Source organism: Chamaea fasciata, unplaced genomic scaffold, assembly GCF_029207755.1.
Source record: "Chamaea fasciata isolate MVZ Bird 193981 ecotype frontalis unplaced genomic scaffold, bChaFas1.0.hap1 SCAF_3, whole genome shotgun sequence".
NCBI lineage: Eukaryota > Metazoa > Chordata > Aves > Passeriformes > Sylviidae > Chamaea > Chamaea fasciata.
In genome coordinates this window covers 104,440,793-104,512,379 of record NW_027094088.1, presented here as the reverse complement: position 1 = coordinate 104,512,379, position 71,587 = coordinate 104,440,793, and the positions used below count along the sequence as shown (strand labels likewise).

Here is a 71,587-nt window from a genome sequence, read left to right as displayed (position 1 = left end):
CAAGCTGTATCTGGGGCTGCTGTATTGAAACTGCACTGAGTGCTGAGCTCCTGGTGCCACTGAAGCGCTCTGCCTTCCCCAAACTTCCTGGGAAGTGTTTGGAACTTTATTTTTAAAAGTGCAATTAATCACGGAGCAGAGGTTGAAATGAGTCCAAGTGCAATAAAAGCAGCCGAGCAGAGCCTGCTCAGCCCAGTGAGCATTGTTCATCACGGCCTGACTTCAGGCATCAGGAAACTTCCAGATGTGTTAACTTTGCCGCTCCTGGCTCCTGCAGGAATCTTAACTGCTTCCATCTGTATGGGGGAAAGACTTCGGAAAAGGAGCTCTCCCTCTCCTTTTACTTACATTCCTCTGAGCAGCAAGAGTTATTGTCCCAGAGCCTCTGCAATTTCTGCTGGCTTCACCCTCACTGAGTGAATAGTGTACCCTGCAAAGGTGCCATTCCTTGCTGCTCCCATGTCTTGGATGGGAGCATCCTGACAGAGCCCCTCCATGGGGCAAGGACAGGCCCCTCCATCTGCTCCTGTTCTGCATGTGGTTTACAGTACACTACAGGAAGGCATTTTCTCACGCTATTAAGTTTTCACTAGATGCAGAGGGGGATAGGGAATGCCTCAGATGGCGTAAAAATTCCCTTCTTGGTTTGGTTATTAGGATCTAGCGGTAGCAGCAGGCAAAACCATAGCCTGCATGAAATCTGAATCTGCTGCTCTGCCATGGGTGAGGAATGCACCCCGTCCCCATTCCAGGTACACTCAGAATCTCCTGGGCCAGCCCTAGAGCCTCTTCAGTTCCTCCTCAGGCCTCCAAACACAGGGGCAATTTGTACCTGGGGAGCACTGGAAATGAAACCAGTGCAAGCTCCCTGTTTATGACCACAGTCTGAGGGTCAGGCAGCTGAAGGCTAAAAGGCCCCAAAATAGCACTTCCAGCTTCGTGGCTACCCTGGAGAAGTTGTCCTTCACTCAGTCTGCTGTTCTCTTTCTAAGAAGAGGTTGCTTGTTGCTGCGTGTTTATCACCTTCTCCTCTTTCCCAAAGACTTTTAAGTAACAACCCCATGCATGAGCTCTTTAGATGCTCCCAATCATCCCAGTCACCTTTAGCACTTATGAAACTCCGTGCTCTGTGAAGCATCAAAAGTATCTCACAAATGTAAATTATTGATTTTTTCACTCTGAGAGGCTGGAGGTGAGCAGGGGCTGCACTCCTTTTGCAGATGAGGAGGCTGACACAGGAGAGGTCCATGGCTTTGCACAGGGCCACACAAGGGGCGACTGGAGCAATTAGATCAGAAAGCTCTGGCTCTTAAACTGTGCTCAAACCACAAAACGTCAGGGCAGAGGAAAATGGGAAGAACTGGGTCCAAACCAGAAGTGAGCAGTGCCCAGGACTATAAACAATTTCATCTGACACGGCTTTTGTGAAGCTTGTGTAAAACGCGGAAAAGGCTGGTGTTGTCCTGGGGTTTATGACTGTGTTTCTTTCCAAAACCCTGCAGATCACTCAGCTCCCCAGTACCCAGATGAGTCCTGGAAATGAAAGCCCAGTGAAGAAGTTTGTGACCACAGAGACCTTGGGTGCTATCACAACAAAACCAATAACAAAGTACAGCTGCTCAAAAGCAAACCTGCACACAAGGCCTTGGAATAGTGGAGCAGTGAGTGAGAAACAAGGAGGAGCAGGGGAGAGAGGAACAGAGACGCTTGACAATAGGAGCTCTGGTAATCTGGGATCTCTGGGGAAAGCTAAATTGCAGTACTGTTTACCTGTCTGGTAGCAGTAGGAATGGATGTGTTTGCATCCAAATACAGAGTGGATGTGTTCAGAGATGTAACTGCCTGCCCTGTGCTCCTGGCTGGGAATAAACCAATGCCCTGCTGTTTGGAGAAGGGGGAACGTGACTCAGCATGGAGGAGCTCCCGTCATCCTGCCAGCATGCCAGAGCTGCTGTCCTAGGGCTGTACATGCCCCCAGGCCAAATCTTCTGAGAGAAGGGATGTTTTCATAGAGGCTGTGCCAGAGCAGAGGCAGGATGCAGAGACATGCAAGTTACTCATCCTGGCTTAAACCCCACAGGATGTCTCAAGTGACTGAAGTGTAGGCTGAAATAGAGACTTAAACAATCAGTTTGTGGATTTTGGCAATAAGTCATTGTCCACAGGGAGGGCCAACATGGGATGACCAAGTAGATAACCTCAAATGATAGCAGAAAAAGCTGCCAGATGGAGTTGGCTGTTCCCAAGGGATTTTGGCATCACTAGTGGCTGTTGATGCCCAGGCTCTATTATGGCAATATCAGAGCAGAGAAATTGTGGTCACAGGGGGAACAATGCCTATTTTTTGCTCATCTGTGCTGGGTGATTTTTTTAGCTGTTTATAACATTTTGAAATCAAGAAGTTTCTGTCTTCTCCATTTTTCTGCCAGTGCAGCTTCTGTTTCTGAGAACAGTCCCCAGATGGGGAGCACTGGAAATGAGATGTGGTATAAAAATTCAGATTTCACATTAGAATCAGAAATTAGGGATGACAGCTCACCTCTCCACTTTCTATGCAGAATGAATTAATTTCCTCAAATTTTCAATGCTTTCAGTGTTATTTGCTTAATCTGATGGAACAGATCTTTTATTAGGAAATTAAAATATTGTAGAATGATTCATCAGGAAGCAGATAAAATATATTTAAGGAGCTATGTTAAATTATGATATGTCTAAACATGTATAATAAAGCAAGGATTTTCATATCCAATTTATACAGAAGATTGTAAGAGATTTATTTGAGCAGGCATTCTAATGCATGTTAATTTTGGGTGTAATAACAGAAATGCAAAGCAAACTGGAAGACAACACCTGTGACAGTTGTGACATACTGGAAATAATTCAACACCACCCATTAAAGCTGAGCAAAGAGAAAGGAAACTGAGAAGTCAGGAAGATGATACCACAGAAGAAGAGAATGAGCTGTTGCTCCTTCAGAATCAGACATGGTTTCTTGTCTTTGCCATTTCTTAGCTCATTACCCCTAGAACAGACTCCAGCTGTAGTGCATTGACTTAGCAGAGTCAGCCATCCTATTTCACAACTACTTTCTCATCAAGTCTTTCACTAGAAACGAAATCAAAACCACTTGTGATAGCTCTGTTAACTGCCAGCAATGTGCTGACTGGATTTGGAAGCCATCACCCTCACCTTTCAGGCTACAAGGTTTTCCTCAATTTTTTGCCCTTTTCCTTGGATTCTTGCTCTGTTTTCTCCCATACATCCAACAGTATCACAGACAGCAGCTCCTCCGCAGTTGCACAGATTGCTGTCCCGAGGGTTCACTAATATCTGTGGAGAGTAGGCAGGATTATGATGTTTTGAATGTTTTCTAGTGCTGGTTTTATTTACAGTGCTCCTCGTTTCAAGGATTACTTGTGATTTCTTGTGACTGATAGTGTTACAGATGTTGCACTGGAGATGTGATGGCAGCTGGAGCACACAATGTGAGAACTGAAATTCTGTTTAAAGCTTCTGCAGTAACCCAGGAAAATAATATCCATTTGCCTCCCATTCCATTCTAACACGTGTGTGGACACTATGGCCAGATGGCAGCCTATACAACATTTATTTCTGCAGCTCTGAGATACTTTACAGATCTTCTTTAGGATCCATGTTGAATAGTGTTTGCTATACTAAACTTGTTCAGCTGGTCTGATTCACTATGGTCAGATATGTATAAGGGTATGTTTGTATGTTTCAAACTCTTTTTCACGGGAAAAAAAAAGCAAGTAGAAAAAGAAAAGTACATCCTAGCTTATTGCTATATTCTGCAAAGGTCTGTGCTCTTCACCAGGGTTTATTTTGGCAGACTAGAGTGTGCAAATCTCCAGATCTGCCTCTGGGTGTCATTTCTAAGCATGTTTTCTGTTGAAATGATCAGCATCTGATCCCTTCCTATACAGAAGTTTTGTTCCCATGATCTTTTTAGAAGTGTAAGGAAAATAAGAATGTGACCCAAACATCACAGTGCCTCATATAAGGCACCCTATGGCCAACCTTAAGGACCTGTCTCTGCCTGCTTGGGGTCAAACAAAATGGCATGCATAAAAATCTGGACCTCATTCTCTCTAGGTACTAAACCTACAAAACCTTGGTCCAGGCTTAGAAAGTCTTCTGTTATCTCTGTTCCAGGGGATGGTTCCTGTGGATTATTGAGCACTTCAGTTGCTCAGGTAGCCTAACAAAGTGCTAGAGCCCCAAGCCCTGAGCTGCCTGAGCACAGGGTCCTTCATCTGCTTGGTCACTCCCTGCTGTGGGATGACAGGCACTGTGCTATTGCCTAAGCTCGTTTTCATTAAGGTCTGTCATTGGTGTGTATTTGTTTGCCCAAGCCAGCAAGGTTCTCAGGCTACACCTAATTCACTCAGGCTGCATCAAGGACTCATGGAATCCTTCCCCAGTAAATGTGAGGGGATGCTGGTGGAGTAGGAGCTCCTTTTGCTTAGAGACCTTGAGAAACCCAAAGGTAATAATAGGGTGACAAGTGCTGAGGATCCAGACAGGAGTTAAAAAGAGAGCTTACCTCAATAGCATAGAGCTCTACCGTTATAGCAAAAATAAATAACAACAGCAACCACAAAAAAAGCTGTGACTAGGACAAAAGTGTTGATTCATGCCAACATCCTCAGGATACATAAATATATACATACACACACATAAACACACTCTTGAGCCTGCAGGTACCAAAGTGGCATAGATAAATATACAGATAATTGTCACATGCATTTTAGTTCTCTAGCACTTCCCTCTCAAGGATCTCAGGGACCTTTGTAGACATCCATCAACAGCTGAAGTGAATAAATATTGGACATGCATCTCCAGTGGGGAAATCTGACCCTGCTCTGAGCAGGGATATTGAACCAGATGGTCTCCAGAGATCCCTTCTCTCTCCAATGATTCTGTGAAACAGCCTTAAACAACATGGGAAAACTGGGTTAGGATCAGATCCTTTCAGTCAGCTCTGAGCCAATGTTGCCTTGTAATTGTAAAGGGAAAGAATTGCAGTGAGGCTTATCACAACAGAGCATTTCTACCTGGAAATGGCCAGCTACAAGAGTGACCTGTGCCCTTCCCTAGCTCAGTAATGGGTAAGATCTGGGGTGGTAGTCACATGGCTGAACCTATCTTGGGAATAAAATGGCGCTGAGCACACTATTCATCAGACTACTTCTTAGGACTTGGATGGATAGAAGTAATTTCCTTCTAAGAGTGCTACCATCAGGAATTTCATGCTGATCCCATCTACTACCTTCTAAGGAAGTTGGACTTCGCCTTGTTTAGTATAATTTTTCTAAGACTTTGAAAAAAGATGAAGTTTTACTAGCCTTAGAATCATACAATATCCTGAATTAAAAGGAAGCCTCAAAGATCATCAAAGTTCCTTCCTCGGATGGATGTTTTCAGAGATCTCAGGCTTTGACTTGCTGCTAGTTGAATCTATGGGAAAAAATTTAACACATAATTCAAAAGGTCTTGAGTTAGGCTGGTACATGGAAAATTCCATACCACTTTGAGTGAATAATGACTCTAATTAACAATAATCAATTTTCTCTTTTGGTGCAATGGTGTACTCGGGTTAAATGATTGCTACTCGTTACAGTAACAGCTATAACAGGTTATGTTCAGTGCTAGGTCAAGTGGCACTGATCTATTTATTTGTCCTCTGTTCTCCAAATGGCAGTGCACAAATCCCTTGCACACAGGGACAGACAGACATTCATATGCACGTAGCCCAAAATGGCTTGAACCCATCACCCTTCAAGTAGCACTGGTCCATGTGGCTTCATGAAATTATTCTGAATATGTCTGTTGTATGAGATAATTTATGTTCTCCTTTTTGTCTCCTGTGTTGTCCTTTTTCAGGGCTTCCTCACAGCAGCTTATTTTCCTTTGCATACTGTATACCTTGTTTAGATAAGGTATTCAGATTTGGGTATCTTAGTCAGCTTCCATGGCATTTAGCTCCACAAAACCCTCTGGCCAGGCAAACCAAGCTGCTTGCCTTAGTAGTTTAGTTTATTCCTGTCATAAAACTTAAGCCTGGTGTGATGGGGGTGTGTGTGGGGTAATGGGACAAGCCAGTTGGGAAGATGCAGAGTGGGAGAGGCATGTCACTGCTGAGAATATTTCATTCACCATTCATGACGAAGAAAGGTCACGGAGAGTGAGCCATAAAGTAGATTAATTGCCCAGGCAAGAGATACAGACACCAGAAGTCATACATTGAGTATGACACTTTTTATGAAACTCATTTAAAGGGGGGTTCTGTATATCCTAAATTTTATTTTTCTTCTGACACAGGAAAATTCCCTTAGGCTACCAGCATCAGCTGTTCTCTGTTATGATGCCATCTGTTATGTAAAATAACTAGAATTCCGTTTTTCCTCCCCCCATGGCTTTCCTGTTTTTCAGCTCTGGTCAGTTTTGTCTTTTTGGCTTTCTTTTATGATGCAAAATACCTTTTAACTTGTTAAATAAATAAAATATTGCCAAAAAGACTTAAATTATTTATCTTCACATATAAAATGCATCAATTTCTTTTTACAGAAATCATTTGAGAAATACCTGTTGCTTTGCTTTCTAGTTGCTGACTTAAATCACAATGTGCTCCAAAGCGTATGGGGCATTTATGCTGGGAGTTGAGGCAAGTCCCCTTTGGTGGTATGGTGGTGTACTTCAGATCCAAATCCAGATTCAGACTTTTAAACATTTTTGAAATGCAAATGTTATTACATTCAGGGTTTGGATTTAGAATTTTCATTCATTTAAGATCCAATACTCAAATTAGTGGACCATTTGTATTACACATAAATGTAATATTTATCTTGCCAGTCCTTAATAGGATGCTCCATAGATGGCATTGAAATCTTTGGTGACTTATTAGGTTGATATGGACTTTGGAAATATATGCTGTAAAACAGACTGCACAGTTGCGTTCTTGTCTTATTTTAACTCTTTTCTTAAAATTATAACTATTCTTTATTTTTTTTCTGGTGAGCCAGACAATTTTTAGGGCAAGCCTCAGCACATTTGTGTGAGGCAAACTAAACATTCACTGTTTCTCTAAAACTGAAGAAATAATCATGTATATATAGAAAATTCAAATTCTATATGACTAAAGTGGTTTCACAGAAAAATTGCTGTTCTGCAGATTTTCAGATAACTGTAGTAAACCCAGGGTTCAACAGTCTGTACTGCCCTCAGAAGACAGCAGATGCTGTGATGCAATGTCTATCCCTCCAGCTCCCCTTCCCCTTGGGGGTCTATGCAGCTCCCTCTGTTCCCTCAGCTGGTGGAAATGATCGTGGAGTCTGCAAACTCTCTGCATCACCAATGTCTTTATAAATCTTTTTACTTTATAAATGTAAGGGACAGTGGAGCTTTTCCATATGTTAACCTCAGTTTTGAGCTAGGTTTCCACAAAGAGGGAAAATGTGATGGCATGGGACCAGCCACAGGAAGTTACTGATCCTCTGCAGTTATAAAAGGGACAACAAGAGAAAAGGTGTTCACTGCCTGGTGGAAAATAGCTCTTCAGTGAACTTTTGTGGGGGAACTGGGAAGGAAAAGGCTGAAATTTCTTCTTGGAGATGATCAAGGAGAAGCAGAGAGGGAATGACAGGATCTGCTTTCACTGGGGCTGTTGTGTCTGCTGGCCTCCAGCAGATGAGCTGCTGGAAATAGCACAGAATTCATAACCTCTGTGCATTCCTAAACCATCCAAACTCTTTTTTTAGTCTTTCAGAAGAAAAGCCACAAAACTCACACAAAATCTGTTTCTTCTGTGTGTAGGTGCTAACTTGCCACCCGCTCCTGTATTGTGGCTCCACAAACTCACCCCTTCCCTGGATAGTTCTCACTATTTAAGTGATCCAGATGTCCTGCCTAGGAACTGTGACTGTCCTAAGGGCCTGCAGCAATGAGCTTGTGGGCCCCTGCTTCCATGAAGGACTAAGAGACAGAGATGCTGGGTCTCATCCCACTTCAATTCAGATATGTAAATTTGTCACTCAGGTCTCAGCTCTTCTGAGACTTCTTTAAAGTCATTAGAGGCAAAATAAAAAGTTGGAGGAAAATTTTCTTCGTATCTAACTTTGACAGTTCCCTTTGAATGAGAAAAATACCCCCTCATCAAGCTCCTTTGATGGCACACTGGAAGACTGAGGGAAGCTAAAAACAACTTTTACGCGTTGAAATTAAGTGAAGCTGATTCCACCTGCAGTCTATGCCTGATGTGTATCAGGAGGAGCCTGTGGAGACACAGCAAAGCTGAAAGCTGGCAAGCAGTGATCTGAGACGGAGCACAGCAGACTGGGAAGTGTCCATGGAGATGTTCACCACATCAATTTAGAGGTTCCTCTGCTGGAGTATCCAGCATGAAGGTGTGCTCACTGTGTGGGAATTATCCAAACTTCAGTCTTGTAGCAACACGCTGGTAGACTGAAGACATTTCCCTCTTTTGTAAGAAATCATGCTTTCTTAGATCAGTTGGGAAATTTAGCAATAAATAATGGCTTTGACCATTACACCTTTAAGGCTACTAAATATGGGGGAAATTACATATATGCAGTCTTTACTCTATGCAAGCCCTCTAAGAAGGGGCTACACATCGAATATTTACTGCATTATTTTACAGGAATTCTCTGCTTAGGAAACTGCAGGATAGCTGTAACTAGGAAGTCACCTAAGCCACAGGACAGTGGAGTTTGCTCCAAGATATGTGTCTTTTGGGGGCTTTAAAGGAAGTTTAGAGAGATTTGTATATTAGGAAATTTGAGCCAGGACACTGAGATAAACCTTTATGTTACATGACAGGCACACTGAGCACTGTGGTGAGTTGCTGAAACTCCCCAGTCATGACAGCATAGCATGTTCAGTATCACTAACAGAAACAAGGGATTTATCAGTGGAAAAAAACCCAGTAACTCATTCTGTCTGCCACTTTAAAATGATACGTACTCAGATTTCTTCCTCTTCCACTGACTTGCAGCCACCTTCAGGGATGGGACAAGAACAGCTGTTCAAACACCATGCAGCAACCCTAAACCATGCAAGGAACTGAAAAGATTTATCATTACTGTTCATCTCCAAGGAATTCTTGGAAGATAGTGGAAATTACTTTTCATCCCCAAGTATATCATGTCTCTTCTGAAAAAAGTATGCCAAGGTATCTTTAGAGTCCCAGCACATTTGACTTCTTTGTTTTGTGTCCACCAAAGGAAGAACCCACCACTGAAAGTCTAATGGAAGAAGCAATATTTAATTTTCAGCTCAATTTTGATAAACTGAGAAGAAGTAAGTGTTATGACTGAGAAAGCCTTGTTTAATGGGAATACTAAAATTCACATGCTTTGAATTATATTTTTCCTAATCGCTCTGAAAATGCAGAGAATGCAAAGGGGTTTATGTAGAAATCTGAGCAAAAATCCTTTTGCTTATGGCCATTTCTGACTCTCCTGTTGACACATCACTTGATCCCCTTCTCTGCAACAAATTTTTGGTCTCCCAAAAGGAGGTGGAAGAGTTGTTCCCATGTGATTATTTCCAGGAAAATAGTCCCAACCTGATGATACTATAGGCATATTTACCTAATCATGTTTTTCTAACTGTGTCAAAAATCTATGCTGAGAAGTGTACTACAAAGGAGATGTACATGATCACACAGGTAACACATCTAGCATTGTACTAGGAAGGATTACAGTTAATTTAGTTAAAACTCAGACACTGGGCTGGGCTGGCAGGGCTTCTCTACTTTGTTCAGGGTGCAGGAGTGGCTCCAGAGCCCTCAAAGCACAAAGAAAATCAGAAACAAGGTACTTCTGCTGTATCTTCATGATCCAGACACACGGTGCTAGTGATATCTATTGTCCATGTTAGAGAGGTAAAAGGTTTGATCCTTCAGCTGGACTTTGGCTCTCTTACACAGGCTCTCCAACACCAGAGCAGAGCAGCTAAAAGTGAAAAGTTATCTAAGGCTTCACGCATCTTTAATTTTGGACAATGAAGCCTCTATCTCTGCTTGACAGATCCAATATTGCTCCTGGCATGGATTTAAGCAGCTGTAATGTCAAGGATTTACAAAAAATTCAAGCAGCAGAGTATAGCCCAGGGCTTCAGCAAGCAGTGTTTAAATGATGTAATTAGGTATTTACTGAGATGTTTCTTGGTGTAAATTGTATTACCTGTTCTTCACACTTGCTTACAGCCTTTGTTAGCAGAGACAAAAGGTACCATCATAAGTCCTATTGAAACATTCGACCTGTTTTTAATGCTGGGTTAGTAAATCTATAAATTCCAGCATTTATTAGAAATGCTATTTTCAGACCTTTACACAGAAACAGGAGCTGTTTATTTCGAACCAGGTCCATTTCACCTCACATGTTTTTCAGGTATGACCTACAGAAATCCATCCTGGAAGTGCAGAGGAGCAGGACTGTCCTGGCAGACTGCACATTGCTTTGCTGAAGACTTCTTTCCTCCCTCAGCCTTCATCCGTCTCGTCTATCTAGACTGCAACCTCTCCCCAGGGGGGGACTCTCCCTTGCTCATATCAAGTAGTCCCAATGCAGACCAAGGTCTGTGAGCTTTTCTCTAACATACACATATAAAACATTTTCAGAGGAATAACAGGACATTTGGAAGTGGGAATTACTTGCTTTCCCTTTTTGAGCTCCCTGCAATGGGAGATGCTTACCAATCTACCAGGAGCCAACAGCTTGTGTTGTCCTTTTTTCCCCTCTCACCCTGACCTTGCTACAGCTCTAATATATCAAGATACGATATTCCTACTATTGTTGAACCTCACTTCCTGAGAGACAAAAATCTGATTTCTCTCCCTCTGAAAGTGACTCACAGCAGGGAAAAAAAAATCTCACAGGAGGTCTACTCTTCCAGAATAATTCCTCTTAATTCTTCTCATTCTTGAGCTCAGGAAATTATATCAGGAAATTATATAGTACAAACAAAACGTGGTTTAAAGGGGAAAGGGCAAAACTAGATTGAACAAATATCTTTCCTGTTAGGATGCTCATGATGAAAACTGCAAATGTTTGTCAAGGGCTGCCCTTCAGCCAGGGCTGTGCTTTCTTTCCTGGCCTGAGTACTTTTCTCCTAAAAAAGAGCTTACCTGCTGTCTTACAACAGATGCTAAGTGTGAAGAAGGAAGGAAATAGCTGCAGTAGAAATGTAACTTTTAAAACTATTGCTGGTAGATATTTGTACAAAGAACTGGAGATATGATTAAAGTTAATGTAAAGGAAACCACCTGTGGACCATAAACATTTTGTTTCTGTCATCAGGGTACAAATAGTAAATGGCTTTGGCTTCCAGCTATGATGCTCACCAATACCTGACACTTACACATATAAAAGTGGATGTTTATTCTAGCACATTGTCTTCATTTCCTTCAAGGCTCCTTTCAAGCAAACCTTTGAGAAGTACTGTCAGCACCATGAGCCCAGAGGCTGAGCAGCCGTGGCTGGGCACTGCTGGTGGGTGTCCAGACCCTGCCCCAGCCCTGGCCAGGATGCCAACATCACTCAGTTTGGAGTCCAGCCCCTCTGGAACAGCCACAGGATGTTTATCACTTGTGACTAACCCACTCCAGTTTTCCCCTCTGTGCAATGAGTGCTGCTCTCTCTATCTGCAGAGTATGTAAATCAAGAATAACTCAATCTCAGTTATTGTGACATCTAAAGAAGCTAGAAAGGAAATCTAAGTTGTTTCAATTCTTTCTGTGAAATTTGTTCAGCTTCAGAAAGGAGGGAAACATGCAGTGGCAAGTCTGACTCTGAATGTTTTTAGCGAGGGTGAATCTGTGGGTGTAATTCCATCACCCAGTGCACCCAGGTTCACAAAACAGGCCTGTGAGCCTGAGAAAAAAGGCCATAGAAATAGAGAAAGAGGGAAGAGAAGACAGAGGGGAGAGAATGAAGAGGAAAGAGAGAGAAGGAAGGAAGGAAGGAAGGAAGGAAGGAAGGAAGGAAGGAAGGAAGGAAGGAAGGAAGGAAGGAAGGAAGGAAGGAAGGAAGGAAGGAAGGAAGGAAGGAAGGAAGGAAGGAAGGAAGGAAGGAAGGAAGGAAGGAAGGAAGGAAGGAAGGAAGGAAGGAAGGAAGGAAGGAAGGAAGGAAGGAAGGAAGTGAAATTAATATATCTTGTTTAACAGTTATAACTTTTCTCATAGTCTAATATTCATTACTAAGTCAATATATGAAATTTACCATTAAAATGCACTTAAGGAGAGTAACACAGCAAATACACAGGGATGAAAATACAACCACAAAAATGAACTAAAATGGCTCAAGGCATACCAGCTCTGCACATTAGGACCAAACACCTCTCCATCCTCAAATATCAAGAGAAAATACAAAGCCAAATGAATATCTCAGAGAAGTTTTTTTCTCCCTAACTGTTCAAATCCATATCTGACCTCTGCTGGCCAGGTTTCTCCATGATGTATTTACAGAACACTGTATGTCATCTTCCTAGGAATGGCTGAGGCTGGGAAGTGATGTTTTGCTTACGGCTATTTTGATTCTTCTCTCAGCAGAGTTTTTGGGCAGCTGGGGAATCCGAGCTCTGCTTCTAACTGTTTCCAAAGGCTGGGCAGACAGCAGTGCTTCGGCAGATCGTATTCGGCGGGGTGAGGTGCGTGACTGCTCTCCCGACAGATACCCGGCCTCGTTTCGCTCGCCTGCCTGGGAACTCCCCGGGTCAGGTTTCCCACGGGCCAACACACCTTCACTGCCACCCAGCCACTGGGACAGCTACGACTGTGCTGACACAAAAATCCCACCCCTTGCTCATAGAATGCTTTGTGGTCAGACTGTTATTAACACTGGTTTTCATGTTCATGGTCTTGCTGTGTTTATATAAAACGTAATTGACTTTCCTTGCTCGTTTTAAACTTTTAGGAAGTGGAGAGAGAATGTGACTGCATGGGAACATTAATTGTAGATGCAATTTCACTGTAGAAATTGTCTAGAGCCTGCTAAAGCTTTAGCCAGGGTATATGGGACTTTTTCTTCTATAAAAAGCCTGAGGGGTAGTGTCTGTTTAATATTCAGGAGGTTAGAAATGCTTCTAGCACTCAGAAACAGTGAAGAGCATCCTTGTTGGATCCCTGAGATGAGATACTAAATCTTGAACTTGCACTCCTTGTTCTCCTATTACAGCAGACATCGCGGGGTAGCACTTGTGTCCCTGCACATCATCACCAGCAGCGACAAACACATTATGCTGAACTGGCCCAAAGCTGGACTGAACGTGGAACATGCTGGACTGGCCCAAAGCTGGGTGAGTTCTCCTGTCTGACTGCAAACCTGCATCTGAAATGCATGTGATGGGTAGGTGATTAGTTTAATGCATCATTGAGTGGCATTCGCACGCGGGGTGTGCTACAGGGACCTGGGGGAGCACAAAGAGACCACACTGAGATGCATACTGCAGTGGTACAAGTCTCCACAAACATCCCAACCTCGTGCTCAGCCCTCAATGAGAGCCATGGCCTCGTGGGGAAGTGTCCCCCCTCCCAAGTGCTGCAGGGAGCATCTCAGCTCTTCAGGAAAAATAACCGTTGAATTTCATGTGACTATATGACAATGACAGATCCATGAACATTAATCACAGGTAGCTTCTAGAAGTAGCTTCAGACACAAATTGTAGTGTTCCTCAGAATTACCAACTCCTGTTTTAATGGCAGAGTTTGTGAGCTCTTGAGCTTTAAATAAAGTGTAAATAAAGCTTTAAATAAAGTGTGCACAGGAACTGGGAGCTTTGTGTGAACTTAAATGTACTTTCTTCTTTCATGCATTAATATGTTGGTTTTACACTGTAATCCTTGGCTAGCCACAAAACTCTGTAGAATTCTAGATGCTTGTCCCCTGTTAATGAGCCCACAAGACTGATTTCTTGGTGTTATGACATCAATGTGACCTCATATTTACATGGAAAAATCAGTGGCTGAAAGTTTTGGCACAAGTCAAATCCTGAAATCCTTCCCCAACCAGAAACCTCATCAAAAACAGTAGGGCCAAAGATGTAAGAATTGCTCATGTAAAAGTTTCAGGGCTGTTCTTTCACTCTACATATCTAAAAAATATCTGTTAAAAATGCGTCAGATCAGTTTGCTTTGTGTCTTTTCTTGCCAACTAGAAAAACGCCTTGATGATTGCACAATCACAGTCCTTCAAAGAATAGCTCTGATTTGACTTAAAAAAAGCTTCATAATGCTGGCTTTGCCACACAGACTACACTTGCCTTTGGGATGAATGGGATACGTTCTGCCTATTGAGCTGAAATTCATGTAGCAGTGCTCAGATTTTAATGAACAGAAAATCTTTGTTGGAAAGACAGGTTAGACTTGATTTTTTTTTTTCTTAAGAAGAGAGAATATTGTCAGTGGCAGTGGGAAAAAGTCAACGTGTGTTCACTGGTTACAGCAGTTATAAGCTCTTGTATATGAAAAAGGATTAGAACAGCATGGCTTTTACATTTTCTGAGCTGGAAAATTTAGTTACAGATTCATATTGATGAACAAATTCCACGAGCTCTTCCCACTCCTATTGACATTAAGGGGAATTTTTTCATTCATTTTCTAAGGAACAACTTTTGGTTATTCTCGTTATTCCATGCACAAAAATGCTAACTGAGCAGCACAGGGATTTAACTTCATAACATGGTAGTGGGACATTATAACACAGACAGTGCAGAAAACCTGATTTTAAAGATATGTCTTAGTATAGACACTGCTGTAGGACCAGGGAATGAGCCTATTGTGTAGACCGCAGGCAGCCATGGAAATCAAGGACCGCAGACTGAATTTAAGTGAGTTCCTACTGTAAAGCAGGAGAGGATAATGTGATTCATGGATGTATGAACAAGGAAGTAGTGAGTAGGAGTGGGGAGCTGATCTTATCTCTCCCCACTGCTCTGGTAAGACTAATACTGGCGAAGTGCATAAAGTTCTGGTGCCTTGTATTTTAATTGTAAAAGCTGGAGACAGGTCAGAGAGAGGATGAGAGGAAAATCTCTCTCTCTGGTGAAAGCCTGGAAGGGATCTCTCTGCTTACCTTATCAAAAAGATGGAGACATGACTTGATTAAAGCATACAAGTAGCACCACAACAAGATAATGCCATATGCAAAAGATCCTCTTCATCTAGTGGGGAGAGCATAGCAGGAATCAACGGCTGGAAGCTGAAGCCAAACAAATTCATACAAAGAAACCCAGGCATGCATTATTAATAGTAAGAGCAATTAATCCTGGGAACTACTTACCAAAAGTAAGGCTGGATTCTCTGTCTCTTGATGTTTTCAGATCAAGATTGGATATCTTCCTAGTAGAGATGCCCTAGGCAAACCCTTATGAAAGGGAAGCAAGGTGAGACATAATAGTCCAAATACACCATCAGACCGGTTGTGTAGATGATCCTGTTCTTACTACTCACTGGCTCTATCTCTGCTAGTAAATTAAAGTGTCAGGACCCGGACCCAGGCCCAGACTCCAGAACATGATCATCTATGCTATTAAATTGTTGGGACAGTCCTTCACACATTGTTGACCAGGGTCAACTGGCCCTCTCCCAGACACACTTAGCACAGTTTGGGAACAAGCATAGTCCAAGGTTACGGGAAATTTGGACATGGGCACCATATTTTGGAGACGAAAGAAATATAATAGTGGTAAATACTGACCAGACCACCCTTTGGCAAAATCCATTTTCGCCTGAATTACATGCAAAGATTTGATTTGGCTACAGCAGCTCAAGGTTCGACACCAACCAAGAGAAACATCTGTGAATCAAATATTCCAGAGCCGCCTCCGAGTAGGCGGAATGATGTTGACACACTCACAGCTTTGAAGAGCTCTAAAAGGGAAAAAGGAAGAATGTTTTGACATATTTTGAATATTCAGAAAGGCTAATTGTTTCCTGAAGTAACTGACATTCCATAAGAGTAGTGTATTCCTGCCCGTCATGTCCATACTAGATGGAGACATTGAAGCGGTACTTCCCACACAGCCCTGGCAATAAGGCAACATAGAGCCTGATGACTGGGATCTTTTAAATGTCAGCACAGCTTCCTATTCCAGTGCTCACCCGGCACTCATTAGCAGCATTGAGTTAATGTGTTTGTTGCTGCTGGTGATGATGTGCAGGGACACAAGTGCTACCCCGCGATGTCTGCTGTAATAGGAGAACAAGGAGTGCAAGTTCAAGATTTAGTGTCTCATCTCAGGGATCCCACAAGGATGCTCTTCACTGTTTCTGAGTGCTAGAAGCATTTCTAACCTCCTGAATATTAAACAGACACTACCCCTCAGGCTTTTTATAGAAGAAAAAGTCCCATATACCCTGGCTAAAGCTTTAGCAGGCTCTAAACAATTTCTACAGTGAAATTGCATCTACAATTAATCTTTTCCAGCACAGTTGAACCTGGCAGCACAGTAAATATTGCATGGGCCATAAAGACAGTTGGGCAGTAGTTGCTGGGCTACCACTGTGAACATCAGAGGGCCCTAATGCATTGGTTTGTCTCTTGGGAGATGTGGGACAAAGGACTGGAGTTATAGCAAGCCCCTATGTAAAGACTTCCAGATTTCATCCCTGTTTATAAATCAACGAACACAGAACCCCCAAGAGAAAACAAAATAGCACTGTCACTTCTTTGTAGTGTAAGAAATGAAGGCAGACAGACCAGGTGCTTTTGGTCCATGACATGTACAAAGAGAACTGAAGGGCAGGTCTCCACTGCAGGCCTTTGTGCAGACACCACGTGCCTTTATAGCCCTGGATGCCTCCAAAACAGATGTCTTGCTCCATGCTGAGTACTGAAGTGCCACATCTAACCTAACAGACAGTACCTGAATGAGGGACTTTAGCATTAGTTCCCATATCTCACCAAATCGGCCTTTTGCTTGGTGTGCATCAAAAAACTCTTGTCTGAGAAAACAGCAATTCTGAATCTCTCTGAGACTCTCCAAAAGAGCTCCACAAGCTGCAGCAAGGGAATGCAAAAAGACCCTTTTCAGTTCTCTTCTGAGAGTCTGAGGATCCTATACTGACAACAAGGTCATCTATCTCAGATTAAGGTTTATTATTTTTGTGAAACTCAGATCACTCAACACCTGGAGGCAATTTCCTAAGCATCTGCACTTTTACAATGTGAAGCCAAGGTGGGATGAAAGGGCAAAACCCAGTCAATTCTCAGAAAATCTGGCACTCCTGGCCTTTGCAAGCTTGCCTTAGTTGAGTAAAGTTGCCATTTGCAGGATATCCATAAAAAGCTTCTGGATTAAGTGAAGCAATGCTGTGGTTGTGATTTTCACTTCATTATATGGAACACACTTATTTTAGAAAATTTCATTCACATTTCATGCTGGCCTTAAAATATTATGTTGTCATAAAAGGTGGCTATAACACTGACAAGCAGCTCTCTGAAAAGATGATACAAATGCATGAGTGAGGTGTAGAGAGGCCCATAGTTTGGCCATCACTCATCCCAGGCCAGTTTGTGCTCCTGCAGTCAGAGCCCAGGCACGGTTCAGGAGCTGAACCCCTGTCAGCAGGCATTTAGGATGGGGCCACTCAGGGAAGCAGGTTGCTTACCTGTGTGGCTGTAGGGAGTGCCACAACTCTAGGCCATGGGGCAGAAAGATTCACAGTGGTGCCATCTTAGGATTTATCTTGCCAGGACATGAGAAGAAAGGAGCAAATGAAGCTCTCTGAAGCAATTCAGACATTAGGACTTAGCAGAAAAAAGTAATTATTAAATTTATTACATTAAGTTTAGGTGTCTACATCTAAGTGTCAACACATGAGATGACACTCATGAGATAAAGGAGAAGTTGTTTTTATCACCTGGGACCTTCTTGGTGCTCTCTCTGGCTTCCAGAAAACAATGCAAACATCTTTGGGACTGTGGGACTGTCAATTCCCACAGCACCACATATAAGTCTTGCGCATCCCAGGACATGTGTCTGGCCAATGGAGCTGAGCCCACAGCCCCTCTTAATACAGAGCTGAAACCTACCCCAAACTTCTAAAGGATTAATTTTTAAATTTGTAATAAATGTCATTAATTTAAAAAGACAAAATAATATATTGGTCTTTTAATTAAGATAATTATAAAGATTGAAATACTACTCTTAGCTGTTTTATTCAAAGCATAGAGAGGTATCATAGATATCAAGGGCTACCAGTGTGGATTTCCATACTTTGTATTACCTCCTCATTCTGCAGTTCTAGGCACTGAAATTTTGCCTGTGTGCAATGGCATTGTGTTTTCAGAGGTCATGGGTGGATCATGTCCCTGGATGTAGCACTGGTCTCTAGTGCTTTTTAGTATTTTTATAGAGCATAGGAAGCAAATGTGGGGATAAATTCCCAGGACATACCTACACTGCTACTGCCCCCTCCATGACAATGAGAGTGAGTTTCTTAGCCTGAGGCTCTGCAGTGTGAGAACTTCCAACAAAACAAAGGGACAACAGCAAGAATGGAGTGGTTTGGCAAATAAATGAGTAAGAGACTTTATTGGGCACATTCAGAGTTGCCAAACTGAGCCTGAATGCATGACCTGACATCTGTCAGGACATGTCCGTGTCCGTGTCCACATCCAGTCTCGGGAGGGACATGTTGTCAGGCAGGCTGAGCCTGGCTCAGAGATCTCCACTCTGCTGGTGATGGTTTGCTGTATGAGAGGATCACAGAGTATCCCAAGTTGGAAGGGACACGTAGCTGGGTTATAGAATGTCTTGAGGTCATGAGAGATCCTGGGAGCATCACTCACCTCATCCTTGTCATCCCGTTTTTTTGGCTTTTGTCTTCTTAGTTCTGTATGACTTTCGGCATGTGCTGCTAGGCTGGATCCAATTTTGAACCACATGTCCTTGGAAACTGAAGCAACCCTGTCTCAACCATACATTCAGAAACTTGGGACACTAAATGACTCCATGCACCTTGGATTAGGCAGTGTTTCACCAGTCACTGCAGCAAGCTTTAACAAAGTGTTTCAAATGAACAGAACTTTATTAGAGGGAAGGGAGGGAAGGAAAAAGAAGGAAGCAACAGTTGGGGAAATCTGAATTAACATCCAGCCAGCCCCAGGCTTGCCCCTCACCAGAGTTATAAAGGAATTAGCCTGGACTCATCTTTCTACTTCCAGCTGTGACAGTGCCAAAGAGACAGCACTGCCCTTCTGCCTGGTTCCATTCACCTTGAAACATGCCTGTGCTCAAGGAGTTTCAGTGGGGTGACTGCTCAGACCATTTCCAGGGCTCTGAGTATCCCATGGACAACATTCCCAGCCCTGCTGCTGGTGTCCCCATGGAATCACCAGGCCAGGCAGGTGCTCCCAGTTGCCCCAGACTGGTGCCCAGTAGCCTCCAAGCCATAGGTTTTGCCACGGGGTGTTGTGGCTCATGCAGTACCTGCTCTTGTTTACAGGCAGGGACCTGCTCCCCTCTGCAGCCATCACTTGCTTAGGTCACCTCTGGGCCACCCACCCACAGCTCCCTTGAGAAGCTGGGGATGCCTCTTCTCCAGGTGCCCCAGTGGGGCTGGTGAACTCTACACTTTTAAGACATGCAGGATCATGTTTACAAGCCTTCTGGGAGCAGTGGTTGTGTCCTACCATGTGTTTTCACTGTACCAAGGCCAAAAAATGTAAAGTTTCTAGCTAATACTACTGCAAGTGATTATGGTTTCCATGATACAATAATACATGGTCTATGAGGGGATCGTAACTCTACCTAATGGCCAGAGATGACGGGAGTGCAAGGAGGGATGATACCCCGCAGCCCACTGATGCCCAAGAAGAGGGATGTGTGTGCAGGTACAGGAGGAAGAATGACACAAAAGGAGGTAAGGAAAGAAAACAGAGAACAAGAAGGAAGGAAAAAGAGTGGGCAGAGCACGTGATATGAAACAGTTCAAAAGAGCAGGATGAGGTAGAGAAACAGCCCATCTGAGACATGGCGCAGCCATTTCCTACTCATAATGTTTCTTTTTCCCTGAGGATACCCCAGCGCTTTTTCTTCTTCCCCTACAAGTCCTCATTACTGGCACACTCTGTGACTCTGGGGCTGCAGGCCAGGACACCTCCTGCTTGGACAGCCATGATGACCCCAGTGCTACCGACATCCGAAAGAGCCTGGAAATACTTGTCTCCACCCTCAGCATGTTTAGCACTGATGTTAGCCTTCAAGGTTCTTATATCAAGAACAAAACGGATTTGGTTCAGGTTTGCCAAGTGCTGTTACAATCCATATTTGTATTTCTCCAAAACCTTCCTACCGAGTTCCAGGATATATTCTCCCTTTTACTACATGTTACAGAAACTCTCCCTTCGTGTTGTCTCCCCTCCCTGCACACACAGCAAAGTACGGGGTTAACTGAGCTCTTCACAGCACTCAGATTTTTGAAAAATGGGCCATGGGCGTTAGTTCTTTCAGCGTGCTCCCACCCGTGCAGAGATGCAGAGCTGGAGCGCGCCGTGGGTGGCAGGTGTGAGGGATACGGGCGTGAGGGACATGGCCGTGAGGGACATGGTGTGAGGGACACGGCCGTGAGGGGCATGGCGTGAGGAGCATGGCGTGAGGGGCACGGCGTGAGGGACATGGGCGTGAGGGGCATGGCGTGAGGGGCATGGCGTGAGGGACATGGGCGTGAGGGGCATGGCGTGAGGGACATGGGCGTGAGGGGCATGGCGTGAGGGGCATGGCGTGAGGGGCATGGCGTGAGGGGCATGGCGTGAGGGACACGGCGCCAAGTTCAGGCTGCTCTGACTCCCTGGGAGCCGCAGCTGGGCTGGGGGCAGTGCTGCAGGCCCAGCCCGGGACCGGAGACACGGTGCTGCTGGGTTTGCTCAGGGCCTGTGAGAGATGCTGGGACCAAGCCGGCAGAGCGAGCACCCCTCTCCCAGTGCCCCCGAGCCAGGCCGCCTCGCTCCCGAGGAGCTGACTCATGGAGATACACTAATCAAGGGAAACGTGAAATACTTGACATTCCTCACACCCTCTCACAGAAAAAAAAAAAAAAAAATCCAGTAATCAAGGGAAATGTGAAATATTTGACATTCCCCGCACCCTGTCACAGCAAGAAATGCACTGGGTTTCATGCCCTGCAGGCACTTCACTCCGAATGTCCGCGTTCCTCTCCGAGCAGGGAAACGACCCGTGGTGTTTCACCGGAGAAGGGAAATACCTGAGCCGTGCCAAGGACGGTGTGGGATGAGGAGGAGAAGAGAAAACAGCCCCCAGCACCCGAGGCTGGACGAGGCCATCCTTGCGCTGGGGACGTGCTGGCAGCTCCACGGGCACCAGGACGGAGTGACAGTGCCGAGTTTCTCCCAGCCAACGATGAAAAGTTGTGAGATGAAATGGAGACTTTCCATGTGGAAGAGTCCTGATTCACATTAAAAAAAAAAAAAAAAAAAAAAAAAAAGTCTGCTGCCACATGCCTAGCTTGGCCCTGTTACAATTTGTATGCGATTTTTGGGTAGCCCTCCCCTTGGCTGGAGCAGGCATCAGCCATTTTGTGTTTAAGTACAAATTAAAGGATGTCTTATCTTTGTTCTCCCATCGTTTGTCCTCTCTGTACCTCATACAGCTGATCTTTATACATCCTTACTTAACAGGAAAGGGCAAAACGCCCAAGAATTCACTTGTACTGCACCGAAGAGAATGTTTTCAAAAACCCCAAACAACAAAACCACAACCCCCCCATCCTGCCTCTGTTCCTCCCTCAAGTGGAGATTTTGGGACTTGCAATGTCTGGCAGTTTGGGCTCCTGTTTCAATGGAGTGTCTTCATGAAAGAAATCTTATTGAAATCTGCTTCTCCATCCCTAGAAGAACCACCCTGGATAAATCCCACCTCTCTCCCGTCTGTCAGTGGCTGTGAAGATCTCTGATCTCACCTGCGCTGGGTCTGCAGGGCTTAAAGTTAGCAATGTAGAGAAATAAAAATAGCATTTTAACCACTTCTTTCTCAGATTCTCATTTCCTGATTTCTCTTTCTTACCTACATAGGAGAAAAGAAAGTGAAAGCCTTTCTGCCTGTGAGACAATTAATTCCTCTTTTTAATTATGAGGATGTTTTGCCATAAATGTGGTTTAGCTTCTACCCAGGTTGTCTTCTGCTTCTCCAACTACTTCTCAAAACCTTTAAAATATATAATGTGTTGTTGCTTCATGGGCTAATTGACTCCCACATTGTGCTGGAATATGCTCGCATAGGAATACCTAATGAGTCAAGCTGTTTAAAAATTAAAGGGGCTTTAAGCAATCCTTCTCCCTGCCAGTCCTGATTGCATTGCTGAAGGACAGACAGAGCTGAGGCTGCCCCTCTGCCCCCTTCCCACGGGGTCTAGGTGGTTTGAATCCCTGCCTCCCTCAGCAAGGCTACTTTTTTGAACCAATTTCTTAATTTATCACCCCTGCAACAGCTGATTCCATTGTTGAAATGTGAAAGGAAATCACCCGACAAGTACCCCAGCAAGTAGAGAGGGTTAAATGTTTCCTACAGAAATTTCTATCTGAAAATTTTGGTTAATATGAACCAAAATCATGTTTTAGACTATGTGTATCTGCTTTGGAGGGGGGAAAAAGGGGAATGATTTTTTGTTTAACACAGGAGAAAATTATTGCAAAAAGGTTACCAAGAGATCTTTGCCTAGACCAGAATTCAAATGTTCTCTCTGCAAATAGCTGGACATGTGACTAGGGACTCGACTTTTCCTCTACAAATCTATATCTGAGTATGAAAACAACATTTCCTGTTTAGGCAGAGATTGAATAAACAGAGGAGAAATTTTGCCTTAGGTTAAACCAAGGAACAGAAGTTTGGGGTTTCTAGAGATGAGAAATACTTTTGTTAACATCTAAGATATTTTTGATCTAAACCAACATGTCTCTTGGTGGAGATAGAACTTAAACCTTCAAAGGTTTTTTCTGGTAAATTTAGGATAATTTTAAAATTCAAGATGGCTTTCTGCAGTGCAAAGTAAAAGCTTTTGTTTAGCAAAAGCCAGGAAAGAATACCAAAGTAATTTTTTCAAAAAATATGCCTCCATTATGAGGGTCAATATTTTTGGCCAAACCTAACCCAGATTCATAAGTAGATTTATTCTTTCAAAAGGTGTTTTGATTTTGGTGGGTGCTTTTTGTTTGTTTTGGGTTTTGGTGGGTTTTCTTTTTTTTTTTTTTTTTCCCAGGAAAAAACATACTATTTGTAAAACTAAATTTAGAAAGCTTCCATGTCCTCTCACCACATCTGGAATAAGGATTGTGACCATTTCGTTATGTTGAAGTAGGTTAGAGGCTTCTCCCCCACTCCTATTATTTTTTCATCTCTAAAAATAGTGGTTTCCTCCTGTAGTGAAACAAGTAATCAGTTTTCTAGTCGGATTTCTTGCCAGGTTGTGACCTGTCTCCCAGGGGGATGAACTCCATTGCAAACCTTCTTTCTCATTCAATGCCTGGCCAAGGCATAGGAGCAGCTTTGGACGGGAAGACTGTCAGCAAACCTTCATGCACTTTCCAATCCTCTGGCATCTCACCAGGCTGCAGACGGAGAAAGAGGTGGCAGAGGAATTATCTCAGGCAGTGGCACAGTCTCTTGGCAACTAATTCCTGAGGGAAGGAAGAAAAAATTGTCCTCCAGGTGTGAGGCTCTTACTGTCCAAGGAAGAGAATAAAACACTAATGCATTAGTTTTGGTGAGCTACCTGTAGGTAAATACATGTTTAATTTCTTGACCTGGATATCAGTTACACTATTGTGAGTAATATCAGCAGGATTACGGTGATTTTGCCACTCCTGCAGAGTCAGAGGATGGCAAACTGAAATCACTGCCTTGATCTGCTCTGCCTGTTTGCTCTTGTTAAAAGGCTAGGGACTGGTTTTCAAGTGGGGCAGGTTTTTGAGGGTTCATTGTCAACAGCTGAAAGTGCTTTCAGCACAGCTCACACCCAAAGGCAGGTCAGCAAGCATTACTTCTTCTTCCCTTGGAAATGTACCGAGCAACACCAGAGATGCAATTTTATGTAATGCAGTGGTGTGGTATGGCATTCTGCAGGCGTTTTAGGGGCCTTGGGATCTAGACCAGCATGAAGAGGTAAGGTTACTTCAATAAATGCTTACTCCTGCCTCTACAGTATCATCAAAAGAAAAAGTTTTTCATTACCTTAGCTTCAGGTATCCTGGTTTTCAATGGCAGTGTGATGCACTGATGCACATGGGAACTCCAGTTTCACAGCCAAAAAATGTGCCACAAATTAATACCAAAATGTTTTGGCTTCCCCTATATTTGTAGGACCAAGATGCTGCCATGTATATGATTATATCCTTAGATTTTACGACAGTTTCCTTCTGTGGGCAGAAACCTTACAGCCCTCCAGATTAATAGGATTAAACCAAAGTAAATGCCAAAGGAATAAGGGCTGCAATATAAACTGCCTAAACTCTGACTCCTCAGTGGATACCTTGCTTTTATAAGAACCACCAAGTCAGAGTATGACCCTGAGTGCCCAGCCGTTGCCTCTAGGCTGTCCTGGGGAAAGCAAAGGCTGATCTTGCCACCTGCTAATTCTCGAAAGTGAGTAGTGAAATACAACATCTGAAAGGGCAGAACTGAGCTGTACATCACTTTTTAATTCAATGACTTGTTCATTCAAATAAGATTTACAAAGACATTATGCAATTTTGCAGCACACAGTCATTAGGGTTGTGTAATGAATATGTAACCTGCAGCCTGCGAGCCTTAATTGGATGTAGATCATCTCATGACCATGGTCGGGAAGCAAACGGGCCATGCACCAACAGAGCTTGTAAAAATGCGTTAAAGTTTCTGACTCAGTCGTTGTCTTATATAAAAGAGAAATGCTACAGAATTGTGAAACCTTGTGAGTTATGCAAGGCGAGAGTTTAATTACTATAATTGAATTTGGACATTTTTTGCACTGCCACTAGCTGTTAATTACTCATTACATTTTGAGCACTTGACAATTAGAAATAAGAACTGCAGGCAAATTTGTCCTTGATACTGCTTTTAGAGTAATGGAAAGTTAAACCTATCCATACAGTTTATTTTTACAGAGATATTTTAATTCATACATGATATAACGAAAAAGAAAAGCTAATAAAAATCTTATTCACTTGTTTCTCCCTGAGAACTTGTCAAAGAGATGAAACATTTCTCATTAACAGTGTTTTAACTTCTACTAGAAAGATTTTCCCACCTCGAATGACTCCAAAAGCATTTTTTTATGTTACCAAAAAGCATTTCTGGAAGTTATAACACACACACATCTATTTTCTGGCCTACAGTTTACTGGGTATATTGACATCGTTTCTTGCAAACAAAAGATGTAAAAAAGGTAAAAATACAATATTTATTGCTAAATGTATGAAAATCTAATAATAAAAGCTTGACACAATTAATTGGAAGAAAAAACTATTTATTTCTCATTTAAAAATTGTAAATGCATCATCAGGAAGGAAAAACAGAAACTTAAGTATGCTTTATTATCTTCCAAAGTTTTTGAGTGGTAATGGAGTGAAAGAATGCTTTGAATTTTATTTTTTTTTTTTTTACATGGACATCTGCAACCATTCTTATAGAGAATATCAGAAGAAAAACAATCAAAAATGCATTTGATAATGATTCCTACTTGCACTTGTAAACATGGCATAAGCACTCGGCACAAGGAAATGGACGTCAGTCCTGCGGAGTTACAGAAAGAAACATAATGTACACTAGGCCAGAAAAAATATGATTATTTCAAATAATGCTGACCTCGGTCTCCCTTGTCCCTGCCCATGGCAGTGACAGTCACTGGACTTAACTGAATTCTCAGTTACATTTCTCTTGCCACTGCTGGTTTAATTTACATATTTGGTTTGTAAGGTAGTTAATGACTTGTGTGAATTCAAGTGTCTGTGATTATCAACACCAGCATTGCTCAATACTCAGGATTGAGTCTCCATTGATTTTATTAACCAGCAAGAAGTACAGAGCCTAAATTGTGGTAACGGGGTGGGGGAAAGTGTCACGCTGGTATCCCTGTATTTTTATAGTTATCACTTTCCACTTATTCTGTGCCCTGCACATCCTCAGGGTTGCAGCAATTCATTCTGGTGGCTGATCTCAGTTTAGTAATTTAATTTTTTTGTTTCTCATGTAGCAGAGTGATGGCACATATAAACAAAGCATGTCAATTTGATTTTAGTATTTTGACTTCTCCTGTGACATCTTTACAGCACAAGCACAACAATAATAAATCTTTGCCACTATTTATTTTTTTGCACCCCAAATCCCTGGCCAAGCTCAGGAGATGAATGTAACTTATTTCTGCATAAAAGTGATTATTAGATTTTTGCCCTAAAGGCTCAAAGTAGCTACAGAGTCACTACCCATGGAGATATTTTAAAGAAAGACATGCAGATGTGGTGCTCAGGGACGTGGCTTAGTGGGTGACAGCAGTGCTGGTTAATTGGTGGACTCTATGATCTTAGGGGTCTTTTCCACCCTAAAGGATTCTATGATTCTGTGAATTAGCATAATTTCAAGGTTTATTCCCACACCAGGCTTTCATGGTGGCCAGAAGGAGATGGCAGGATGTGGAGGGTGTTTTGGGGCTGGATGTGCCCAAGTGCTTGCACAGGACACCCCGGTGACCAGGCCAACATCCTGACAAGTACAGGTGCCTGTGCCTGGACCTGTGCCCTGCAAACCTGGAGTCTGCTGGTGGCAACACACCCAACAAGGTCAGACTTCCAGCTCCAGCCACCTACCTGGGGCAGTTACAAAACAAGCCCCAAATTATGTGAAGCTCACACAGCCCACCAACAGATACTCATTTAGGCTTGCTACACTCCGGCAAAGTTTTCAGCTGGGTGGTGAAGAATTTAATGCTAAACACTGAAGCCAAAAACCCCAAAGGCCAATAAGCAGTGAGAGGCAGTGGGGCAGAGCTGCAGATCCCGGCAGCCTGTGGTGCCCCTGGCTCACCTGCCCCTGTTTTGGGTTACACAGTGTGGGTGACTCAGCCAGGGAGAGGGAGCCCCAGGAGGAGTTGGAAATAAATGTGTTTGGAGGAGGAAATTGAAGGAAGAAGAGCTATTTTCTGTAGGGAAGTAGAGTGGTATGTAGGACTGCTCGGTGGAAATCCAACATAAACCTTGCACAAGCCTGACTGCTATGACCCCCACAACTGTCTTCTCATTCCTTAAGTAATTGAGGCTTCAGCTCAGCAAAGCATTAAAGCTCCGGCTTCATTTTAGGCTGTCAGTAAGTGCTTTGCTGAACAGGGGCTTAAAGTATCAAGCTCCTTGCATGAGATTTATCCCCCCTAATTTTAGACATTTGCAGTGCAGATATCTACACCAGAGCTAGTGGCCCCAGGCTCTCCCCACTATGAATGAGGACAAATAAGCATCTCTGGGGTCCTGTTCATTAGGCCTACTCTACCCTAGAACAAAAAATAGCATTCATAGATGTATTTGCAATCAGAGCTCCAAATAGCTAAATCAGATGTAAACAATACAATCTGTGTACCTACATTCATGCAGCTGAACCACAACAGCCTCTGACGACAGATGAGTAGGAAAAAGCCATACCAATCGGGAGAAATCAGGAAAATGCAAACTGAATTTTAATGAGAACGGAAACTGAAAATTATTTTCTCCCTGAGAAAGTTACACTTGGAATTGTTTTTAAGACAAACAGAGGAAGAACAGAATAGGCCATTGTTATTCCCTTGTTTAAGGCATTACTTCTTTCATACTTGCTTTGTCTGAGATTGCTTCCCTGCCTCCATCAGTTACTGGGGATTTCTGCTCACCCACCTAAACTTTCAGAAAGCTGTAGTTAGGTGAGGTTAATCTCCTCTTGTGTCAGACAGATATTTTTGAAGGAGGAATCTCAAATATTTGAGATATTTTTTGCCAAGTTATTTGATTTAGAACCCATGTTTCTCTGAACATTGAAAACCACTGCTTTTCCTGTGTAAGCAACTGTGATGTAAACTTCTGGGATTCACTGCAAACATGGGAATGCCTGGAATCCCTCTGGGAAATAACTGCAAAACCTTTAATCCCTGTTATCTCTGAGAGAATATATTTTTATTCGCTTGATTATCAGTGGGAGAGGATGAGCGATTGGTGGGTTGGGCAGTAAAACCTTGTGCTATTTCTCTGCTGCTGCCTCAGGCTGCTTTGGAGAAGATGCTGATTCTTGGGCAAACACCCCTGAGCAGAAGAGCAGCAGCCGTGCTTGGTGTGAAGTGGTGGGAGGCAAGGAATGTGTGGCAAATACAAAAACAGCAGCAACAACTGCAGCTGTTGAAAGTACAACACAGTGACCAGTACTGTTAGACTTAGTTGGTGCTTAATCACAGAACCACAGGATGGCTTTGGTTGGAGTTCCAACCCTCTACCATAGTCAGGGCCACCTTCCACTAGAGCAGGTTGCTCAACTCCCCATCCAACCTGGCCTTGAACACTTCCAGGGTTGGGGTACCCACAACTTCTCTGGGCAACCTGTTCCACTGTCTCACCACCCCCACAGTAAATAATTTCTTTGTAATATCTAATTAGGAAGAATATGTAATTAATGTGGTCTGATTCCTATAGCAGGAGTTTGGGATGCCCACTTAAGCACTGAATTGAGGCAGTAAGTTAGGAGTAAAATTGCTTGACATTTCCTTCTGTGAACAGTGAGGACAGGCAGCTCCATAAAATAATTCATCCTATCCAGAGGAAAAAAAAATTTAAATTTGTGTATTGAATCTCTCTCTGAATACAACAGTCTCTCTTTCTAACTGCAGGAAAGTCATGAGATACTTAACAGTGGTGGTCAGTTCAGTCCTTAAACATTGCTAATACAAACATTGCTAATACAGAATCTTGCCACTGGAAAATCCTTTTTTTCTGCACTTTAATATCTACTAAAATGAGGACCATGCTGAGATTGCTGCTTCCATGTACTCTCACAGGGCAGCTGATAACAGAGCTCTGGGCCCTGTGAAGCCTGCAGAGGGAAAATTCATGTACAGGACTCCAAGACATCTTTCTATTTTGACGTCTAGAACTTTCTGACTAATGTGAAAGCTTCTACCACAAGCCTGGGAGCTATGTGGGGACCAGATCTAAAGAGTGTATTTTACTTGGGGACAGATTCTGTCTGGGTGTTTTGTGGGACCTGAAGAAGAGGAAATGATTCACTGACAAAGGGGGGAACAGATGCCTTGACTCACAGTTTCCTGCTCTAACCACTAGACAATTCCTCTAGCAATTCCTTAGTGCATCAAAAGGATGGATTAGTTCCTTAATTCCTTAAACATCACAAAATGGTTTTCCAGTATTATACATCCAGGCTTACAATATTGCTTACTGAGGAAGATCTCTAGGTTTTATTCTGTAAGTTTGTTGAAAAAGTGCCAAACTAAGTGTACTTGCCTGTCCAAAGGCTAATTGCTGATGGAACCAAAGTGCCAGGTCTGCTGTACTGCTTTCCTCATATGTGGAGGACTGAGGTCTATGGGGTTGATTTACCCATATCTCAGTTCATGAAATTCCAAGCATAACAGAAGATATTTTTTGTTCCTAGTGCAGTAAGATTCTGGATGATGCTTAAGAAACACAAAAAGATTACGTCCACATAAAAATTTAAGATATTAGTGTTCAATTAAATCATTCTAGGGTTTCACTTTCTTTCCAGTAAATAGAATTTCTTTGTATCCATGACCACTGTAAATGGTTTCTAGATCATACAAGGATGATCAAAAGAGTGATTTATCAGGCATGGATGCAAAAAGCTTATGCTTACACTTAAGCTGTTAGCTGTACTTGAGAATCTTAAACAAATCCCCACTGCTATAAGATTGTCTCATATATGCAGTTTCTTTTATAATTATTTCTCCTAAAGAGAAAACACACTATTTTCATAACCAGTATGCTTAGACAAATCCACAGGATCCCCTTGAAGGAACGCTCAGATTCACAGCCCAGGCTGTATTTCCCATTGCAGCCTGATTTTAGTTTTAGGATTGTGCCATCTGCTGTTAGAATTGCAGATTTCCCTGGGTCTGCGCAGTCTACAGCAATCAGCTCCGACGGCCTGGCCACACACGACTGTGATTCGTCCCAGGTGAGGGACATGTTGTAGAGTGACTGCCATCCCTGTCAGAGGCTTCAGCCTTCCCAGGATCATTTATTTCAGTGCTTTGAAGGGCTCTGCTTTGGCGCAGACATGTAAGGGCTTCCATCTTTCCCTCCTGCTCAGAAGTATCAAAGGTGGTATGACACACTTAGGATGCAGAGTCATATCCTGCAATATTAAATTTTAGCAGAAAAAAGAACCTCCTTCTGCTCTTCAGTTTCATGAACATAGAAGGTGCATAGACAACTAAGGAATGGGCAATTTCACCTTCCCAGTCTTACACTTTAGTTCCCATTGTTTATATGCTTGTGGGATCACAGAGCTATTAAAAACGAGACTGAACAATAGAGATATTATTCTGCTACTGAAACTGGATTACACTCTTAACCACAAGCATCTCCTATCTGCCAACATGAAAGCAATAGCGCTTTGGGAAAACTGAAAATGACTGTGCACTGGGTACTCAGATTCCTTGGCAGGGTAACCCACATCCTCTGCAGAAACATTTCTGAGCTCAAAGTTCTACCAGGAAAGACTGGCAGGGAAATATACCCAAATGTATTTTCAATTTTAACATTTCAACATGGGGCATCTTCCTGGCAGTCACTGAAGAACAGGCATGCTGTGCTCCATGCCTGTCCGTGGCAGCTCAAAAAATGAGGCAGACGGTATATGGATGAGCTCTCCAAGGGAACAATACCATATTTTGAGAGACACAACTAACCTGGAACTTCTTAATCCCACTCCTGCTTCCTGTTATAACTACATCTGACTGCCTCACATCACCAACATGCCTACCTACTAACACAATTAGAAAAGGAAGTGTCTTACATTTTAGACACAGAATTATGTGAGCAGTTAGTTAATAGGATTTTGTTACTGAGAGCTATAGGACCTGGCACCTTTGGCTCTGTCTAATGAGGGAAGTGTATATGCCTAGGGATCAAACTGAGAATGGCCAGCACACCACACAATAAGCTGTTTAAACAAGCTCATTAGACCTACTGAGGCATACACCTTAAACCTTGTTCTGCTTCAGGATTTAGGCAGTTTTTAGGGCTTGTTTTTCTCTCAACAGCATGAAGAACTCCCAGATCAATGATCAAGCATCATTAATACTTGCAGCTGGTATGACACCAGTGCTCCTCTTCCTAGTACCTGTCCCAAAGGCTTTAGGTGTCCATCCTACCATCAACAGCTCCTGCTCCTGCACCTCACCCCCTGAGTGCCAGCCCACCGTACTGGCCATACCAGCTGACCCCGCTGGCCACACTAACCCATGGCTCGTGGAATCTGCCCCAGTGCTACTCACAGGCACTTATATTCTGAAGTTAAAACTGAGGCTTACAGGGAGGGCAAGGGGTGGTGTTGCCTGGTGTAGACCATGGGCTGGTGGAGTTTGGGAACTGCTGATCTGAGAATACAAGCAGCTAAAGGATGTGAAAGCAAAGCCATTAGCTCCTGAGCTGAAATGACTTGGCCAGTGTCACCCAGCAGAGCTGGGAAGTAAACATGGCCCCCAAAGGTCATGTAAACCATAGTTTGTTTTCTAGTTGAGAAATAAAATGGAAAATATCAGGAACACAAGTTAAAAAATCCCTTTTGTAGGCCAAGAATGTGGCTAATATTGGCATTCCTCCTCTGCTTCATTTAGTCATCTTAGAATTTGTTTATAGCAGCAAATTATTCAATTTCAGATAGAAGTATGGTGAAGTGTCAGCAGAGACCCTTGACAAAATAATGATGGCCAGCATTTTCTTCCAGGATCTGAGTTTTTCCCACTGGACATACCATCCACATGAAGCCCTTTTTCAATGGGAGCTGCCTTCTCTCAATACTGCCTGCAGCCTGAGGCTAATTAGAGGAGAGCTGTAAAGAGGTCAAGATGCTGAAGACCTTTCCCAGTTTTCCTGACTGCAGGAGGTTTCAGAGCGAGCCTTGGGCCAGAAGAAGGACTACAAATGAAACAGGAGGGCTGAAAGCAGGAAGCAAAAGTAGCTGTGAGTTTTTGACCAAGAGGGCTTCAGTGAGAGCAAGACATGAAGGGAAGTGAGCTCCTCCTGGAGGGAGGCCTTGGGATCCAGGCATCATTGGACAGACCTGGCAGATAGAGCTTGGCATGGAGTCACCTGCTCCTGCCTCAGCTGCCATCTCCTGCCTATCCTGAGGCCAGCACAGCTCTGCCCAGCAGCAGCACAGCTCAGATAAAGAAACTGGGCCTTGGAAGAAACTTACTCAGATTAAGAAACTGACTGCCTACATTTTCCAGCCTGGATTGCCTCCTGAGACACTTTTCTTCCCACATTCCTGAGGTAGATTTAAAAATAGGACTGCCTCTGATCCATGCCAGGTAAACAGATCTTATTTTCCTGGTTTGCATGTTTGAATAGCATGTGTTGCATGGTATCTAGTGACTATGGTAAGCTGCAGGCAGCACAGATTTTGGAGGCTGAGAAAAGACACATCTCATCCCTGCAGATGTCTCATACAGTGAATTTAAGCTCAAACCCCTAAATTTAGAACAACTTTTCATGAAAGGAACCTGAAGTGTAGGGAACCACTAAAGGACTTGAACTTGGCTTAAACACACTCCTACAGACACTCAGAAAATTGCAAGGTGCTCTCTTCTGAAAAACAGCTACCAAATTTGCAACCTTCCCTTCTGAAATGCTGCATTATTTGAGAAGAAATGCAGAAGAACAAGTAACCCTGTGCATGGGAGTCTCCAGTAGCACTGCTGCAACAACATGTTGCTGTATGGTGCGGCTGACAGGCTGGTGGGATGGCTCTGAGTGCTAAATTATGCCATGTTTTGAGAGATTCAGCCCCAGAAATGAAATGTTATCAGTCTAAGTTACAATATAGTTGCCATGGCAATTATAAAATGGGAAACCATCAGTGTCATTTATTTCGTTGTCATGTGCCTTATGGTGAAATCTTGGCACCCTGGGTTGTGGAAGAAGACAATAAATGTGGGGTTTATCCCACGTGGCTGATGGTTTTTGTGTAGGCTGAGCAGAACAGCAACAACCCCACAAAATCCTGACTGTCTGGATCCTTGGAGCACAACTCAGGGACACAGTCTTGGGTTCCAGACAAAATTGTAGTTTGAAAAACCTTAGTACTTAGTTGCTAATAGAGCTCTCTGCTAAAAAGCCAGATCCAGAATGTTCTTTGTGATTATTGTAGTCCTTTGTCCTGGCTGCTCATGGGACAGAGCCCTTATTAGAGCAAACCTATGTGCACTCAATCCCCAGGCAACTGCCAGCCATGGAGGTGACAGCCCTTTGCTGTGACACCTCCTATGAAGGAACCAGGGTCACATTTTATTTAATTGAAACTAGTAAACTGGCTAGGAAGGGGTAAAAACATGAGCAGCCAGCTCCAGTGGTGCCTCTCATATGTTGATGAGGAAAAGAGAGCTAAAATGATCCCACACCATGTGTCTAGGATAAAGTTAATAGGTTACAAAGGCTGAATGTTACCTCTCCATAAGACAATGCAGAAAAAGGATGTCAAGGGATTGTGCTAAGTAAGAGACTCCAAAACCAACATTAGACCTGTTGGAAATGCCTTTTGGTGAGAAATAGAGTTTTAATATCTTATATTTATCAGAAGTGAGTCTAAGAGGTAACTTACATGTGACATTGGAGCACTTCCTCAGGAGCAACACGAGAATGATATCGCTGTCAGAGCAAGTCACAGAAATCAGTGTGGGGAAACCAGAGCTAGATAACATTAAATTAGCAACAAGATGTAGTTTTTTTTCACGTGGAGGATGACTAAACATGAGAAGAAAACATGGAGGATGTGGTGGATGTGGTACATATTTCAGACCTCCACATCCCCAGATCAAAGTGGAAGATCCTCTTCAGATGCAAAGCTCATCTGAGCACATCTAGGGACAGGCATCCTTTGATACCCAGATGGAACGAGAATGTGAAACTGCCTGAACACTGCACTGTAGCCACACTTTTACCAGTGGATGTGTATTCAGATATTTTTGACACTAAAGCCTCCCTGACGGTAATGATGCCTTCCCTTCAGTGTGTCAGCTGCCACTCTCTGAATGCTGGTTTTGATAGCAATAAACTGTGTGTCATCAGTCATTTTATTCCATGCTCACTGTGTCGTGTGCCAGTTTGGAATAAAGCAAGCAGAGACATCTTAATTTTAGGAGACGACTTTGTAGACATCATGATTCTGTAAAATTGCACACGTGCTGCTGGTTGCTGATGAAGGGACCTAGGAAGTCTTTAAAGCATGAGCTTGAAGTGTTTGTCAAAAGAAACAGCAAATTACCAGCTGGTTTCCCAGACAGCTGGATGTGGGACACAGGCTGAAAAGCACTGAGAATAAATATGCATGGAAAGAACATAATAAGGCCCTGTCTTTTGCTGCTAAACAAATACATTTATTACTTGTATAAAATATTTATAATAGTATGTTTTAGGTTGCATTCAGCTCTTTTTTTTTTTTTTTTTTTTTTTTTTTTTTTTTTTTTTTTTTTTTTTTTTTTGTAGAGGGGAAGGGAATTAATTTTCCTGTCAGACTTCCAAACCACCACAGAGGAGATGTGCAGAAAACCTACCAATCCTGCTGTATATTCATGCAGCTCTGCACAGGCTTCCACCCAGGGGAAGTGTGGGTGCCAAGGGTATGAGTGACTTGGGGCACTTAACAGCTTCTCTCTGAATTGTTTGACAGGGATGCAAACCTCTTCACCTCCAGGAAAGCCAGTTATGCATACTTTTATGTCTACTTCTGCTTTGCTCTCAAGACCTTTGATTTTATCCTTAAACCAGCAGTGTTTACGGTTCTCAAGTTGATCGTGTTCTGCTAAACAAGTTCCTTTGTTCCACAGTGAGCTGACAAATCTGCTAGTGAAACAATTTCACTATTCAGCAACTTCAGTTCTGCCTCCAACTTTTTCTCTGTCGCCTTTGAACTGCCACTGCTGCATTGATGCCTGCTATGGCTCTGCCTGCCATGCATGTCGTTGCTATAGCCCATTAAAAGTAGTTGCAGCCGTGCTTACCACTGGCTTCCTCCTTCCTTTGAAGCCGTTTTCTTTGACTGGTCTTAATTAATGCATAAGCTGGGAAAGTGCCTTCTTTTCTCCTTTCAAGATGTTTTTTGTTTCTTTGTTTTAGTTTCATGTCTTTGGCTGAATAGATGTTTCCAGTATGTTCTTTATGAAAATGAAAGGGAAATTGAAGCTTACACAACTTTTTTATTAGTGAAAGGGACCCAGGCCATGGTCTTTCTTTGACTGTGTTACCATTGCGTGCTTTTTTGACTCCATTTCTTCCCTCTATTCAGGAAAGCCAAGTAACATGATTAAAGTCTTCTTCCAACTCAAAGACTTTGACAGCAAACAAAGATGGATCACTTACCAACTGAATGAATCATGTACAGGAAACCAAGGCAAGTGTTAAACATATTTACTAGGGGAATCAGTTAAGAATGGTATGCTGAAAATCTGCAATTAATTAACAGCAGTTCCCTGTACTGAAACAAGAGATTGAAAAGCTATTAGGTAATTAGTAAAATTCTATAAAGCTGCATTCCTCAAAGCAGCCACAGATGCCGAAAGGAAATGCAGGACTGCTAGGCCAGATACCAACTTGTCAAGGAATTAATCATCTTATTTAATGGCCAATACCTGGCCACGTGGGCAGCCGTGCAAAAGAGCTGAATAGTCTGAACAGATGGAGCACTCCTCTCTCATTACTGGTTATTGTCACGCTGCTGCCAGGCGTGCAGCTTCCAGCTTCCTCAGTTTCCTCATCGACAGCCTAAACAAGCTCAGTATTTCATGAGCTTTAGGCATTTCCATGGAAAGTCACTGTGGCATCAGGGCTTCAGACAGGAGGAGAAATGGCAGAAGTTTGCAAATTGCACAAATATGTGATGAATACACGTCCTGCACATCATCAGATGAGCCTCAGGACGTGGTGCAAATGTCCTGTTCAAGCCTGTAAACAAGCAGGTTGTGAGACCATATCAGCCTGTAAATGAGCTTCATTACAGCAGAGCAGCAGGGTCCCAGCCCACAGCAGGGCCCTGCAGCAGGAGCCTTGCTGGGGGACACATCCTCACTCAGTGTTTCATTACCCACAAATGCCTGAAACAGAGACCTGTGCTTTGATCTCAGCCACGTCCAAACATCCTCCTGCCCTTGTCTGCACAGTGCTCCCTGTAGTGGTTTGAAAGCAAAACAAATTAGAGGCTCCAAGTCAGAGATACAATTTAATAGGAAGAAAGGAAAAAAAAAGGTAAAATAAAATAGATGCAGTAATACAAAAGACCACTGACAGAGTCAGAATACAACCTGACCAGGGTGATGGAAGCAGTCCAGATGAGGTGGTCTTCCTGAAGCAGTGATCCCATAGAAAGGTCTGGTAGCTCAGGTCCTCTGGGAATCCAGTGGGTAAGGGCCCCCTGTACTGTCCCAAACCCCAGATTATTTCCAGGTGAGAATGCTTGGTTCCTCCCCCTGGGCGGAGCATCTCACCATGGGATGATGAGTCATGCAGGGGGTCCTTGATGGCCCATTAAACAGAGATAGCTCCTGGAGGGAGTTATCTGAGTCATGGGCAAGGCATTTGATGGGCCATTAACAGAAGATAACGGCCCAGAGGGAGGGGGTCTGGGAAAACACTGCCCCACCTGGATTCAACAGTTCATGAAGATGGTGGTAGAATACTTTGTGCGCATCCTATACTACAACCCAGGACACTCCCCCAAAACCTTTCCCAGCTGTGGGCTCAAAAACACAGAGACTGCTCCATGTCACTTAAACAGGTGCAAACCCCCCACTGTTTTCCATCCAGTTACCCCAAATCCCCGAGGCTCAGAGAGAGGAAAGGAAGCCCTGTGATCCTACAAGGAGGGTCCGTTCTGAACAACCTGGTCAGCACCAATGGCTCCTCCAAGGGAAGGCACAGCTCAATATCTGCCCTTACTCAGGGATTTCTAAGCAGCTGCTTAGAAACAAAACTCACCTGCCTTCTTTCAGATGAAGATTTCTGAACCCCTTAAGGGAGTTGGATTAGAGAGGTCTCCTCACTGCCCCTCAAAATGTGGTTTTGATGGGACCTCAAAAGATGGTTTTGCTGGGGCAGTTTAAAAGTTTCCTCTCTATCTCTCTCACTTGTTTGAAATCACTGATTTTTCTACCATGTCTGTTGCTGTTGACTAAACAGGAGCAGTGTCAGGGTTAGGCATTTCTCTTGGCTTTTGTGGGAGAATCCTAAAGTCTACTGTTAATACGTCAGGTCAGAACCTTATAATTTCTGTGAAATGTTATAAGAACAATAGTTTAATTCCTTCCTTTTTTAGAAAATTTCATTTTTTAATGATTCAATAGAAAATGGAAATAAAAATAATGCTTTCGTTTCAGGTAGAAAACTCTGCTTTGCCTTTACCATGAAAAGTGCCCAAACCAAGGTTTTGCCTTTTTTTAAATTATTTTAGTTGACATTTGATTTTGTCAAAATCCAACAGCCTTCTTAATTTAAATATTAATAAGACTGTATTTTTTCTCCAGAAAACTTCCCAAAACCTACCTTCATCATTTCAGCACCCTGAATGACAAACTCAGCACAGAAGCAGAAAGGTTTGACCAGAACCCATCAGACTTTAGTGTCTGCACTATTCTGTCAGTGAAAATCCACCACATTTTGATCTACAACAGATACATGGTTCCAGCTCCTCATTATTGGACTTTCTGTCCAGGTATGAAGGGAGAACAACTCCCCATTTGAGATTTGCAATTAGCACATGTCACACATAAATAGAAAAATATCTTCTCACGTTTGCAATAAAATTTCAGTCTTTCCATATAACATGACATGATAATAATTTGTACTATTTTCATAGAGCAATAGTGTAAGAGATATGCTGCCAAATGAGCCTGTAATAATACTAGGAAAAAAAAGGTCTAGTATGATGAGGCTTATCTATTTAAATAAATGCCATTAGAGGCCAGCCACAGTAATTGCCTCTATTGAAGAAAAAAGAAATAGAAAGGAATGGTGCAAAGCAGTAATCTCATACTCAATTAAGCAATGCTGACTCCTGAAATGTCTTTCAGTTTATGTTTCTCCAGGAAAAGAAAAACAAACTCATTTAGATGAGCTGAAAGTAGTGAATTTATGTATGAGCTGTGGTATAGATCGTATCCATTTAACAGCTTGGACCTGAAGAGATGTATCTTCACTTTAAAAACAAAGAAATAAAGAAGGGTAAAAAATAAAAATCAAGATAAGGAAAAAAAATAAAAAACAAGTATCTAACTAACCACATAACTGCCATTTTTAATTATGGAGGAAGTCCCGTGGTCTCTGACATTTGCACATGACTACTCAGTTATCAGCTCAGGGCTCCAGATGGGTGCAAGATTCTCACAAGACATCAGTATCATGCCTGGGAACAGAAACACTCAAATTCCTGAGGTTTTTCACCACAAGCTTATGCAGTGCTGAATTTTAGAAGATAGGCAGTATGAGGTACAGACTGAAAATGATTACTTGTGTGATCCATGTTTAAGCAGAAGCTTCCTATCCCAACAACAGCATTTGATGCACCACCATACCCCTACAGTTCTCTTCTATGTATTAAGCATTTCTCCTTCTCAAAACCTTCTTCTTCCCATAAGGCCATTCAGCACATCATTTTATCCACAATTCTCCTGTATTTTGTCTGGTAATTTCTAGAGTGCTATAAACACCTTATTGTGCTTTCATAACCTAGACTTGTTTAGGATTAATTCTAATTAGGTCCAGCACATGGGAATAATAAATCTTTCATCCCTGAAGAGTTGGTAATCCAGTGGAAGGATGGATAATGAGCCTTCCCCATTGCCATCTTTTCAGTAGGTTTGAGTTTGAGCTCCAGCTCTTGCATCCACACTCAAGAGAGAGCAGTCCCTGCTGTGTGTGAAATAAAGCCATGACAGATAAAAGTCATTCCCTTACCAGCCTTTTCTCTGTGCTGGCTTTGCTACAAGCATGATTTTTATGCTGTTTTAGTTAAATAAAATATTTACCCTTTTTTTTTCTTTTCTTTTCTTTTTCTTTTTTTTTTTTCTTGTTATGGTCCCTGGTAAGTGTCGCTGTGTTTGTGCCAGGTGGAAGACACAACCATGCTGAGAGAATGAGCAGCTCACTCCTTCCCTTCACTGCTATTCAATAATTATTTATTGCTCAGAGGTTGTCCCCCTAGACTGACCAGGGCAAAATTCAGCTTTAAAAGAAACTCGGTGACTTTGAAAAAAGACTTTCTGAGAGCATCATCTGCACTTATTCATCAGGTGGCTGGAGAAATTTTCCATCCTGCATGGCACAGAGGTCTGTTGTTCGAGGCGCTCTGCTCCGCGTTCTGCTGGCGGCGGTGAGAGGCTGTTTTTCAGAGGATCAGCCCGAGATGAGAGCGCATCTCGCGCTGCGTTACATGGCAGCGCTTGTCATCATCACAGCGATGGTGCTCGATAACGACATGTTTGTAGCGCTGCCTGACAACAGAAGTACATCCCTAAAGACTGTTCTGTCTAGACTGGGGAATTTTGCAGAAAAGCATCACTTGTGAGCATCCCTGCATACCCCAATCCTCGGCCAAACATCTGCGCTCAAACCAACGCAGCTCCGCCACTTCGAATCGCGTCGCCTTCACCTTTCATCGCGTACCGCTCTCATCCTCCTTGTAGGGAAGACCCATTCCGCGCATTAACCCCTAACTCCCCGCGCACCAGCCATCGGCCGCGCCCGGGGTCCCACTCCCGCCCCCCCGCACGGCGCACCAGCCATCGGCCGCGCCCGGGGTCCCACTCCCGCCCCCCCGCACGGCGCACCCGCCCTTCGCCACGAGGCTCCCGTAAGCACCGACGTGTCCGCGCCCCCCGGGCCCCCCCGCATCCCCCGCCCCGGCCGGCCGGTCCCCCGCCCGCCCGCGCCGCTCCGCAGCCGCACTGGTGCCGCTCGGGGCGGCGGCGGCGAGCGCGGCTCCGGCACCAACTTTGGGAGCTGAGCGAGCGGAGCATCCCCGCCGGGGGGCGGCGGGGCCGGCGCGGCCATGCTGGGGCCGGCGGCGCGGATGGCGCTGGGCGCGGGGGAGCTGCCGGGGCGGCTGCTGGCGCTGCTCTGGCCGGCGCTGGTGCTGGCGGCCGCCGCGGCCGCGCTGCTCGTCCTGCGGGGGCTGCGGGACCGAGGGGCCGTCCCGGGACCCCCCCTCCGCCGCGCCGCCGGGGAGGCGCAGGAGGAAGAGCAGGAAGAGGAGGAGGAGGAGGAGGATGGCCCCGCGGGGGCCGGCGCCCGAGCGGCCGGGGCGCTGCCGGCGCGGCAGCCGGAGGAACAAAGGCGCACTGCGCAGGTAAGGTTAGTGCGGGGGAGGGTCGCGCCTGGCCCGCTCCCCGGGACGGGACGACCATCCTTCCTTCTTTCCTCCCCGGCACCTTTTCAGGGCAGAGAACAACCTTGCACCCTCGGCGTCCGGCCCCACCGGGCTGCTGCCATCCCATCTCACCCTGTCTCATCCCGTCCCGCCCACAGACGCACCGTCCCGAACCTCTCGGTGTGATTTAGGGGTGAGGGGGCTCAGCATTCCCCGCTGAACCCTGTGGTCCATCAGGATGACGGTGCAAGGCAGCAGGTTGCCCGAGCACCTGGCTGGGGGTTGCTGGCGCTGCCCTTTCATCCGCCGTTTTGTCTGACAGCACAACTCCGTATGAGACTGATCCTCTTCGCAGGGAATTAAGAAAACTCCAGTTAATGTCCATCATATTAAGAAGGAATATACAAGAATAGTATCCATACTGCGATGTTAATACAATGTGCTAATTATGTATGTTTACTCCAAATCAAAGCTCTGTTGTTATTGCATTAATACGTGGCTGTGAGCTGGTGACCATGGCCACCCTGTTGAATATATGCTGTGAGTTTGATTTGATGCACAGTGTTGAAGTTTCTGCATGACATTGTCATGACTCTGTTGCTTTGACACGCTGTAAGCTGTCGGTAGCAGAAAATCTCAGTGTAAAGTGCAGAAAACAATTTCACTGAGGCATTGCAATATGGAAAGCAAAGCTCTCAGAATAACTCACTGAACATAAGTATGTACTTAAAATTAATACATCGAGCTTTTTTTAACATTTTAATCTGTTACTATTGTCTCCTAGGTCTCATTTCTGAGCAAGACAAACAAAATGGATTTGCAGGAATTCTTTAATATGTGCTATAAAATAAGTTGTTTTGTTCTTCATGAACAGAAATGTGTCAGAGGCAGTCCAGGTGCTGTGATGGTGGCAGGGTTATTAGTTCAAGCTGAAGGCATTGATTTGAATAGATACCTTCTAGTCAGAGATGCTGCATCTCACAGGCCTAAGTAACAGAAACCAAAGAAGAGGAGGGATAAACTGAAGGGATAAATTCGTTTACAGTCATGTGCAGTTTCTGCCATTAATCTGTTTTTTTCCAGTGCCGAGCAATTCCTGCTCTTTAGGGACTGGGCTCTAGCAGTTGCATTTACACAGTAGCATCATCTTCTATATGAGACCCACTGATTATCGTGCAGAGTATGGAAAACATGGTCCTGAGGAGGTGGAGGATGAGAAGAGGATGATCAAGAAAAATTACATAAAAGATCCTAAAGAGAGATAACCCAGAGAAAATATCTTGCATACCAAAATGAAAAACAAAGGCTTGTCCTCTCATGATAGTCCCGTGCCCTCTCCCTTCTCTGTCTCTTTTCCTTCTTTTCCCCACCCTGCCTTCTCCACTGCTCCTTGTCATTTCCCATTAGGTTCTCTCTGCCTTTGGAACATCATATCCTTGAGGCAAAACCTTTATCTCCTTACTTAAATGTGTGATCCTGCACTGCTTTGGCACTTAGCTCATGCTAGGGTGCCAGAACAGCCAAACACCTTTGACATTTTGAAATTTGCATATGAAAATCTACACCAAAGTAGCAGTAGAGGTGTCATTAATAACAGTCCCCCATTCATAGACATGGCCAATGTGATAAAATGGGATGTGCAGGTCTTACAGATAGGTGCCCCTCTCTGCTGCCTGCTGAAGTATGAAAAAACCAAATTGCCTCCAGTGCTCAGGTGTGTTGATACATCCCAGCAGCCGAACATCTGCATATCCGGGAGTGGTGGATAAGTCAAGATCTTAATTAAAAGAACCTAGGTGGCTAATTATTTTTCAGTTTGGGAATGCGTATTTGCCAGTGATTCCCAGTTGCTGCCCCACGGGTGGGCTGTCAGGTTGCCTTCCCATGAAATCTGCTCTTACTTGGCTGCAGGGTGATGTAGGACTGATCTTCCCTTTGTGTGTCCCTGCTCCCCATACCAATAGGCAGCCAGAAACTGTCCAGGAGCCACGGTGCCCTGTTAGACCCAGACTGAGTGGCTTCAAGCCCATGTGAGATAAGTCTGGTGAACAAACTTCCACAGAATCACTGAATGGTTTGGGTTGGAAGGAGACCTTGAAGATCATCCAGTTCGAACTCCCTTGCTGTAGGCAGGGACACCTTCCACTAGACCAGGTTGCTCAGAGCTCCATCCAATCTGTCCTTGAATACCTCCAGGAATGGGGCACCCACCACTTCCCTGAGCAACCTGTTCCAGTGCCTCACCACCCTCATGGTAAAGAACTTCTTCCTAATATCTAATCGAAACCGCCTCTCTTTCATTTTGAACTCATTCCCCCTTGTCCTCTTACTGCATGCTCTTGTAAATAGTTCTGCCCTATTTTTCCTTGATGTTCCCTTCAGGTACTGGAAGGCCTCAGCTGGATCACTGTCATGGTTTAGGAATGGTAGTCCCCAATTTAGTGTGCCTACCAAGATTCTCCAAAACCACATGCTCCTCTCTCCTGCTTCCCAGCTTTCCCCCTCCCAGCTGCAGTGGGATGGAGTTGAGACTTGGAGGCACAAAGGGTAAAGTTCACAAACTGAGATAAGATCAATTTACTGGAAACATCAACGAGATAAGAAAACAAACAGGAACAGGAATGATACTAATGACAAAGGGTACAAGAAAAGAAATGGATCACACAGAAACCCCTTGAGAATAGACAATAACCAGACTGGAAGGAACCCCTTCTCCCCAAAAGAGAGTCCCTTCCCCTGGCACCCCTGGCAATGACTGTAGGGTGGGACAGAATAAGCTCCAGGTCCTGGCCACACCCCGTCACAGTTTCTGCAAAAAATTAACCCTGTCCTGTCCAGAACCAGGACAGTCACCCTGAAGTCCTCTCATCTGCAGGCTGAACTACCCCAATTCTCTCAGACTTTCCTCATAGCAGTGACACTCCATCCCTCTGATCAACATGGTGGTTTCCTCTGGACTCCAGCAGGTCCATGTCACATGTGCTGGGACCCCAGGGCTGGATGCAGGACTGCAGGTGGGGTCTCACCAGGGCAGAGCAGAGCAGAGGGGAAGAATCCCCCCTCATCTGGTGCTTTGGGTGCAGCCCAGGACACGTTTGGCTTTCTAGGCTGCGAGAGCACATGGCCAGGTCATGTCCAGCTTCTCACCCATCACTTTGTTCCAATGGATACATGGTCTCCACACAATCAAACAAACACATTTTGAATGTGATCTCATTATGCATCGAACAAAAGTTACATTCTGGCTGTTGTCACACAGCCACACACACCAAAAAAAAAAAAAAAACCAAACCCTTCTAGAAATTATGCTGAGAGTATTTAGTCTTTTTCAGGATTGCCTTTTCCCTAATTTTGGGAAATTGCTAATGAGACTTGCTGGAAGCCAGCTGATCTGAATGGGACAGCTGTTGAGTTGGGGGTTTATGTTCATTCAGAGTTTCTCGGCTGTTCTGCAAATTGGTCCGTTGTAAAGAAGAGCATTTTTTACAAATGCAGTGACATCATCTTCCTTAAGCAGCTTCTAAAAATATGTGCTATCTGATGCATTCCAAAAGAAAGCTTTCTGTTTTTCTGAAATGTCTTTATAAACTGGAGATAATTTTTGCTTCTTGCAGGATTGCTTAACAGTACCAGAACTACAGATCCATCCCTTCAGCTCCAGAGCTTTGCAAATAGATTTTTTCTTTTACCATTTTAGGTTACACAGTATTTTTCATGCCAATGCGACATAGTTGCACAATTATTTTTATACAGCTATCTTGGATAATTGATTTTTAAAGTATCCTGGAAGGTGTTGGGGTTTGGTAATTGCCTCCTTAAATGGAGCCCTTATCTCTTGTTGAGATGGTGCTCTAATTAATCAGAATATAAGATCCCAGGAAACTGATTTCTTCATCCCTCCTCACAAGAGTAGTTTTAATCTACTCACACTGCAGAAACTCTTTCCCCAGGTATGTATTTTTCCCCTGATGATGAGAGCAGCTGAACCAAGGCAGGTACGTTTCAGGTCCTTGTGTTTATGGCTGCTGTTTGGCTTCTTGAGTGTCCAGGGAAGGCTGGCCAGCAGGAGGACATGTAATCCAGGCAGCATCATCTTAAGGATGTTTCCCTAAATTTTCTCGTGCAATTACTTTTGGATATGAATGGCTGCATATGCAGTCCTGGCTCCCACTCCTTGTCTTCAACCTGTGTTTGTGCTCAAGGGGTCCCTATGGGCAACTTCATCCCTGGCAATATGTGCAGATGAACAGGTTTTCTGTGCTGATGGCCCAGATCTTTTTCCACAAAGTTCTTGGAGCATCCATTTGATGGGAGGACTGCCCCTTTCTTTTCTATGTTAGATGCCTTAAGGGAAAGGGGAGAGTTCACATATTCCTAGTGTGTAGTTCTCATATAATTCTGTCTGTTCATTGCATGTGTTTCCCATGTAATTTTCCTTTTCAACAGACTCTTCTTTCCTAGTGGGGACACATTTGTCTGAAGTGATTTTGCCAGGGAAAACTTTGCATTACCACATAGCAATAATAGCTATTAACAATAAGATTATTAGTACTTACAGTATTGATCAAAACCCAGGATTCTGCTTTCTCTTCCCTCCCCTTTGCAGCTATGCCTCTGTAGTGTCGTGAGCAGCCATGTCCCAAAGAAGTTCCTTTATGTCCTTCTGCCATGCATGGAGAGCCACTCAGTTTCCTTTGCTAACAAACCCAACATTTTCCTGGCTTTCCATTGTCACCTGAGCAGAAATTGCCCTTTAGTTATCCTTTCTCTAGCTGTTAGAACTGAATGAGTAATTTTTTTTGAAACTGGTACTTCCCTGTTTCTCTGATGGCCTCTGCCTAAACCTCATCCTTTCTCCTCTGACAAATGCAGGCTTGTATTTTCCCATGCACCTGGTTCCCATTGGTTTAGGGAATAGGTCTCCCAGAGCAAAGTCCATCATCAGGACAAGACCATGTGGCAAGGCCAGACTGGCCAGGATGTCTGCTTCCATTTATGAAACTCTGAATCAGAATTAATGAAACCCAGCACTGCTTTATTTCCCAACACATTTGTCTCACTGGTTGCTTGCTGTCTGTGGATGGAGAAATGTGAGTTTGGCCACAGCAGCAGCAGCACTTGGGTTTGCTCACCCTGTGGCCCAGCCCCTGCTTCTGTGTGCAGGAGACAAGAACCCACCTGCAGAAAGCCAACACCGAATTGCAAGTGGTGCTGCAAATAATCTGACTCAGAGTATGGAGTGTAGGGAGCAAGGACCGGATCTTCCAGAGGATGCTGAGAGGGATGAAAACTTCCTACTCACTTCTCATCTTGTTGAAAATCTACTGAGAAAGCTGAAAAGTGCAATCATATCTTGTTCAGTTGTAACAGAGCATGTTTAAGGGAGGTTATTTATTGCCCTGCTTAGAAAGTCCCCTTTTTTTTGTTCTTTTCTCCCACCCCTTCCCTTATTAGTTTAATTTAGTGCATGTTGGTGTTACTTTTGTCATACCATTATTGCCTTTTGGCCTAAATCCACCACATTTTTCTTGTGTTGTAACATAAAATTAAAAAAAAACTCAATTTTTTTTTTCACTGGAAATGAGCACTAAGACACAATTTAATTGAAGTATTTCTTAAATCTGGAAATGGTTTTGTGTTCACAGACCCCCTGCCAGAATGGGGTAGTTTTGCTTCCTTTCATTTCCAGTGTCCAACACACTTAATACGAGTTTTCTGAAAGTGGTAGCTGAGAACAATTTTCTGAATCTTTATGCATATTCTTTTATGAAGTCTCTGATTTCCGATGTGTGAAGCATATAATAGCTCCCTTTTCGTTTCATAGGCTGAGTTTGTTTTGTCTTAGTATCCCTCTACTGGGCAAACCTTCCCATGCCTTCCCAAGGAAGGCAATTTTAAGCACCTTCCTCAAGAGGGACAAAGGGCAGTTTGTGAACCTAAAGCTGATATTCACATAATTTTTAATTAATCCTCTAACCAGTTGGTGGCACTGAGATGTGAAAGCAGGCTGCCTGATCTGATAGATGCTTACAAAGGTATTGGGTTTTATAAAAATGAGTAGTCTAGCAAAACTACAGAAATGCATAAAGGTAAGTGTCTAGGCATACAGTTTTATGGCTTTGAATACAAGGTTTATACACTAAAACCAGTAGTTTTTAGCACTTGGAGATATATCACTTTGCCTCCTTTCTTTGTCACTTTATGTAGAACTATATTAATGGCATAAAATAAATTAAACACTAGCTCAAGAGAATCAGAAATTGCCAGTTTCAGACAATCATCAGAAATATCACCTTAAGTTACATTAAAAAGGGAAAAAAAGGCAGGGGGTGGGGGGGAAATCCTGTTCCACTGGGTCATGAACCAAATGGCCATGAACTAAAAATAATCTTTCTATTGTTCCCCAGAATGTGAGTAGAAATTAATATGCTAAGTCTGATTCCATTAAAAGTCCCGATTCTGTTTCTCTGCATATATTTGATGTATTTGGAATTGCACTTAAGACTTAATATAGTCATTTAATGTGGTGGATTTAGATGTGTTTTCCCTGCACAAAACTACATTTTTCATTAAGAAAAAATTTCCCCTGACAATATTAATTACTCTTTAATGATTCCATTAGGTTAAATGAAATAAAATAATGAAAATTCCTTTTTCCTTTTCATAGTGGCCAAATGGCACGATAAAGAGGCATGACTAATCCCCTACCCTATGGGTTTCAAAAGGGAAGAATAGGGTAGGGTGGGGTTCCTCAGCCACACAGCCAGCTTACTGCCTGAAAAAGGGTTGGATAAGGGCAGGATTTAATACAAAAGGTCAGGCTAACATAATACATTTTCACAGAAAGGAAGCAGAACTCAGTAAAAATTCTTGGTGATAAAAGGAAGGGAGTTGCTGGTATTACTGAAGGAGGGCAGAGAAGCAAGAGGTATTTCAGGGGTGAAAGAAGAGCATCACCACAGTGGTGGGACATTTGCTGAGCATTAGTCAGTGGTCAGGTCTGGTATTTTTTTGCACTCAGCTGCTCATTAGGAAGGATGCAACTAGGTTCATGAGTCCCAGGTGGGTACTTAAGGCTGAATAGCCACTCAGTCATCATGAAGACCCCTGGGACATAGTAAATGATTGTCAACAGTATATATTTAACCTCCTAGTCAGTGACGAAGAGAGAGGGGGATGTTTGTCTACCTAGTGAAATATCATTTAAGTAGCAAATGTTGTCCTTGTCTGGTAAAAGCACGCAGCAGTCAGGTTGGCAAAGCACTAAAACAAAGTGCTGCAATTTTTCCAGCTCCTTGCTTACTGTCATTTATACGGAGAGAAGGTCCAGGAATGTGATCCTGCCCCAGCTGAGACAAGTCTGTCAGAGCCAATATTGTTTGCATCTTCCCTAATCCTCTATTGCACTCAACATTTTCCTTCTGGAGTTCTCCTTGCCTGTATGAGAGCTCTGTACAGCCTCAGGCTGTGCTCGCTTACATCATCCTGGGGGAGGAAGGCAGTTTCATGTCCTTAATCCTGACATTTCCTTGTCTCTGCCTGTAGTCCCTCATGCTTGCAAGAGCATCTTGATATAAAGAGAGGCTATAGGAGGTCTCTTATCCTCCTATCTCTGTGTGCCTGAAAGAAGGCAAAAAAGCATCCTCCCCTTTGCCTACTAAGCTGGTGTTGCCGTTTCTGTGCCCATGGTGGCAGTCTTGCTCAAAGTGCCTTCACTTGGGAGGTCCATTTGCAAAGCCTTTAGAAAACAGTGAAGATTTCATTATGAAAACTGGGAAATCACCAGGATTTGATGACATCAGGAAGGAATATTCCACTTACATGTTGTTTGGCTTCCCCCAGTCATCTCTTCTTGCATTCATCCGATAAAATTCAGTTTTCCTGAAGTTCGCTGTTAGATAATGGAAAGTCACTCCCCGAGATTCTATATTGCATAGGAATTGTTGTCCACTGAGACAAGATGTGTCCACTGTCCACTGAGACAAGAACTATCTGTATTTTCACACATTTAAATGGACAGAAACATATGCTGAGAAAGAAAGAATTAACTCAAGATTTTCCATATCTGTGTGGTTCAAATTTTCACTAAAATGCTCCTGGTTTTGTATTTTATATTCCACATTTTATGTGAGAGGCTGCTTCCCGCCCTGCTGCAGGTAGAGTGGGATTTTTCCCTTGGGCAGAACAGGAAATGGAAAATGGTTTGCTTTGTGGTGGGGTTTGTGGAGTGCCTCTAGTAAATTAACCCTGAGAGTCTTAGAAGAGAGTGCCCATGGGAAAAAACAAGACAGCCTTGCTAGCTACTAATAAATGTTGCTGGGTTTTAACAGAGAAGTAATTATTTTACTAATGTTCAGAATAACATAATTGTAAACAATTATATTGTTTGCATTTGACAGCTGAGGGAGACGGAGGAGATTTTGGCTTAAGTTTGTAATGTGAAGCTGGTGGAATTACTGATATAACAGGCAAGGGTTTTGCCTCCTGCTACTGTGGTGTTTTATTGGAAGACCCAGAATCAGTATTGTCTGTGTGCAAAGTCCACAATTTTGGGGCTGCCTCTCCTAATAACTGTGGAACTTGGGATGAACACCATCCTGCTGGGTCCATGTCCACCATGGGCTTGTAACTGGTCTGTAATTCCAAGCAAACACCTCCAGGGATGAAGCATTTGCCAGCATACAGGTTCCTGTCATGCACTTCAGACCTTTCTGAGACTTGTGAAAAGTAGCTCTAAAGTCCCCAAAATATCAAAGAGATGACCATTAAGAGTCTGAAGGACTGCAGCCCCATTGGGTCTGCTGGGGAGAGGCATGGGCAGTCACCCATAGGATTTTATCTGCTGGTAACTACTCACTGCCACAGTGTCTCAGGGACAGAGATGACCTGTGAGAGCAGGGAGATGGAGGAGGCAGGAGGAAACATCAGCTGGCTTCCCTTCCCCAAGAGGACTGGGCACCTGAATTCAACAGGGATCAGATGGGTTTTGCTCCTGGCAGGGCTGCCTTCACCTGCCAGGGATCCCCTTGCCCCAGGCAGAGGAGGAGGAGAATGGATCAGGGATTAGGGTGACAGCCTGAGTCAGGCTCCCTTCTGGGAGATGTGGGTTCTGCTGGGCAGCCCAGCTGGTCTGATGGGCTGAAGGAAGCCTGGACAGTGCTGAACAGCAGCTGCATTGCACAAGGAGAGCAACCTGGATAAGTCAGAGAAGTGCCATACATCCAGCAAGGAGCTGCTGTGTGCGTCGGGGAAACAGAGGCACCTGTGGAAGGAGCCTCAGCCTTGTTTTGGATGCTGCTGGCTCTGCACAGTGTGCAGTGGCCCTTGCTGGCACATCCCTTGTGGTCTCAGCTGCAGATTACACCCTCCCATCCCTGTAGCTGGCGGCTGGCAATTGCCAGGGAATTCTGAGACAGCTGAGACATTAATTAGACTATAATTTTAAAAGTCCTCAAACATTTATTGTTTACTTTACTAGATGTAGGTAGGATAAAATCTATTCTTTTAGTTGGTCAGATAGACGTGAGAGGGAACATAAGGTCCACTCCAACTGGTAAACAAGAATTAAAATAAGCCTTCTCATGTCTATGCTGTTTTTTTAAGACAGGCTTAGCCTATCTGAAAAACAACTTTGATCCTAGACAAATCTTACGATAAACCACAAATATGTCTGCTTTGGAATAAATCTTTGTGGAGTTTCTGGATTTACATTCATAAAGGCTTAGCATACACTAATTAATTTGGAATAAATTACTGCAGTTGGAGCAAGGCCACAAATTCTAGCCCAGATTTATGCAGGGGGTTACTTAGATGTATCTTTCATACATTATATTTATTATAGGAAGGTACTGAAATAAATATATTTGTATATATACTTACATATACACACACATGCATGTATATGTACTATAATGCATTTTTTTATTGTCCATTTCCTAGGTTCCAGTGAATGGCCATCTTATCACATCAGTCAACATCAGAGAGAAAAAGCTCCTCAAGGTACCAGCAAGAGTTTTAGAGTATACGTATTATCTTTCAAGAGACAGTTGTTTTAAGAATGTTCCTTTTTTAAGGTAGTTTGTTCTTCCTTGGTTTGCTGCATTTAAGAGATGATGCAGGAATATAAGACCATGTAATTTAGTGGCACAGCCACACTGTAGTGTTTGTCACTGCCACCACAAGGGGTTGGTCTCATCGTCCCAAGTCCAGAACTGGGTGCTGGAATCTCCTGTATTTCCATTCTAGCTCTGGCAGGGACATTTCCTTGGGTATGTTTAAGGGTTTTACCTTGGTATGAGCACTTCTACTCGTGTGGAGGAAGAGGCTAATGCTTAAAGAGCTTCCAAGTCTTTACAGAAAGTTCCAAGTTTCCCAGAGAAGCTGTGTCTGCCCCATCCCTGAAAGTGCTCTAGGCCAGGCTGGACAGGGCTTTAGGCAGCCTGGTCCAGTGGAAGGTGTCCCTGCCTATGGCAGGGGAGTTGGAACTGGATGATCTTTAAGGTCCCTTCCAAACCACACCGATTTTTGTGATTGTAAGTGAGGAGCTGCCCCTGAGTCTGGGCAGGGAGCTATATTTCTGGCAGGGGTTTCCCACCTTGGAAAAGTCAAGAACCACTGTTTAATCTAGAACATTCAAAATTTATGGTTTAAGGTTAGTGCTACTGTTTTATCAAGCTGCATAAAAATGGCCTCAGCTACTCCTGTGTCCTTTCATACTAGTGCAAACTACAGGCATCTTCATTAAAAATAGGCTGTTCCGTGGTTTGAAGGGGGGAGAGGGGTTGGGTTTTTTTTTTTTGTTAAGCATTGGCAGAGTCCTAACTCTTGATTATAGAATTCCTGATTTTAAAGGAGGTAAATACTTTAGACTGACTTTCCTCCTTCAGAAGAACATTAGAACTTAGGAACAGTGAATGCAAATCTTACTATAGAGTGGATACCTGAATTAAAACATGAACCTTCTAATCCAACAGATAAACTAAGATTTGTATGTCCAAAGCAATAGCATTTATTGGTTTGGAATTTGCAATGAATTCTGCTCAGGAAGACTTGCACACACTTAAAAGACTCCAGCAACCCCCTACTCTCTCTAAGTACCATGGGTTGTCTCCATTTTGCAGCTACTGCCCTGACTTTTTTTTTTTCTGGATGAAACATAATAAATACTTGCTTTGTCTTTCTGCTCTCTATCTCCTCTATAATGCAGCCTAAGAAGAAGAGGAAAACCCAGTGCTCAGACAAGGAAGTGCCAAAAGATCTGCTTTCTGTGGAAAAAGACAAACTGCAAGAGGAAGAAGGTAACAAAAAATCTGATTCTTCTGTTATCTAATGCATATTACCAAATAATAACATGGGATGAAATATGTCAAAGGGAGGACTTCTCTACTATTCTAGTTAGTGTTAGTGGGGAAATCTGCCATTTTGAGTGTTACTTCTATCACCTGCTCCTTCCTACGTCTAATTATGTGGACAGGTGCTGTTGTGATGTGGTTTAATTACAGAGGAGTAAAGAGAACTAACTCTGTTAATAAAACCGATTGAATTCTGAAAGATTTGAAAATACCCAAAGAACATGGTTCAAACCAAATGAGCTTAGATGTTGATATCAAAAAATCAATATATTTTATTTAACAGTAAAAGAGGTAATGAGAAAGAAGGAGAAAAGAAAAAGAAAGAAAGAAAGAAAGAAAGAAAGAAAGAAAGAAAGAAAGAAAGAAAGAAAGAAAGAAAGAAAGAAAGAAAGAAAGAAAGAAAGGAAGGAAGGAAGGAAGGAAGGAAGGAAGGTGTGAGGGGGACAGGGAGTGTGACAAAGATTAGAAACGTATCACCTCTCCATGGTTCCAATGATGCCCTGTTGCTTCCCTCCATCTGGTCTTCTTGGTGGTGAGGGTCCCCTGCCTAAAAATATAGAATCCCATGGATTAGTATACATTTGGACAGGTGGGAATGCCCATGTGCCTCCTCTGAGGGGAGCAGGTTTGACACTGTCCCTTACAACACTGTGGATCTCTTGCATCACATGCAGTGCTCTGGTGCAGGGTCTGGGGACTCCTTTGGGAGGGGCCTTTGATGGGCCATGACACCCCCTCTGCTGTCCCTCACATGGATGTCCCTTAGATGTGGCTTTCCTGGGGTGAAGGGGCCCCACAGCTGAGCTGGTCTGCACGGCAGAAGATGGGTGCTCACTGCCATGGCTGTGCCATGAAGCAAAAGACCTTTCCTCCTCTCCCCTTTGGTGCAGGGTCTGTGCCAGCCTGGCAGCAGATAAACCTGAGGCTGTGGCCTCCACCTCAGGGAAGGTGCTGGGCTGGGCTGTGGATGCTCTTCCAGATGCTTTGAACAATAGTGTCACTCCCCTTATCTCAAGTTGCCTTAGGCAGTTTAAATCACAGTTCAGGGTTTCAGTCAGGGGCCCCATCCAGGGTGGGCTTCCATGGTGCAGCTTCATTATGACTTTTTCTATAATGGGCAAAAGTCGTTCACAAAGACATTTAAGCCATAAACCGTAACATTTCAGTCTCTGACAGGGGTCATGTTCTTTTCTGCCACATTCCCCAGGTCCTGACTGTGTACACAGGGAGGGCAAATCTGCAGGTGAGGAAGGATCTCTGAAGTGGTCAGAGGCCCAGTGGTCAGCAGGGTCCTTCTTCATGCTCTTCCCCTCATCCTGTGGCCTCTGCCATGCTGATACACAGATGGAGCAGCACATTATTGTGCCCATGACTGTGGCTGGTAAAGATGCTGTGGAAATTCACAGCCAACTTGTAGCATGCCTGTTAGCAGAGCCAAGACCTTTGTTTGCAAGCGGATCTGCTGAGAAATCTGGCAGAGAAATCTCAGGCAGCTAGAATTTCACTGGAAAATACATTGCATCCCATGAGCACCTCTCTGCCTCCCCCCACCAAGGGTTACATTGAAAACAACAAATTCTAAGCTTTTCTGGGCTTAAAAGATTACAATGTGATTAGTGGGGTGGTGAGAGCAAGAGGAGCCCTCCCTGCTGTTGGACAGAGTCCTTCCTGGGGCCCCTGGGGCTGCTGGGGGAGAAGGGGACACAGCAGAGGTTTTCTTCAAATGGATCTGTAATTTTTTGAATGGATGAGCCAGCTGAACTGTTTTATGTGGTTTTTGGGAGGCTTCATGTGTTCTTCAGGGATGCTTCAGAGAAAGGAAGTGTCTTGGTCAGCTCCAGGGGCTCTGTTTTTTCCTTCATTAACCATTTTTGCCAGCACCTCCTCTGATTTCTTGGGTCATGGAGAGCATGGATGGAGACAGGATGTGGCCCCACAGGTGTGAATTAATGTGTGTGTAAACCAGCTGAGTAGGAGAGTGTGTCCACATAGCAGAACAAGTCTTAGGATGTGTTCAGGGCTAGAGGAACCCAGTAAACTGAAGTCTTATTTAATGGTTAAGATTTTCATTAGCTTTTCCCCACTGTCAGACATATGAGGTGGTTGATGCTCTGCTGTGACATCTCCCCCAAGGGAATGGGTGTCACATCAGGCTGACACACAGGACAGAAGAATATGTGCAGTTATGTGAGTCAGGGCACAACAGTCAGGTCTGTGATGGGGATTTCTTATGTAACACATCTCTACAGAGGAAGCAAAAGCTGCACACAGGGGACGTGCTGCACGAGATCTGATGCCTCTTTTACAGCCAGCATCAGAAACTTCCAGATGGCTGTTTACCTGATGCTAAGCAGTAAAGGCAATGAAGAAAGTTCTTTGATAGCTTAAAACTGAACTTTGCTCTGTGTTGTAGGAGTTTGGCAGACCAAGATCAGCAGCCGCGAAAAGAGACACTTAAGGAAGGAAAGGCTGAAACAAAAAGGTAAATGTACAGGCTCAATTCACACACCTGATCTGGCTGGGTTTGTTACCCCTCCCCACATCCCAGCATCTTTCTGTTTGCTCTGTTTATCATTTGGCAGCAAAATCCATGCACTTACTGAGGCTATTTACTTAAGAAAAAACAGCTTTGGGAGTTTTTACGTGGTAGCTTGCCTTTTACTCCACTCCATGCTCTCATTAAAACACACACCAGAGCACACAGCATTACCCACAGGACTTTGAAAGCAGATGTCTGTTAGATTGTAGATCTGCTAAAGGCTTGGTGTCACATGGGCTTGTTCCTTTTGTGTGGCTCGACAGAAGTTTTCTGATAATGGATGTATAAAAACATGTATAATTTGCTCAGTTCCAAACAGGTTTTTAGTCCAGGATTGCCCAGACTAAAGAATTGTAACAGGAATATGCTCTTATCCTAATGAGATAAAACTAAACAACACTTCGTGCTCACTCACATTTTTCCTCTGGGGATTTCAAGGTGTCTGCTGTGCACTTATGCCTATATACATTTCTGCTAACCGTGTTATATGTAATAACCACTATATGAAAGCAGGTCATGGAATTAAGACATTTGGAAGTATTTTCATTATCTGTGATAAAATGATCAAAAAAACCTCTAGGTTTGTAATCTTAGAGTAATTTAGAAGCTAAGATAGGAGTTTGGATATTGGAGAGACATAGCTGGATTGGGAGATGTAGCTGGATGTATGTATTAGTGCACTATCTGCAATAAGGCTCTTAAAGTGGTCTCAGATGTCTTATCAAAATTGAAGGGCAAGGGAACAGGAAATTTCAATAGAAAAATATACAGACACCTTGGGACCACTTTATCTGTCATTTGGATTATACAGAGCTAAATATCAAGAATTTAGATTTTTAACTCATGCTTTATCAAGGGTATTTAAAGGCTAAAGGTGCTGAGGTCTCCACTTTCTCTCCAGCAAAGTGAATGGGTCCACATTTCTTTCTTCATGTAAGTTGACCTATTGTCATCAGTGGTGCCAGCTTCAAATGTAGAACCCCACAGGGTTTAACCTTAAGGTCATGCAGGGGTTAAGGGCTTTGCTGACTCAGGAAAGAGAGCTCAATTCACCAAGTCTCATTTGAAGCACCAGGAATCTTTGGTGCAATCCTGCAGCCTGGGCTGTGCAGAATGCTGAACCCCATGATCATGTTAGCATGGGCATTTACAGAGTTGTGAGATCTGGGCTTCTAGGAAGCAGCCCTAACCCTGATGAGTGCTGGCTGCTGTTCCCGGCAGGGGAGAAACAGCAGCATCACCCTTAAGGTATGTGAAGGTGGAGTTGATGTCAGCTGTGGTCTCCTCCTCACCAGAGCTCCAGAAAATGCTTTGCTATTCTGAAGGCTGCAGTCATAAAAAACTCCTTTTAAAAAATATTCGTATGCCTGCACTGATTTCTCTAGCCGCCTTAAACTACCAACATCCAAGAGGTTAGATTTCTTTTTTCTTGGAGGCCCAGGTGTTCTCTTTCTCTCCCTTCACTGCTCTGGGCTCCCAGCAGGACTCTGGAGGCCTTGAGCCTCCCTTCCAGGGAGGGATGCCCAAGGCCACTGTGGCACTGTCCTTCTCACATTGGCCTTCCTGTAATCTGTAATTAATCCAGTATCTGTAAATAATTTCAGTTGGCAATAGTCTGATGGATTTAGATCAGGCTTTGTTCTGTTGTCTCTCCTGTTCAAACTCTTACTTGTAATTAAAAATAATGATGATCCTGTGGTAATGTTTATTCCCAAGAAGACCCCAGCAGAGCATCACTGGGTAGCTCGGCGGTTGTGCCAGCCTTTGACTGGGATGAGAAAGGAGCGGTGTGGCCACTCACAGAGGACCCTGGTGGTGGTGGAAAAGGTGCTTTCTTTGCCAAGGCAGAGTGTGGGACCGTGCTGAAGGGCTCAGGAGCCCTGCGGGAAGACTCGGCACCCTCCAGGTCTGAAGACGATGTTTTCTCCAATGTAGGTGAGTGTTGACATTCAAACATTGCTGAGGCGAAGCTTCACAAATTGCTGTGTCCTCATCAGAGTGTACCCCCACTGACATTCATCCTGCACACAGAGTGTTACCCAATCCTCTTGGAACCTGCTCGGTGTCATTTATTTCTCAGCAATGTGAAAAAAGGGATTCTTATGGCAAGAATTCCATGTGTTTTAGACTACCTGCTAGGTGCAAGTTGTTTTCTACCCACAGGTATTATTTGTGTCCTTTACAACCGAAGCCTTGCCTTCTGAGGATGCTCACACATAGTCAGAGTTAGGGCTGCAGGGTATATCCATGTATTTCAAAACAGGAAAAGGAAGGGTATTCCTAAATCAAAAGCATTTGATTTTGACTTCATTCTCAGTGATTAATTGAGCATGGTGGCTGAATTGAATGGTATATAAGACCACAGGATGACTCACCTTAGCAGCAGTAATCCAGTACTCTGATGATTCAGAAATTGCTCTTAGGCTGCCCTCATGTGACTTGCCTTCTCTGCTAGAGTCGTTTTCTTGCAAAGTACAGGGTTGATGGGGGAGGACATTAGTACCATTTTTTACTCTAATGCTTTCAAAAGGCCAAATTCCAATACATGACAAATTTCAATACATGTCAACTTCTGCCAGCAGTGCATAAAGGGGGCATCAGTTCACATGAGTGAGGAATTCAGGTCCAGAGTAGTGCCATGCTGGTGTGACATGCACGTTGTAAATCTGAGAAGGTGTGTGTGGTGATGGGGATGGACTCTCTGTCCATAAAGGTGATTTCTCCTTGCTTGATGCTTGTCTAGCAACAGCAGTGGATGCAGGTTTGGAATGAAGAGAACATGGAAGGGCTGTAATGAGCTTGGGAGTATGAGGCAGAAACTGTGAACATGACATCAGATTTTGAGTTACTGTTTGTTTGCATTTTAAATGCAGGAACCTGGGATATTGCAGATGTAAAATCCTGTCCTGTGACCTTTGGGACATTGTCAGATCTCTCCAGGGATTTAGGTGAGTGGCTTCTTGTTGTACTTCTATCTGAATTCTTCTATCACTTTCTTAGCTGCTTGGCTGAAAAGGGTTCTCATTGATCACACATGGGCCTTCTCCCCTGGAGCCACAACTCATTAGTCACTCTCCCTTGCAGAGCTTGCTTGCATCTGCAATCCAGCACACCAGTGTTTTAGTGAGTGACATCAGAACCTTTTACTGAGCGCTTTCCAAACGCGTGTACTCATCTTGGAATAAATTAAAAAAAAATATTGCCTCCCCTGCAGATTCTTTCTGTTAGGTTGACTCACACTGAAGGTTTCTGTTGTGCTCTGATAATCAACAAATTCAGAGAATTTCAGACTGAGGGGGAGAGTGAATGTGCAGCTTGGAAAAGCTGTGTTAGAGGCTGCCTAGCCAGCAGCTTCTCATCCAGCACAGTGAGGGATTTTCTCCTTGAGCCTCTCCATGCGTGGCCTTGAGAAGGATGGAGCATCTCCTCGTTCTGCATCGAGTTAAGCCTCATTTCTGGCTTTCACTTTGCATCTTTGCAACTCTCAATCTTCACTGATTGATTGCAAGCACCCCTGGTTCATACATTCCCTGCCTACCAGAAATTCACGTTTAACTGAAAGTTTAGCTGGATGATGAATGCAAAGTCTGGCCCTGAATCTGTTAGAGATGCTAAAGACAAGCAAAAATACATATAGATATCTGTGCACAAAACAGTGTGTGTGATGTTAGCCAGAATGCTGAAATCAGCTTATAAGCCAGATAAGGCAATTAATATAACAGTTGCCATATTTAACCATCTCTTTTCCAACACTTTGTCAGTGGATTCAAGCAGTTCCTAATGTATAAGTACTCAACAAGGAGAAATATTTTTAACATCTGAATTTATGCAGCAAAAAGTCAAGTATTTTTTAACATCTGCATTTATGCAGTCATACACAACAGCACAAACTTCAGAGCTCATTAGGTGAAAGGAAGAAAGGAAAAGTCAGAGATGTGAAAAAAAAACCAACTTTGATTTATTAAAGATGTGAAGAATACCCTAGTCTGTTATGTGCAGGCCTTAGAAAGGGGCTAAGGGGAGTCATTCAGGGAGGCATGTGAATCCTACTGGTTGCTTTAGTTATTGAAAGCAATCATCAAAACAACTTTTTCTTTTTCCTCCAGCAGCTCTCTCACCTGTGCTCTTTTATGGAGCAATTTGGTAATTACGGATTTCTGTTAGCTTGAGCAGAAGCCTTCTCACTGAAGGTGGTGGGTGTTGGAGCTGGATACTCTCTGTTCTGCAGGAACTACAGCTCCCTCCTTGGCACAACAGAGATGTGCTAGAAGTTTACATTTCTGAATGTTGTTAGTGTAGCCACTCCTGAGTGAGTTGTTTTAAATAACTTAGGTGTGTAGTGTCCTCGTCCAGCCTTTGTTAATAAATCCACTGTGATGAGAAGCATAGATTAACATGTGGCTTAAATTACATAACATCCAGGCATTGTGACATAGCAAGCAGACAGGGGCATGATTAATTGGTTTTAATAATGTGAATATACCTATGTGATTATCTTTTAGGCTTGAGATTTGGGCTTTTTTTGGTTTAATTTTTTAATGAAGATGCTTTCCTATGTGCAGATAACGTGAAGAGTAAATCATCTGAGGACAGTCCTTCCAGATGCTGTTGGCATGGCAGCTCGACTTTCCTCCCAGCAGATGATGCGTGGCAGGGGCAGGGTACGTATCTTTGCCCTTTTTTTTTGTAGGCAAACAAGTGCACCAGTGCAGGAACTCTCTTCAGTCCATTCCCCAGGCCTCAGACATCAGGGTCCACTTCCCATGTGGCTCGTTTGCTGGTCAGGGAGAAATCCCTTGTGGGTCCGGTTTTGAGCAGGTGCCCAGAGCTGCTGTGACCTTGGTCAGGGCAGCAGTTGTCCACGTGGGACCCTTGATAAGGGCAAGAAAGTGCATTTTATTTGTTTTCCCTCAGAAGAAAAACAAATAATGCAGTAGGTACAGTCTGTTTTGGTGCATACATACTGGTGCAAAGTGTAATAAGAGCTCCTGGGCAGCAGCACCAGCTGTAGGGGGCTGTCTGCAGGCTCTCGTGTCCTCTCTCCAGCAGTTGCACTGCTATCAGCTGCGGGCAGATAAGCACAGGAACAGGGCAAGTACAGGACGATCCCTCCCCACACCCTGCAGAGAGCGGGTCAGGGACTTCCTGAGCCAGAGGCACCAGGATGGGCTCTGTGTTTCAAAAAGCCCCACGTGTTACCAGTCACTTCAGATTAGTGAATTTGTGAAACGAGTTCAAAGCTGTGTTTGGTTCTCGTAACTGAAGCATTGTGTTTCCCTCCCTCCCATCGCTGTGTGGGAAGGTGGAACTGAGTGCCTTTTCCAGGCAGCTGCAGCCCGGGCTCAGTGGGGTGGCTGAGGGAGAGCTGTGGGAGGACAGGGTGCTTTTCAAGCTCCGTGTACCTTTGCCAAAATTTTTAATTTCCTTGGAAATGCCCTGAACCCAGATGCAGAATACAACTCCAGTGCACTGGAGCAATCAGGTTTTCAGTCCTTCTGTGACTGGTAATGGATGTTTTTTTAGTTTTAAAAGAAAGGCAAGCATGGGTCCTGAGTGGTTAGAATAATTTGGCATGAACAGTGTGGGTATTAGATGGCCTTTTGACGCTTTGGTCAGGATCGAGTGAAGTATTTATATATACCCCTGTTGTTGGGAGGCCTTTCCCTGCTCTTGCAGGAATGATAGCTGATGAGCTGAGAAAACCTCTTTGTGCTCTAGCTGCTCTGATAGCTTAACTGCAGGAGAACCCAGAGGGGTGGAATGCATTAGGGAGAAAAGACTGTGGTTGTCTTGCTTCTCTGCCCAGCGGTAACTGAAGCTCTGCAGCAGATGCATCATTTTGGCCATGATTTTATAAATAGCACAGTTTGCTTTAAAAAGAATAAAAACAAAATCTCCAGCCCTGAGCCTTCCTTTCCGTTGGTGCTGTATTTCTTTTCCCCTGCATTGCTGCAATGGGTGCCTGACCCTTTCCAACTTTGGAGCCCGTCACACCCACGCGGGATGGAGGGAGGCAGTGTGGGCAGCAGCGTTCCCTTGCACTACATTTAGCACATGTCAGACTTGGCACACTCTGGGCTTGATCTGCACTTGCAAACCCAAGCAGAGCTTTTCCACATCTGTCTGAGAGCAGAGTGAGAGGAACAAATTCAGCAGCTTGCTTCTGCAAACATCAGAGCAGAAGTGTTTAGAGGATTCTGCCTGTCTTACAGTTTGCTTTTTTGTCCTGGTATTTTTTTTTTCCCTTTGAATCATTAGCCTTGATATTGATGCAGGGGAGGGGTGCGTCAGGAACATGTATTCCCTGTATTTAGATGAGGTAATGGTTGGCATTAAGGTCGGGCGCTGCAGGCAAAATGAGCTCTTAGACAGTTAAACATGGCCTGTTAGCTCTTGCAGGCTTGGGAGCTAAAAAAAAAAAAAAAAGCCATTCATAGCCTAAATATGAGCTGGGGTCATTTTATCAAATCCAGAGCAGTACATGTAATGAGTCTCTTTGTTCTGTGCTGGGCTGGTGCAGACAAAGGAGCTAGATGATGGACTCCTGCCTCTGGCTCTGCTGGTGGATGGAGCTGCCTTGTCCTGCTCCCTGCTCCACATCAGGTTATCTTTTTGTGAAGTACCAGCAATAATAGCACCCTCACTTACAAAAGGCTTGAGGTTTAAGTGTTGGCACAACTGAAAGCATATATACATAGAGGAAGTGAGGGAGTTAGTGGTAAAGGGAACTGAGCAGTCACTTTTGGAATATTTAAGACTCTCTATCAGGCTGGTTTTCAAACAACAGACTCTTGTGTTGACATTCATTAATGATACACGCTGCTGGTGGTTAATTCTTAATTATTGTTATAGGTGGTGGTTAATTCTTAATTATTGTCATATCGTTAGTCCTGTGTCCATTTCTGGGCTCCCCAGTACAAGACAGTCAGAGATATACTGGAGAAGGTCCAACCATGCCTGTGCATGAGCACCTGATGGGGTCATTGCCTATGGTTGGCCTGGAGAGTGGGGAACAGGCAAATGGGTAAGAAGTGAATTTCCTCTTATTCATAAGTGAAAGCTTTTTTTTTATGGTAAGAGTGGTCAGGCAACAGAACAGTTTGCCCAGAGAAGTTGCAGACTCTCCACCCTTCAAAATATTCAAAACTCTGTTGCATTCCTGAGAAACTTGTTGTAGCTGAGCCCTCTGTGAGCCATGAGGTGGGACTAGACAATCTCCGAGGCCACTTCCAACCTCACTGATTCTGAAATTTTCATTCCATCAGTCATTGTCTCTGCATGTTCAAACAATTAGTCCTTAGCAATCTAAGCCTTTGTTAGCTGGGGGCGTTCAGTGTCTTGGAGTTGAAGCCACATGGTCAGCACTGATGGCTGCAGTCCCACCAGTCCCACCAGCAGGCTGAAGTGGCCATGATTCTGCCATGAGGGAAGGGGGCCCCAAAGTGGGAAGCTTTGTTCATCATTTTTCCCTACTCATCATTAGAGTTTGCATAGTTTTCATTCCTGTCACAAAGAGAAGGAAAGGGGGCTGAACCACTTTGGGTCCTGACATTATTTTTTGAGCCCAGGAAGTGCTTTGCTTTAGCCTTTCTTCCTTCTTCTGCAGGGTTGTTCTTATCCTCTTGCCTCTGCCTTGGAAACTTTAGTTGCATGTGTTTCCTAATACTCCCTTTGTGTACCTATGCCACACATCTGCCACTGTCCCTTTGGTGACATTAATGTACTTCAGCTTTGCTATCCCACAGAATGCATCACAAGCTGTGGCTGGTTTTGCTGTTCTAAAACATGTAACCCAAACAGTGCAGCCTGCTAGGCTGTTTTAGAGCACTTTTGTCTGCTTCCAAGGCAAGGGAATACTAATTTTATCCCATGCATCTGCTTCCAAGTGCAGTGGACCTATACTTTGGCAACAGTGCAGTGCAGTCTCAGAAAATCCACATTCTGCTTTGCAAATGCAACATCTCATGACCACAAGAGTCACTTTTTATCTGTGTCTTGGCACCCTCCCAATGAATCCTTCTTGATTGCCAAAGCAAATTATCCCCAAAACCTTAAGAAAACTCCTGCATCTCCTGACTCTGTGTTTCCTGACTTCCAACCTTCCTTCTGTTCCAGAGTTAAAATCAACTTTGTTTTATGGGAATCAGTAGCTTTTTTCCACTAAAAAAAGTCTTCAGTCTGGGTTTGATATTTTGCCTCTACTGAATTATGCTGAAGGAAGGTGCCAAATAAGGGATTCCTCCACCCAACTATTGACCTGTAACACAGAAATTTAAGCTTTAAACTGGAAATTATCTACCCATTTCAATGGAATGTATTACACAAGGGATGTCTTGGAAAGGATTTGGGTTAGGACTGTGTTCGTAACACAGTAAACTGCCCTTTGCAAAGGGGTGAGTTTTCTACAGCAGCCACAGTAAAGCTCAGTGCCATGGACAATATGCAGCCTACTGAGGAGTCTACCCTGCCAGATGAACCTCCCTTAAGTTTCTGCTGCCCATGTTTTGGGACAGCATGCCAAGAGAGACGATGGTAGATTAAAATCCAAATGTACAACTCCAAATCAGAAAAATTTTAATCCCCTTCTTGGTGATATTTTCCAGGCCAGATAATTAGGTTCAGCCCGTACAGTACTGTACTCCACCCTATCTATCAGCAGGCACAGAGAACCTGCTGACTGTCTCCTTTGACCAGATCCTGCTGCTGTTTGCCTGTTCCCCAACAGCCCCCAGGGTGCAGCCATCTGCTCCCTGTCTGCTCCTCATTATATAGGAGAGAGACTGGAGACCAAGGGCGTTCAGGTACTTGGTGCTGGGATGGACTTTTTGCCTGCAGAGGAGCTGCCAGCCCCCCTGATTTCTGCAGACACCTTCAGTGCTGTGCCTTTCAGGATCTAAAAGTGTTTTAATTGCATGGGGTACAAGGAAACCACCTTGGCCTTGAAATGCACTCTGCAAATGTTTGCTGCCAATGGAAGAGTACAGCTTTGTCTTGGTGGAGTTTGCTGGAGGACTGCAAGCAAGCAAGAACTTCATTGGAAAATGACATTTAACAGCATTGCTTTAAATCCCCTGGATTGCCAAGATGTTGGTCTGTGTTGGTGCTGAGAGAGATATCACCTCTGTCAGGGCTAAACCCACATGGGGAGCAGGAGGACATCCTGCTGCACAGCACATTCCTTTTAGTGTTTATGTTCCCAGGAATTACTGATCAGTTCTAGCCTGTGAGAGAATTGATGACCCAAGGAGAATCAGATGTAAAAATATTAGAGAGTATTCAAAGTTTAAAGACACCGTGGGAGATGTCACTGTAGAAGGGAAGTATGCTACACAACAGAAGAGATTTTAAGTCAGAGCTTTGGGATAAGTACATTTAATCAGAGCTTTGGGATAAGTACATTTAATCCGATTTCCCTATCAAATCCAGCAAATTGTAAAGAATCTTATATTGCCCTTAATTTTAGTCTGAGTTCATTTTAAACACCCCTGGGACACAATAATTTGGGAAGAGTAATTCTGAGATGAGGCAGAGTCACTGCTGTCTGGCCAAGTTTCATGCCCACATGTGACAAGGGTGAAGCATTAATGTAAACCCATTGCAGGCAGTTTGCCATCAAACCTATTTTCATGTTTAGAAGTATACACATAAATGCGCTTTTTGACATACCAGAAGTTAAAAAGGTGAAAACAACAGTTGTGGCTTTCCATGTGTTATGTTTTGCTTGCACACCCACGAGAGCATCCATCAGAAGAGCTGCTGCCTTGTAGCTCAGGAGACTGAATTCTACTTTGGACTAGAATTTTATTGGGGAATGCATTCAAAACTAGCTGTTCCTTTCCCTTTTGAAGAAGACATATTGTCTATATAGAGGGCATGGATTTGAAACTGAGAAACTTGAACAATGTTTATAATCATGTTTAAAACATTTGGCAGCAAACTGGTCAGAGCAACTTTTTGGAAACAGTTTTCTTTTATCATTCCCAGCATGCTTTTGGTTTTGGCCCTGCTTCAAGTAAAAGTTTTCCAGCTTGGGGGTTTTTTATTTTTTTATTTTTTTTAATTTTTTTTATTTTATTCTTTTTAAGAGAAGTAATCAGCTAAGTGTTATCTTTGTATGTTGTGTTTTTAAGTTGTTCTTCCTGTTAGGATAAGACTTAAAATTGTTACATTTAAATTGTTAAAAAATAATCAGGTAGTCCTTTCAACATTATATGCTGATTTATCTGCTTTTTTGCACCTCGTTCAGCTTGGGGGAAGGATTTAAACTGGTCTGTTTTGCCTTCTTGACTGAGGATAGTTTGCCAGTGTTTTGTGGAGAGGCAGCTGACGGCTTGCAGCCAGATTTTCAAAGGTACCAGATGCTGAAAGATAGAGAAACCTAAAAGATTTTGAAGTTTTTTGCCCAGTACTCATGAAAAGATGAGAATTGATGCAGGGTAGGTGTTACCTCTTTTGTGCCTATTTAGAGTTGTATCTTAATGAGGTTTGGAAATCAGTGCTGGGACGGTGCTTTTCTGGTTTACATTCAAAAAAAGAAAATAGAAAAGGAAGATGAAGTTGAGAATGTACTTGGTTCTGTTTTTTGTAAGAAAGAAAACACCAATGAGAGCAATAATGAATGCACAAATCCTTTGTTAATATTGCTCTTCCATATGAATAATTGCCCAGAGGATGGTGTGTTGCAGTGAATGGAAGAGCTTGTGTCTGCCAGTGTTTCTGGATATGCCTCAATCCTTCCTCATAAAATTAAAAGGAAATATTTGACAAACCACACTATGAGTTTTGTAAAGCTTGTTTTCTTAAAGTGCAGGCTAGAAAGGCTTTTGTTTTTGTATGTGCTTTTCTCCCCTTCACTCGTTTTTCTCCTGCTAGAAGAGTGCTGTCACTAATTGTAAATTGGCAGTCAATGTATATGTCTTAATACATTTTTAAAATTAATCTGTAAATGTTTTAACACATTTAAGACATGCGTGCATGCACATCTAAATATCACATGGGCAAGCAAGAAGACGTCAGGTATTTTTGCAACATTTGTGCTACTCACGTGATGTTGGGAAGCAGGGTGGATTTGAACTTAACTCATTTGTATGCTTGCCCTGATAGGTGACCCCTCAGTGATTGACCTGGACTCTGACTGGAAGGCTCCCACGGAGGAGTGGGGAAACTGGACTGGAGATGAGGAGCATCAGACGAGGGATGAGAAGAAGGTGAGGCAGGGCTGTTGATGGCCAAGGGAGACCTGGTCCTCTGGGGTCAGTCTCATCCACACTGGGGTCTCCAGTCCAGCCCAGCCCTCCAGCCAGGCTCCTTCGGTTGTGGGGGCTTTCTTATGCCGGGTGGAAGTGGTTGGCATGGTCCCTGCTTGACCTGTCTGAGATAGCTCGAGCTAGGGAACATACTTGCAGGAGGCATGAGATGGGCTAGGGGGAGTTGGCTGGTTCGGGGAGTTCATCATGCCCCTGGTATCGCTGCCCTAAGCAGCAAACCTGGGTGTTTGCACCCTGCTGCTGCTGACCTTCTCAAATACCCAGGTCTTAAAAGAGGTGTGGAGTCTAGATCTGACACAGCCTTCACAGCATCTCGGGCACCCAGGACATATTTATTTAAGTTTGCTGATAAGAGGGTTTGGTGACAGCGATACAGTGGTATCTTGGGTGGAGATGTAGAAGCAGAAGTCTTGTTGTTTAAATGATTTGTAGAAGCCCAGGGAAATGTTCCCTTTAGGCAGGAGTGGGAAGAGCTCTTTGCAAAGAGATGTGTTAAGCTGAGGTGTGCACCCTATTCAGAGAGACAGCCCTGCTTGTACACTATCAGCATACACTCCTGGAGGTAATCAGTTGTCCTGGAAAAAAACTCAAATTAGCTGTCCCTGGACTCCTCTTACAAAATTTCTGATGCTTTCAGGATTTGCCAAAAGCCAAAGCAGGCATTCGTTTCTGCCTCTCTGGACCCGAGAACAAAACACAACGGAAGAAGAAGAAAATGGAAGTGAAGGAAGCAAGGGGTGGAGTTGGACTGAGCCATGTGAGTATTTTGTATTCCAAGAGTAGTGTTTGGTTTCCTGTGAGCAGAGGGGGATTCTTCTCTGTTAGCATGACCTAAGGGAGACTTTTCTTCCTCTCTGTCTTCTGGCTTTCTCTTCTCTTTTCTCCCTGTCTTCCCATAAAAAGAAGTTATAAGCACAGTGAACAGTGGACTTTTGCAACATAGTATTCCCTAACATATTTTCAAAACACTTTGATTTTGCAGTACAGAATGTTGTGCACTAAACTTGGAATGCATCTGCCTAAACATTTTTTCATCCATGATTAAAACCAGATGCACTCCAAATTTAGTGTACATTTGGCCTGTGTTTCATCTGTAGCTGAAGGTCACCCAGAGATATCAACAGTAATGAAAAGGTGGTTCCCAAAAGTCAGTGAAGATAGAACAAGGCCACTGTTATACCACTAAAAAGCTTATTGGGAGAAAAATGTCTCAGACTGCAACAGAGAAAGGCTGTGGATAATGTCAGTTCATTTGGAATGGGAAGTGCAAAGGAACAATGTTGACTGGCTTTTGGACCAGTCCTTGCCTGTGACTGGTGCTCCGTGAAATGAGGAATTGTGGGGGGGAATAGCCAAAATGTCCAAATTGTATTTCATTCACCTGTCACAGAATATATTTTTCTGGACATGTACAGCTGCTTTTTTTTTTTTTTAATTTGTCTTCCCCTCACACCCACTGTGGTCTCTCATGATCCTTGAGACGATTTTGCTCCCAGATCTCCTGATGCTTCCATTTTAAGGGAAGGGTTTTAACCACCTCACTGACCTCATAATCATTAGGATATCCTATCAGTTTCCAGAGTGCTGCCATACCACTCTCTCTCTTGCACATCCAATTAGTTGGTTCAGCTTTGTATGTACCTTCATGAATAATCTTAACAGTGCTGTTCAGACTCCTCAGGACAGCATTGCTTCTTCTGATGTGTTTATGAAGGGCCGGAAGAAGCTCGTGTTGCATGTCAGCCCCAAATGCTAGTGTCTGGTGCCCCAAATGCTGCTGTGCAAGCTCAGCCTTCAGATGGACGTAAAAAATGACATTACTTATGAAGCCAGATCTACAAAGTTGCTCATCACACTCCTTGTGCTACCTCCAGTGTTTCTGTGGACTCAAGTCATTTAGCAGTCACTGGGCACATCTTATTCTTCAGTGTCACTACACAATGCCAGTACTTTCATATCAGTATTTCTTGCAGCTCTTCTGTTCACTGGGAGAAGCAAGGGGAAAAATAACACTGAAAGACAATTTCAACACTTTAATCCCCTCTAAAACAAATAAATGAGAGGTAGGTAGATAACATGGCAAACTATTCTAATTGTGTAAAAATTAATTTGTCCTGCAGTTTCTTTAAATGCCCCACAATAATGACATTTTCTCTCATATTTTGTACTTGCATATGCTTCGTTTAACTTGTATGCTTAGTGAAGCATATTGTTTCAATTAAGCCCCAGCAAGGTTTGCAAGCAAGAATGGAAGAAGGCCCCAGGGACTTGATATCTACAAAACATAGCAGTGATGCAGTTGGTGCTCCCTTCGAAAAATCCTTGGACATTGTTAATAATTCACCCAATAATGGTAAGTGATTGTTTTTGCACATCTGATGAATTTTCAGAATAACGCGTAATCTAATAAGCGTTCATAAATGCATTTTTAAGTGAATATGTGAAATGCTTCTCCTTTAGTTGCATATTTTAATTCTTTGAGAGGCTCTGTAGTACTCAGAGGCTTTTCTGTGACAAATACCTGTTCCTATTCCTTTCAGAGTTACTGTTTCAAAAAAAAAATAAAGCTACTATTGCATTTAGTGATAGTAATTTTTGCACAGCTCTTTTCCACATGAAACAGAAACAAATATAAATGAATCACAGCCCACTAAAAACACTGAGTCCTCCCCATGACTTTGAATTACCCTTGAAAATATGTGGCCCTTGTAAAACACATCTAAGAACCCTTAAGTCCTCTTCATCAGGCAAAAAGCCAACAGTTCTCAGGGATGCCAATACATGTGGAAGGTTTGTGCACTGTGCCTGTTGTTTGTATGGCAGGTGTACCTGGAAAAAAGGAGAGGAGGAAGAGGAAGAAAATGAAGAAAGAGTCTTGAGGGAGCTGTGTAGCTGCCAGAGTGCCAACCTGATGGGGCAGACATGCCAATGAGCTGCAAGGATTCTGCTTTCTGCCATGCCGCTGAGCCCCAGGCAAAGAGAGGCTCAGGAGACCTCCCAGTGAGAGGAAGAGAAGAGGAGCAGTGAGCCAGAGAGCGTGAGTGTGTGAGAGAGCAGAGAGAGGGAGCAGGCTGTGCACAGAAGGTGGTTTTGAAACAGAGTGGCTGTTCATTGCAAGCTGCTGCCCTGGATCAAAAGCTGCTGAATGGGATTTGACTGGTTGCATTAAGTCCTTTCAGTTTTTTTGCTGTCATGTTGTTCGTCAACTTGTAGTGTTCTATGCCATTGTAGAAATAGTCGGGCTGCACCTGACTGTGATTGTGCTTTGGTCCCATGGAGGATCCACCAGCTAGTCTGGTCTCCTCTGGCATTTTTGCAGAGGTGCTCACTGACAGGCTAGTAATGTACAGAAGGAAGCACTGTTCAGATACAAAGGGAGAATAACATGGATCATTCTCCAACCTCCTAACTCTTTTAAATCCTTGGCGGCTGCTATTGTCAGACTTTTGACTCTTACCTTGCCATATTTATACTTTTTACCCTGCATCAGACTAGTTTGCTCCTCAAGGAACATTTCTAAAGGAGGTTTTTAACTTGTTTGGAGAGATGTTCTAAATGCATTTTCTCCCTGGATTTCATGGTGGGCTAAAGTTTAAAGTTTGTATGTCCAAAGCATGTTGCATTTGTACTTATAGTAGACTGAGGTAACTTTTAAAAATAATTTTTCTTAATCTGATGTTTGGAAGTTTTTTTATCATTTTGTCACTTGAATATTCTAATATAAACTAAATTTGTGAATGAAGTTTTTAAGTCAATTTAGTATTTATTGAAGGGTGTGTATTTCTCCTTGTCAGAGGGTTCATAGTATGGAGGAGAGAATATGTTACAATAGAATACTGTGGTTTATAAACAATGCTGAACTGACACCACTAAAAGCAGAAGCACTTTGTTCCCAGAGGAGCTGCAGCTTTGGTGGTAGCTGGGGGGGTCTTCAGATGGTCCTGAGATTGTGCCTGACCAATCTCAGAAGTGCTGCCATGAAGGATGAGATGGTGTTTCTCAAATCTCCATCTGCATTTGACTCTGTGCCTTTGGAGATGGTGGGGGACAGTTACTAATGCATGTTAAATGTGTGCACATTTGTAGGCTTTGGGCTGATGCTGTGAAACTCTTTTCACTAGGACAGTGAATAACCAGGGATGTCCGTGGCTTTACACTGCCACAGCCGCATTCCTGTTTGCATCATGGAGCCAGAGGAGAGCTCTGTGCTTCTGCCATTGCATCCCTGATCCCAGCTTGTCTAAACTTTACCTGCAGCTCAACACTTTTCCCTGATGGCCTTCATCTGTTGTTGTGTAGCTGTCAAATCAGCTCTACCCTTCAGAGAAGCAATTAACTGCAGCAGTGTATTTGTGTTTAGAGTTTAGCTACTATATGTTGAAGGGCAGTTCTCTTGTGCTGTGATTTTTGGGGTAGTTAGCTGTACTGTGTGCCCTGAAATTTAGCACAGTAGGCTTGTTTCAGACAGCCAGGGGAGGGGTAATCTTAACTGACACCACTGAGCAGCCCAATCTCTAGGATCTGCACATCTTGGTGTTTGTGTCTCAGTGGAGGTGAAATATTGGCAGTTTGTGAATGGCCTGAACAGACCAATAGAGCTTTTATCGGGAAAGTAACTGGTTTGGAATAGATGCATAACAAGAAAATAGATGGCCTCACTGGAGGAACAGGTACAGCAAGTTCAAGGATTTAGAAGATGTGCTAATGAGTATGTGGGTAATGAACAAAGTTCTGCTGTCTCTGAAGCCAGTGGAAAACATTCATTGACCTCACTGGGGCCAGGATGTTGCCCATGGCCTTAGCAATGCTAAGCATGCTTCATGCTTAGCATTGAAGATAACCTCTGTCATCCAAAAAAGAAAGAAAGAAAAAAAACAGATAAAGAGAAGCTCACAAGATTGGTGGACTACAGATTTCTTCTGCTTTTTTCTCTATATCTGCTTGTAAACTTTTTGGTGTCTCTGTAATTATGTTTTATTTCAACATTTGTCAGTATTTCAGATGTCACTGTTTTTATAATTAAAAACTAAAACTTTTGTCCAAAGCCCAACACTCACAAGCTGTTTTATTTAATTTGTATGTGTGTAAGAGCATGTGTTTTTTGCTAGAACCACTCAATTTTTAAGCTTTTTTGAGGTACTATAAATTTTTTAAGAGTTTCCCTTCATCTGAACTCTTCTGTATTTGGGAAATCCTCGTGATGTTCTTTTGTTGTTGGGATGAAAGAACAATTCAGACTTACAACACTGACAAGCTGACTGAGGTGCTGATGACAAGCAGCAGCAAATTGTATTAGTGTTTTTCTGTCAAATTCTTCAGTACCCCTCTTCCTGACTTCAGTGGTGTCTGAGGCCGGCGTTTTCCTTCTGGCTTCACTGCTTCACCTCTGGGAAGTTGTCACAGTAATACACATGGGCTCAATAGTTTACAGCAGCATATTATTTAATACCACACTCTAATGTAGGCAAAAAAAAAAATTACTTCTACAACTAAATATTCCTGATCATAGGCTTTCCTAAATAATTGGAAAGCACCTTTCAGGGTAAATGGGGTGGCAATGTACAACATGCTTGTGTGATTCATCTGTTTTGTCAGCAGTTAGGAAAGGGTATGTTGGTTGTTGCTTGTTTGATATGGCTGTGGCAGTGCCTGAAGCCTTCCTGTACCATGGCCCCCAGCAGTGCTGCTGTACAGGCTCCCAGGGATGCAGAAGTGTTCTTCAGTGAGAGAACTGAGTTTACAAAAACAACCAAGCCAGAACACAAAGCTCTAAGCAACTCTGTCAACTTCCATTCTTCCACTTCCCAGTTTTCAGAGGCTGAAAAACCATCACACAG

At 43.5% G+C, this 71,587-nt stretch overlaps 1 protein-coding gene and 2 long non-coding RNA genes across 3 annotated transcripts; 1 reads left to right on the top strand and 2 right to left on the bottom strand.

Annotated features, from left to right (window-relative positions):
- Positions 1-20,933: 20,933 nt before the first annotated feature.
- On the bottom strand, positions 20,934-22,421 carry LOC136287867 (uncharacterized). Its single transcript, XR_010720401.1, has 3 exons — positions 22,166-22,421; positions 21,959-22,062; positions 20,934-21,445 (listed from the first exon to the last, which is right to left on the bottom strand). It is a non-coding gene; the product is annotated as an uncharacterized lncRNA (long non-coding RNA).
- Positions 22,422-23,017: 596 nt separating this feature from the next.
- LOC136287866 (uncharacterized) lies at positions 23,018-23,899 on the bottom strand. The gene is made up of 2 exons (XR_010720400.1): positions 23,768-23,899; positions 23,018-23,672 (listed from the first exon to the last, which is right to left on the bottom strand). It is a non-coding gene; the product is annotated as an uncharacterized lncRNA (long non-coding RNA).
- Positions 23,900-40,275: 16,376 nt separating this feature from the next.
- LOC136287547 (protein LYRIC-like) lies at positions 40,276-70,790 on the top strand. Its single transcript, XM_066180327.1, has 11 exons — positions 40,276-40,572; positions 50,533-50,592; positions 51,800-51,890; positions 54,358-54,426; positions 56,200-56,418; positions 57,357-57,431; positions 59,046-59,144; positions 65,587-65,690; positions 66,388-66,507; positions 67,974-68,103; positions 68,574-70,790. The coding sequence occupies exons 1-11, from the start codon at positions 40,276-40,278 to the stop codon at positions 68,627-68,629; spliced, it is 1,320 nt and encodes a 439-aa protein (XP_066036424.1). The 3' UTR covers positions 68,630-70,790.
- The last annotated feature ends 797 nt before the right edge of the window (positions 70,791-71,587 follow it).

Coding starts and splice junctions, on each gene's coding strand:
- LOC136287547 (XM_066180327.1), top strand. CDS start 40,276: ATGCTGGGGCCGGCGGCGCGGATGGCGCTGGGCGCGGGGGAGCTGCCG. Junction 54,427..56,199: donor GGAAAGGCTGAAACAAAAAG/GTAAATGTACAG, acceptor TTTATTCCCAAG/AAGACCCCAGCAGAGCATCA. Junction 66,508..67,973: donor GTGGAGTTGGACTGAGCCAT/GTGAGTATTTTG, acceptor GTTTCAATTAAG/CCCCAGCAAGGTTTGCAAGC.